At 50.9% G+C, this 69,423-nt stretch overlaps 4 protein-coding genes across 4 annotated transcripts in view; 2 read left to right on the plus strand and 2 right to left on the minus strand.

Moving 5' to 3' along the window:
* Positions 1-16,018: 16,018 nt before the first annotated feature.
* Positions 16,019-27,281, minus strand: LOC147600401 (E3 ubiquitin-protein ligase RBBP6-like). Its single transcript, XM_086751296.1, has 13 exons — positions 27,116-27,281; positions 25,986-26,085; positions 25,750-25,788; positions 25,132-25,168; positions 23,526-23,570; positions 22,285-22,373; positions 22,086-22,182; positions 21,108-21,247; positions 19,931-20,097; positions 19,082-19,185; positions 18,500-18,634; positions 17,317-17,464; positions 16,019-16,257 (listed from the first exon to the last, which is right to left on the minus strand). The coding sequence occupies exons 1-13, from the start codon at positions 27,279-27,281 to the stop codon at positions 16,019-16,021; spliced, it is 1,506 nt and encodes a 501-aa protein (XP_086607422.1).
* Positions 27,282-27,655: 374 nt separating this feature from the next.
* Positions 27,656-28,392, plus strand: LOC147600402 (ubiquitin carboxyl-terminal hydrolase 36-like). Its single transcript, XM_086751297.1, has 2 exons — positions 27,656-27,890; positions 27,962-28,392. Exons 1-2 carry the CDS (start codon positions 27,656-27,658, stop codon positions 28,390-28,392), a joined length of 666 nt encoding a protein of 221 aa, XP_086607423.1.
* Positions 28,393-40,726: 12,334 nt separating this feature from the next.
* Positions 40,727-44,410, minus strand: LOC147600403 (coiled-coil domain-containing protein 81-like). The gene is made up of 8 exons (XM_086751298.1): positions 44,119-44,410; positions 43,840-43,901; positions 43,252-43,405; positions 42,789-43,045; positions 42,499-42,584; positions 42,187-42,311; positions 41,562-41,670; positions 40,727-41,174 (listed from the first exon to the last, which is right to left on the minus strand). The coding sequence occupies exons 1-8, from the start codon at positions 44,408-44,410 to the stop codon at positions 40,727-40,729; spliced, it is 1,533 nt and encodes a 510-aa protein (XP_086607424.1).
* A 12,628-nt stretch (positions 44,411-57,038) lies between these two features.
* Positions 57,039-69,423, plus strand: part of LOC147600404 (E3 ubiquitin-protein ligase PHF7-like) — a 12,386-nt gene continuing 1 nt past the window's right edge. Inside the window, exons 1-11 of the mRNA XM_086751299.1 lie at positions 57,039-57,177; positions 57,363-57,454; positions 57,574-57,675; positions 57,970-58,094; positions 58,176-58,338; positions 58,461-58,567; positions 58,697-58,810; positions 60,582-60,700; positions 60,825-60,927; positions 68,925-69,032; positions 69,235-69,423. The exon at positions 69,235-69,423 is cut by the window's right edge and continues 1 nt beyond it. Of these exons, the coding sequence (XP_086607425.1) occupies positions 57,039-57,177; positions 57,363-57,454; positions 57,574-57,675; positions 57,970-58,094; positions 58,176-58,338; positions 58,461-58,567; positions 58,697-58,810; positions 60,582-60,700; positions 60,825-60,927; positions 68,925-69,032; positions 69,235-69,423 (1,361 nt within the window). The remainder of the gene's footprint in view (positions 57,178-57,362; positions 57,455-57,573; positions 57,676-57,969; positions 58,095-58,175; positions 58,339-58,460; positions 58,568-58,696; positions 58,811-60,581; positions 60,701-60,824; positions 60,928-68,924; positions 69,033-69,234) is intronic.

Consider the following 69,423-nt stretch of genomic DNA (forward strand, 5'->3'; position numbering starts at 1 on the left):
AGCAGATGCAAGGCATTGACGTAATGGGAAGAATGCTAAAAACGCAGGGCAGGACTGTCACCAGCCCACAATTAATGCCTTTATTAGAGTGGATTTGTGATAATCATCCACAATTTCCTGCAGATGGGACTTTTCAACTAGAGGCTTGGGAAGGAGCGGGTGCAAGCCTTCAAAAGGCCGCCACAGCAGGAGACAGCCTAGCTTGCAAAAACTTAGCCACCTGGGTACAAATCATGCTAACCATCAGAAATGTTTCAACAGAATCTACTGATACTTCTTTGCCTGAGGCGTCGGCACCCCCATTACCAGACCCTCAACCTGTGAGCGCGTCCCTCGGTAACAACGGCATCTCCCCAGAAACTGGTGGGGGGGCGGGGTTAGCCCAGAGAACTCCGTGCTGCGGGTCTGTGCAGAAAAATCCGTGCTGTATTCCTGTTCCCCTGTGACCTCGGCTTGTAAACCCTGCTTCCGCGCCTTTACTGTCGCTGTCGTTGCCGCAGTCTCTCGCGCCAGATTTGCCTCGGGTTCCACCTATCAATTCTTTTCCTGATACTGCGCTTGCTAATAACAAAACCTCTCCGGAGGTAGATCTATTTAATGTGGGTTCAGTAGGCTCTGAAAAGAAACCTGATCTGTTCCCTCCTCCGCGAGATGTGAATGCTAGTCATGCAGCTGTGAGTGCTGAAATGCGCAATATCCGGGAAGAGCGTAAGAAAGCGGCACTGCAGAATGGTGACTGGCAAATTGCCTTAGCCTGTCTGATTATGTACCAAGCTAATCAGCAGCCGGTTCGGCAGCCTCTTAGTTATGATGCCATAAAGGAGCTGCGACGAGCAGTAAAGGAGGGAGGGATACATTCTCCTTTTACCACAACCTTACTTGAGGCAATAGCAGAGTCGCATACTCTGGCTGCACATGATTGGAAATCGTTAATGAGAATGGTGTTAACACCTACACAATTCATCATGTGGCATGCAGACTTTAAGGAGGGATGTACTGTGCAACGCGATACAAATTTAAATCAACAGATTTCCATAGGATACGAACAATTGGCAGGAGAAGGTGCTCATAGTAACCCGCTCCTGCAGGCACAGTTCACGCGGGAAGCGTATGCTCAAATTAGACATATTGCTCTTCCGGCAGTGCGAAGAATTCCAGCATCAAGGGGCGAAGGACCTCAATCTTTTGTTAAGGTGCCGCAAGGAGCTGATGAGCCATATGCAGATTTCATAGATTGTCTGCCAGCTACTTCAGGGCGGCAGATCGACAACGATGATGCAAGAGGGCCGTTGCTATTACAATTGGCTGTTGAAAATGCTAACAATGATTGTAAGCGCGTATTGCAATCTATGAAAAGCCGTACTCCCTCTTTGGCTGAAATGGTCAGAGCGTGTCGATATTGGCTCAACAGGACCCCAAGCTGACGCTTTAGCTGATGCCCTCGCAGCACCGTTAAAGATATCGGATAAAAGGTCAGGACAAGGCAGGTTCTATCGCTGTGGTGCTCTGGGACATTTAAAGAGAGATTGCCCCAAAAAAGCAGACAGAAAAATTCTTCCGCCCCGGGACTGTCCTCGTTGCAGGAAAGGAAAACGTTGGTCTAATGAATGTCGTTCCAGATATCGCTGATGGGCAGCCCTTATCAGATCGCTCGGGAAACGTGAGGCGGGGGGCGAGGCTGTGTGCCCCGGACAGTCAAATAAATCCGTGTCACACTGTGTGGTGGGCGACCTCACTCCAGCCACCGCAGGGAGTGCGGGGCTGGACCTGGCCGCTGCCCACTCAGTCACAATAACCACTGTCGTAGTTCTTATCCTGACGGGAGTTTGGGGTCTGATGGAAAAAGGGATGCATGCCTTGTTAATTGGTAAATCATCAACCACTAAACTGGGACTTTTTGTTTTACCTGCAATCATTGATTCAGATTACAGTGGAGAAATTCAAAGCATGGCATGGACACCGGTGCCTCCTTGTGTTATCCCGGCAGGACAGCGTATCACACAGCTTGTACCTTTTCAAGGGGAAACTGCTGGGGAATCTGGACATTCAGGTAAAAAAGGTTTTGACAGCACTGGAAAACCGCAGGTATTGTGGACAAAATCTATAAAGGGGACACAACCAATGATAACATGCACCATTGACGGACCTTGTTTTGCAGGACTTGTAGGTACTGGTGCGGATGTCTCTGTAATCCAGAGTTCTGCCTGGCCGTCAGAATGGCCCACAGCAGACCCTGCTTCCACGATTGTGGAAGCGACCAAAACAGAGCGCATATCTTTGAGTGATCATTGGACCAGATGGACAGGTAGCCCGTGCTGCTCCGTTCATTGCTCCAGTTCCGTGCACCCTATGGGGTTGAGACGTGCTTGGACAGTTCGGAAGTACGGTCCACACAGCAGAACCAAAACAGAGAAATTGTATGCAGAGACCATCGAACAACCGATCAGAGCCTGGCAGCAACCCATCTTCAAACTCACCTGGCTAACACAACAACCGGTGTGGGTCGACCAATGGCCCCTACGTCGAGAACGCCTGGAACAACTGCATAGACTGGTGGAGGAGCAGTTGGGCCGCTGGATACATCACGCCCTCCGTGAGCCCTTGGAACACTCCTGGTTTTTGTACTCCAAAAAAGAACGGTAGATGGTGCTTGCTACATGACCTCAGAGCAATTAATGCTGTAATTGAGCCTATGGGAGCTCTTCAGCCAGGGATGCCCTCACCATCTACGCTTCCAGCCAATTGGCTTTTAACAGTGATTGACCTAAAGGACTGCTTTTTCACTATTTCTTCTTTTCACAGGCAATCGAAAATCGGCAAGGATGGCAAAGTCTCCTTGAACTACCAATCATGGTGGCAATAATTGCTAATGTCTTTCAGCCTTTTGCAGTTCTCTTTCAATGGGCAGAGAGTGCAAAAGACCCTCTATGAGTAATTGAATGGCTCTCTTTGCCACATTCTCAATCAAAAACAGTGGTAACAATTCTTGAAGCTTACGCTCAATTGATACGAAAGGGAAGGGCCAGATTACAGGCTCTTGATGGAATAGATCCATGTGTAATTTTTGTTCCTGCAACCAAAGAAAATCTGAATTGGCTTCTTGCTGAGAATCTCGATATGCAAATTGCTTTAGCTGATTTTCAAGGCCAAATCTCTATTCATTATCCCAAACATCGAATCTGGGCTGAAGTTACTAAATTGCCCCTGTATACAAAATTACGTTGCAGACCAAGCCCTGCACAAGGCATTACTGTCTTTACAGATGGCTCTGGCAACTCAAGGAAAGCAGCCGTGGGATGGAAACCATCCCAAGAGGCGGAATGGCCACATGAAGTAAAAATTGTTCCGCAAGGCTCAACTCAAGTAATTGAGTTGGTTGCAGTAAACATGGCTTTGTTAAAATTTAAGGATGAGCCTGTTAATCTTGTCACAGATTCATTTTATGTAGCAGGGATAGTAGCGAGACTTGATTATTCAGTGATTAAGAATGTGGATAGCTCTTTTTTAATGGCTGAACTTCGCATGCTTTGGTCCTTAATAGATCAAAGAAAGCATGATTTCTATGTGATGCATGTTCGCTCTCACAGGGATTTGCCTGGTCCTATAATGGAAAGTAATCAATTAGCAGATTTCTACACCATGTCTGCGATAGTTCCCAATCGATTTGAGCAAGCTAAATTGTCACATTCCTTTCATCATCAAAATGCTAGAGCACTTAAAAGGCATTTTCAGCTAACCATGACGCAGGCACGTAGTATTCCTGCAGCCTGTCCCGATTGCCAACTCTTAGCCCCGTTGCCTGCCAAGGAAGGAGTTAACCCGCGTGCCCGTAGATGGCAGCTGGCCTTGAGTCTGCACAGCCCCCAGAGGGAGCTGCGTGGGGAGGCACACGAGGGATGGGTGCATTGACAGTGCCCCAGGCATTCAGCTGCCCTGAGGACGTCGTGCTGCCAGCCTTCTGTTGGGGACAACGAGTGTTGGAAGCCATGGGAATGAGAAACAAGAAGGCATGGGAATGAGAAACCAGGGACTTTCTGAGAGAAGGAAAACAAGAGAAAGGACATCTGGTGGTGGTTGGACGATCGGAGGGTAGATAAGCACACAAGCTGTAACAATAAATGATTTTCACTTAGCATGCAGCGGGGGTCCGTGACTATGTTCCCACAAATGGCACCCGAACAGGGACTTGTTAGAAGTAGTGAAGATTAGAAGATTGTGATTCCGGTGGGAACGCCCGGCCGATTGGTAGGAAGCCTGCGCAGCGAATTCGTTACCTCGAGGAAGGGAGGTAAGCGGCCGGGAACGAAGGGAGCGCGGCTCTAAAGAAACCTGGCCGAACTGGGGAAGTCTGTGCAGTATCCCTTACCTCGACTAAGGGAGGCAACACGGCTAGGAACGACGAGAAGCGCTGCTTCAAAGGAACAGAAATCAATTTTAACGACTCTAACAAAAGCGTTAGAGGAACAGAACTGTGCTATTAATAACCCTGACCTGAAGAGCTTGTTGGTTTGGGTGTCCGCCCACATATCAAATGCTAACACCTCTCATGTCTGCACGGTGGGCACCTGGGACAGTGTAAGTGTTGAGCAGTGGGCCTGTGCAACGCGGGGTGACCCTGCTGCTCAAAGGTTATGACCGGTGTGGCGTGTAATGTTTGAAGCCTTAAAGAATCACGCGCAGAAAGGGGATCCGACAGCACCCGTTACCCTGTCCGCTCCTCCGCTCGTGGAAACAAAGACTGACAGCGAGCCGGAAAATCCCTTTGATCCAGGTCCCATAGATCTGGAAAAGGAGCCTCCAGTCTTCCTCGTTACAGAGGCGGCGTGTTTGTGTCTGTGTCCTTTGTGTCGACAGTGTCATGTTTTTGTTACTGTTCAGTGCTGTTGGTGTGGACATCAGCTTATTCCCGCTGATTTCTATTTGCGCTACAGCTGAGTGTTCTGGTGTGCGCGGTGTCGCAGGTCGACCCCGTTGGAACAAGGGATACATCCAGGTTGGTATTGTTGCCGTGCAAGGTGCAGCGTTAAGTTATAAGATCTCTAAGTGGAAACGGAGAGGCAGTGCAAACAGACAAATTAACAGATGACAGTCCGGCGGAAATTAAAAGTTTCCTAGACAGACACAGGCAGTCTGTGTGTGTGCGTGTAAGCATGAAGTAAATGGTGTGCAATAAGGGGTGAATACTGTCTTGGTTTTAGCAGGGATGGAGTTAATTTTCCTCTCAGTAGCTCTGGGTTTTGTATGCGAAGAATGTTGATAAAAACGCTCTGATGATTAGGGTTGTTGTTAATGAGACCAAGGACACTGTCTGGCCTTCCAAGTCTCGTTAACGAGCAGGTGCAGGGAGCTGGGCCAAAGGCAGACAGCGTACCGGTCATTCGGACATCGGGTGGTGAGAAATTGTACATTGTTCATTTTGTATATATTAATGTTCTTATATTTTGTTATTATTGTAGGTTTCCTCTTAGTAACCTGCAGCATAAAGCAACATTTACTTAACTGACTGTGGCCCCCATTCCCTCTACCCACCTACCCCTGCCCTGTCCCGCTCAGGGGTGGGAAGGAGGTGGAGATGGTGTTAAGTCCAGGCAGAGGGAGGTTGGGGGGGAGGTTGTCTTGTTCCCTTTCTCATTGTCCTGCTTTGGTTTTAGTAATAAATGGTTTCCCCGGGTCAAGTCTGTTTTGCCTGTAACAGGAGCTTTAAGGATCTCTCCCTGTTCTTGTCTCAAACCTCAGGCCTTTTTTTTTTTTTGTCTTCTTATGTGCCCAGGGCCGTGGCCACCGCCAGGCACCCTCCCCATCCGGCGGGGAAGGGCAGCTTACCCAAAACCTGACATGGTTACAGATACTCCTGTCTGGGTCGGCCAGTGGCCTTTAGCAAGAGAAAAGCTGCACCATTTGAATGAGTGAGCTGACGAGCAATTACAGCTTGGACACAGACAGCCAACAGACAGCCCCTGGAATACACCTGTGTTTGTAATACAGAAAAAAATCAGGTAAATGGCGACTCTTACAGGATTTAAGGGCAGTAAATTTGGTAATTGAGGGTATGGGACCTTTGCAACAGGGGTTACCATCTCCTTCAATGATACTTCAAGACTGGAATATTGTCATTATTGATTTAAAAGATTATTTTTTCACTATACCTTTGCATCCTGAGGATGGTCCATGACTCGCATTTTCTGTGCCTTCAACCAATATGGGAGAACCCAGCCAGCGATATCACTGGACGGTATTTCCGCAAGGTATGAAAAATAGTCCAACCATCTGCCGATGGTACGTCGCACCAGCCATAGCACCAGTAAGGTGCTTGCATAGGAATAGCCTCGTTTATCATTATAGGGCTGACATCCTAATTGCAGCACCTGATGATTCTCTGGTAGACAGAGTTCTTAATGCTATCACCAGTGCATTATCCAGATTTAAATTGGCTATTGCTCAAGGAAAAATTCAAGAGGTGTGTCCCTGGCAGTATCTCGGCTGACAAATTATGGAAAGAACAATTGTGTCGCAAAAGTTAAAACCCCTCCAACAGTGTTTACCTGAAACGATTTGCAGAAATTGCTGGCAGCTGTCAGCTGGGTACGCCCGGGATTAGGCCTCTCTACGGAATTGCTTTCTCCACTCTTCCAAACGCGTAAAGGAGACTCAGATTTACCCTCTCCTAGGAGACTCACCCCAGAAGCACAGACGCATTGCAAACAGTTTTGCTACAGATTTCCATTCGTTGGCCCCAGCAACCAGTGCTGCAATTTTTAGGAGAGTTAACGTTGCATCCAGCAACTCTGCTCAGTTACACTCCCATGGAAAATGCCTTGGCAATGTTTTCAGATGGATCAGGACAAACGCACAAATCTGTAATGGTTTGGAAGCAGGATGGTGAGTGGCATCATGACGCACAATCGGTCGAAGGTTCGACCCAAACTGTAGAACTTGCGGCGGTGGTACGAGCTTTGTACAAGTGGAAAGATGAACCCCTCAGTGTTGTCTCCGATTCTGCCCGTGTGCTCAATGTAATACAACGCGCTGAGCGGGCAGTGCTAAAGGAAATTAATAATCCTTTGCTGTATGACCAGTTTCAACAGCTGTTATCGGTGTTACATGTGCGGGATCGTCCTCACTTTACTGTACATCTGAGAGCTCACACCCCGCTCCCAGGACCTGTCACAGAAGGTAACGCGAGAGCAGATGCTCTCACTAACGCGGCCCTCGTTCCAAACACACTCACGCAGGCTGAGCTGTCCCATGAATTTTATCACCAAAACTCTGCAGCCCTTCAACGACAATTACAGCTGACACGGGAACAAGCTCGGGCAACTGTGCGTTCCTGAAGCAGCTGCCAGAACACAGTTACGCCCCCTTGATATGGGGTTAATCCGCGCGGTTTGTGCTCTCAAGAATTGTGGCAATCTGATATAACTCTCGTCCCGTCATTGGGCCCACACAAATACGTGCATGTAACTATCGACACCCATCCCAGCTTATTGTTTGCCTCTGCTCATGCAGGAGAACGTGCTCAAGATGTTTGCCAACACTGGACGTCAGCGTTTGCTTTCATGGGGGTTCCCACGCGTGTCAAAACAGGTAACGGGCCAGCGTATGCTTCTCGCGCAGTCCAAAACGTCCTTGCTCTGTGGGGCACCCAGCATGTTACTGGTATCCCGCACAACCCCACTGGACAGGCCGTCACTCAACGCGCCCATGGCACACTTAAAAATATGCTGTTAGAACAAGAAGGGGGAACGGAAGGGAGATCTGCAAACGAAAAGTCAGCGAAAGCAATGTATGTGCTCAGTTGTCTAAATGGTTGGAGTGACAATTCTTCCCCAATACAGAAACATTTTGGATCGTCTCCTGTACCTGAGGCCATCCGAGGGCAAGCTCCGGGGATGGTTCAGAATCTGGAAGCAGGGAACTGGGAAGGACCGTTCCCTCTTGTAACGTGGGGAAAAGGATACGCTTGTGTCTCTACAGAAGCAGTGAACACGTGGATCCCTGCGCGATGGGTACAACCGGCGCTCCAGGCTGCCTCACGTTCGTAGGATTGTTAACGAGCTGTGTGGCAGCTCCGTGGACATCAGTCACGGAAAGCAGAAATGTGTAGGGAACTATCAAAACCCAGCACTACTCCAGTGCCCGCCCTGATGGGGGTTTTTCATATGTGGGGACCGTGCGTGGGCAGGGATGCCCTCCCATATGGGGGGCCCTGCACCATGGGAACCTTGGGGATGTTTACACCCAATAACGCAGTGATTTTAAAGCATAAAAGACCTAAACAAAGTACACGTAGCTTTGAATCTGACTGCCAAGACAATACAGAGTTTGGGAACCCAAGTGAAATTATTGCTGCTCCAGTCTTTGCACTTGGTGTGGCAAGTGCCCAGGCTTCGCTACGCTAAATAAATTGGGCTGTTGGCTTGCTAAGCAAACAAATGCAACTGCATCGGCGCTGTCAGCGCTGCTGACTGATGCAGGTGCTGCACGTGACGCTACTGTACAAAACAGAACCGCTGTCAGCCTGCAGAGCACATCTGACAGGCCTGTTTGCGTGCGCTGGCCACGCGTGCAGCAGCGTCTGGTCAGTACTCTTCCTCTGAATCTGCCGAGGGGATAAACAGAGGCGGCTCGGGGCGCAGGAGAGAGACAGGGCCCAGAGCGCACTCTGCGAACAACAGGGGAGCCCTGAAGGTGCTGCGCCTGCCTCCTTTCTCTGCCCTGACCCTGCTGATAAGCACCCTCCTGCTCGGCGGTGTCTCCGGTGTAGTCGGGGTGGTAACAGAACAGAGCAGCAATAGATTTTTTATTATGAGCACAAAATCACGGTTGCCAGGATTTTGATGGGCTTTGCTGCGTGAATCTGTCTGATCATTCGGAATCCATTCACAAAAGCATTCAAAACTTGCAAAAAGGAGTACAGAAACGGCAACAAAGGGATGGCTTTGATGTATCCAGAAATCTTTTTGGTGGGTTGACAAAAGCTTACTACAAGTAGCTGTAGGATGCTCATTCATTCCTTTTAGATGTGCATTTTGATCTGCATTCCGTGCGTGTGGAAATGTGTGCAGACTTTAATAGACAAAGCCTTGGAACAAGCCTCTTCTCAGAAACAAAGCAGGGGAGATGTGGGTATTTCTCCAGCCAGTACGGTGCCAGTGAAAGCGCACCGTCCTTGGGGGAGGGATACAATCCTGCTCGCAGGAAGAAGCCATGGCAGGAGAAGGGAAGCTTTAGGATACAGGACATTGTCAGCAGAACTTATGGCTTGTTTCAACAGAGGCTTGCAAAAAACTAGTCACTGGCTTTGTAGGTAAGGAGGTTGCTGCAGTTGTTATGTCTGTAACAGCAGAAGAATGCTGTAGTAGAAAATTACTTTAAACAAGAAGGGGGAATTGTTGGGGACGACGAGTATCAGAAGCCACGGGAATGAGAAACAAGAAGCCACGAGAATGAGAAACAAGGGACTTTCCAAGAGAAGGAAAACAAGAGAAAGGACATCTGGGGGTGGATGGGCGATGGGAGGGTAGATAAGCACATAAGCTGTAACAATAAATGATTTCACTTAGCATGCAGCGGGGGTCCGTGACTACGTTCCCACAGCCTTCCCTTAGCCATGACACTTTCTGAGGCCAAGAAAAGCTCACAACGCTCACCTGGCTGTCCTGTCCGGGCCAGGCCACGGCACTCACGCTGATCTGCTCCACAGCCTTCCCCGGCACTGAGGCCAGGCTGACAGGCCTGTGCTTCCCTGCATCCTCCTGTGGCTCTTCCTGTGGACGGGCGTCACGCGTGCTGCCCTCCCGTCAGCCGGGGCCTCCTCGCTCGGCCAGGGCTGCTGGGCAGTGGTGGAAAGTGGCCTGCCGAGCGCTTCGGCCAGCACCCTCAGCCCCAACGGGCGGGTCCCGCCCGGCCCCGCAGATCTGTGTGTGTCGCAGTGCGGTCGCAGGGCGCTGACCATTTCCCCCGGGGGGTGGGGGCTGCATCGTGCTCCCCGTGCCGGTCTCTGGCTCGGGGGCTGGGCACCCTGAGCACAGCTCGCCGGCACAGATGAGGCGCAGGAGGCGTTCAGCGCCGCAGCCTTTTCCTCAGCCTCTGTCCCCGCGCTGCCCCTGCCCCGCCAGGGTCGGGGATTCTCCTCAGCCCTGCTGCTGCTGCTCCTGTCTGTGCAGACACAGCTTTCACGCTCTCTCACGGCAGCGGCAGATTCAGCTCTCGCCGGGCGCTGGCACTGCCAGTTCTACGCCCGCACACCCTCACGGCGTCCTTGGCGTCCTGCGCAGCTGCTGACCAGGCCCGGCCGCGCGGGGGCGGTGCTCGGCCTGCGCCCGAGGGGATGCCGCCTGGGATTGGTCGCTGGGCTGTCACTCTGCCCCCGTTTGGGCCTGCCCTGAGGCAATGCTGGCTCTGATTGGTCCTCTGGGCTGTCACTCTGCCCCCATTTGGTCCTGCCCTGAGGCAATGCTGGCTGTGATTGTCCCCGGGTGGTGAGGCTGCTGGGCTGCAGTGCCCGCCCTCCACCTGGGGCAATGCTTCCTCTGATTGGCTGCCTGGGATTTCCCCCTTGTTCCTCCCATCTAATGACGGGTCAGACAGCTTATCAATCATCACGTGCTGCTCTCCCACACGGCGTGATTGGTGGAGCCAGCCTGCCCCGCCCCTGCAGGGTGCCCAGCTTTTTCCACTCTTGCCGCCTTTCCTGCAGGCCAAAAGTGAGAGTGCAGACTCTCTCGGTGCATCTTTGGACCTATAAAAAGTGGGCTTTGCCCTAAAAATGAGAGTTTAGACGCTTAAAATGAAGCTCTAGGCCTGAATAATGTTGTGATTCCTAAAATGAAGGCTTTGAGCTGTAAAAGTGGGGTTAGGGCCCTGTGAAAGAGAATTTGGACTCCAGAAATGAAGCTTGGAGCCCTGTAACGGATGGTTTGGAAACGGAAATGAGGCTTTGGACACTGCAATGAGCTTCAGTGTCTTAAAGCAATGTTTGGGCTCTAAAAAGGAGACTTTGCAAACTAACCCCGAGGCTTTGACCCTGAAAATCAGGAGTCAGGCCACATATTAGACATTGGACCTAAAGTGAAGGTTTGGACCATAAAAATGAGGCTTTGAAATCTGTAAGAGAGAATTCAGGCCCTCAAAATTGAGGTCTGGAAAATAAAAATGAGGCTTTGGCCATGAGAAGTCGATGCTGCAAGCCTGTCAATGTTTAAGAGGCACTTGGGCAGTGTCGGTATTAACGAGCTTTAACCTGGTCAGGCCTGAACTGGTCAGGCAGTTTGACCAGATGATCGTTGTAGGTCCTTCCAACTTAAATACTCTATTCTATCGTATTGTAAGAAAACAAAAAAAAAAGAGGCTTTAAGCCCTAAAAATTCCAGAATGGATCCTACAAATTAGTCTATGGGAGCTATGGGAGCTAAAGAGAGTGTTTGGACCTGGAAAGGAGGCCTTGGACCCTAACAGAGAGCCTTTCAACCTTCAAAATCAGAGTTGAGGCAATAAAAATGATACTTTGGGCCCTTAAAATGAGTCTTTGAACCTTTGGAGTAGGGTTTGATCTTCTAAATGAGGGTTTGTATCCTAAAAATGAGAATTTAGATCTTGAAAATGACTGTTTGGACAACCAAAATGAGAGTTTGGGCCCTAAAAATGAGACTTGAAGTTTGAACTTTAAAAACATGTGACTGCACCTTAAAACTGGGTCTTTGGACACTGAAATGAGCCCTTGGACCCGGAAAATGATTGTCGTAGTTCAGCCCCGATCGGGACCAAACTACGCAGTCTCCATTCCTCTCACAAGGAAAATTCTTCACAACAGGCTGGCAGACACCTCTCAGGACGTTTTTACATCTCATTCACATCTCCTCTCCTCCCCACTTCTCTCAGCCGGGCTGGGTCCAGTCGGGCCCAGTCGCCGCCCGGCGGGAGGCCAGAGGGTGAAACCTGCAAGGCCCACGAGGCTCGCGCCTCCCCCTCTCTGTCCTGCTCAGCTTCTTCACATCTTCTCTACTTCCTTTTTGTCTGTTTTCCCCTTCTTAAATGTGTTACGGCAGAGGCGTTATCATGGAACGTGCTGACACCAATTGGCTCGGCCTTGGCCAGCAGCGGGTCCGCCCTCATCCCGGCCGAGTCCACTGAACAAAGAGGAGCAACTTCTAGCAGTTTCCGATAGAAGCTGCCACCTTAGGCCCCCCTCGCTAAACAAAACCAGAACAGTGATGATTTAGTCTCTAAATTGAGGATTTGGGGCCCTTTGAATAGGATTGTGTGGCTTGAAGATGCAGCTTTGGACTAAGAAATGAGGCTTTGTGCCCTAAACATGAAGGTTGGCAATGAAAAATGATGATTCGGGCCTTCAAAAGGAGGACATATCTAAATCTAATTAACATTTTCCCTTATATCTACTTAACAACATCTTATCTGAGTAAATTATGTTAACATCTCTAAATCTAATTAACAACGTTTTATCTTACCAAACTAAAAATGTGTCCCAGGCCAAGTTTGAGGCCTGTGGCTCTGGGGGATCAGAAGAGGAGGGTGGTTGTTCACGAGGACAATCACAAGGTGAACACAGGTAAACCAACACAAGCATAGCAGTGCCCAACATCAAAAGTGCCCCAAAATAAAGCGCCATCAAAGCGTTAATCATTTTGCTCATTTTTGCAACCTTTTTTTTCCTTTGTGATGGTTTAGCCCGAATTACCACACAGTTTCTCGCTCATACTCCCCCTCCCCAGTGGGGAAGGAAGGAGAACCCATGGGTTGAGATGAAGACAATTTACTAAAATAACAAGGGAAAACTACAATAATAACAGAATATACGGATATTAAAATATACAAAGTGAATAATATGTGTTTTCTCACCACCCGATGTCCCAATGACCGACACAGCCCGTCCCGAGCAGCGATCATGGAAACAAAACTGAGCAGCAAGCAAAGGAGCAAAAGGGAGCCAGCAAGGGAGAGGGAACGATGCCAGCAAACGAGGAAGGAAGATGGATGCCAGGAAGGCAGATACCCGCCCTGGCCAGCCCCCACTTCTCTACTGAGCATGGCGTTCAGGCATGGAACACTCTCTTTGGCCAGTTTGGGTCAGTTATTCTGTCTGTCTTTCTCCCAGCTTCCCGCATCTGCAAATTAGCGAGACTTGGAAAGCAGGACGGTGTCCTTGGTCTCATTCACAACAACTCATATCATCAGGGTGTTTATCAACATTCTTCACACAGGGCATCCAAAACACACCGGCTACTGAGAGGAAAAATTAACTCCATCCCTGCCAAAACCCGGACAGTGTCCACCCCTTATTCCATACAATCTACGTCATGCATATACATATATACGTGTGTGTGTATATACACAGAGATGTAACTCCTTCAGTCTGTTGAGCTCATTTAGTCCATGACTTTGGGCTCCATCTGTCCTGACAGTCTTTCAGGACAAGAGAGATGGTATGTAGTGTGGGGTTGTTGCCTGCTGCACCTGGAACTCGCAGTTGGTACATCTGGCGTGGCTGGTGTATCATGCCCATGGTTTGCGAGTGGAAGATGTTGATCTTGAGGAAGTTGTTGGGCGCCAGTTCCTGTTCCATCACCGTTGCATCTCTCTCGGTTTTATTGAAGCTCATTCTTCACTGATCAGGGTGTTCCTTGCTGCAATACCTTTGACGTGACATGTAAGGACTATAGAAATGATTATATACAGGTCAAATTATTGGCTGTTCTCACCTAACATCAGATCTCCTTCAGCTACCCGTGGGACTTCCCCATCCTCCCGCATCACCCACCAAGTACATCCAGGCCCTTCAGCAAAAGCAATCCCACGGGTGGGTTTGCCTTTGCCCAGGGGAGGAATAACCCAGACCGTCTTTCCTAACATACTCCTTAGATGCACCACAGGGACTTTATCACCCTCTGCCCTCTGGCTGGGCAGGGCCAGCTCGATTGGTGGATCCCCGAGTGTTGACTAACCAGGTGGCTTTTGCTAAATGTTTATCCCAATTTTTGAAGGTCCCACCACCCATTGCTTTCAGTGTAGCTTTCAGCAGTCCATTGTGCCGTTCAATCTTTCCAGAGGCTGGTGCGTGATGGGGGATGTGGTATACCTACCCGATGCCGTGCTCTTTGGCCCAGGGGTCTATGAGGTTGTTTCGGAAATGAGGCCCGTTGTCTGGCTCAATTCTTTCTGAGTGCCATGTCGCCAGAGAACTTGCTTCTCAAGGCCCAAGATGGTGTTTTGGGCAGTGGCGTGGGGTACGGGATAGGTCTCTAACCACCCAGTGCTGGCTTCCACCATTGTAAGGACGTGGCGCTCACCTTGACGAGTTTGTGGGAGTGTGATGTAATCAATCTGCCAGGCCTCTCCATATTTATACTTCAGCCATCGTCCTCCCTACCAAAGAGGCTTTAACCGCTTGGCCTGCTTAATAGCAGCGCATGTTTCACATTCATGGATAACCTGTGCAATAGTGTCCATGGTCGAGTCCACCCCTCGATCACGAGCCCATTTGTATGTTGCGTCTCTTCCTTGATGGCCCGAGGTGTCATGGGCCCACCGAGCTAAAAATAGCTCACCCCTGTGTTGCCAGTCTAGGCCCACTTGGGAAACTTTAATCGTAGCAGCCTGATCCATCCTTTGGTCATTTTGGTGTTCTGCCGTGGCTCGACTCTTGGGTACGTGAGCATCTACGTGACGGACTTTTACAACCAGATTCTCCAGCCGGGCAGCAATCTCCTGCCACAGTGCGGCAGCGCATATGGGTGTCCTGGTTCTGGCTAGAGCAGAGTTAATATTCACCTGAGCTGTGCAGAGAACTGGAGCTGGTGGCCCCTATGGCTGGGGCACCCAGCTGGGATAGTTAACTAATGAGCCAACAGCTGGGGTAAATTTACCCAGCTGAGCCCAAGGGCTGTTCCATCCCGTCTGACATTGCTCAGGGTGTCAGTGAGGAGGGTGCTGAGGGGAGCCTCCTGCTACTTGGAAGAAACTGGGTGTGGAGATTTGTAAGCCATTATACTGTATTGGTATTCCATCACTGTTTTGTTTTGTTTTTTTTTTCTGTTATTGCTGTTAAATTTACTTTTTGTTCAATCTCAACCCACGTGTTTTTGCTGGTTTTTTTTGTTTACCAGTTCTCCCCCTATTCTTTCGGAGGGTGGGGGAACGAGAGAGAGACTGCGTGGTCTGGTCCCGGTCAGGGCTGAAGTACGAAACATGGTGTTTCTGTGCCTGTGAACCCCCTGGAAAAGAGCGCTCTGGGGCACTCAGAACCCTGGGCTCTGTTTGCCCCTTACACACAGACGTGTGTGACCCATCCAGCCTTCTTCAGAGGGAAGCTGTGCGTAGAACAATTTATGGTCTCCAGCATTTTTAAACTGGTATTTAAGGTGCAGACTATTTGAAGGAGAAGCTATCCACTGCACCTTTAATTGAGAAAGACAGATGCAAGTGTCATGATTTCATTTTACAGCAATAAAAGGACACACAGGTTGGGAGCTGGGAGATTAATTTTGCATTCACATTAAGTGATTTTCCGACAGTTAGCACAACCTGCAGGTTTTTACAGTTGACTGTGTCCTTTCAACATACAAATTGTAACATCAGCCTTATGCAGAACACATTACTGAAGGCAGTTGGGTTTTTTTTTTGTTAAGTAGAATTGTTCAAATGTTTTTATGACACACTGGTCCAGACACCAGCAGGGTCTAAGGGAGTGACTGTCGGTTATTTGGACCTTCAAGCCCCTGTCGCTCAGATCAACCACTCATGGTTTCGTCTTCATATGCATTAATTCACCAAAGACTCCAACTCGTTTCAAAATTTTAATAAATGGTTCTCTCATATACACAGTCTTTTCCCCACAGTAACATAATCGCGATCGACATCTACAAAATAATTTCCATTAACATTTACAAAACACTTTACAGATACATTACTAATTTGTCTGAACTGAAACGGTTTACAAAACACATCCAAAACCCACAAAACATTAGTAAGGCTATAGCAAAATTAAGGAATTTAAGACATACTAATAATGAAACTGGATACTACTCTTCCATATCGTTTCTACTCCTGTTTCACACTGTTTCTCTATGGCTACTCCTTCTTTCATAAGCCTTCCTGTGATATGGTGGAACACCTCTGTATCTGTTAACGTTCCCCCGCTCTCGTCCCCCTTCAGGTACAGTCCGTTCAGTGGGAGTCCGACCTCTAAACCCTGGGGACCTCGATCGTGAACGGTATCTTCTGTAGGGGGGTGACCTTGATCTGGAATGGCGAGAGCCACGTGACCTTGACCTGGCACGAGAGTTACGGCTCTTCCCTTTGCCTCTTCTTGGATGAGGTGGTGATCGCAGGTAGGAACGGGAACGGGAATGGCTAAGTGATCGAGAGGAGGAGTTAGTGCGGGAGGAACTTGATCTTGAATTGGAGTAGCTGAAAGAGTAAGATGAAGCAAGATGAGGAGACTTGGATCTTAAAAAAACCACAGCACACACAAAAAATAGATGATGTTAATTCAAAACAGTCACTCTCCCCAGTTCTTTACCTCCCAGATTTGGTTTGGTTTCTTTACCTCTCCACAACTGCTGCTTTGTCAGTGGAAAAGCAAACAGGAAGGGTCAGTGTATGTATGGTCTGTCCCATGAACGACCATAGCTGTTGACTGATTTAAACTGGTGCATACTGGCCGCTACTGGTATGTGAACGTGCACATTTTTCACTGCTCCACAACTACATCCAGTGCAAATCAGTTGTGTTGCAGTAAGATAGAAAAAGAGCAAGTCCTAACGGCTACAGGGCAGTAACAAACACCAAGAAAACGTGATTTAGCCTGGAGACAGTAAAGCTCAACTCTAAAAGGCCAGCTTAGTCTACTTCGCTTCATACTTAGGTGGTGCTTGGAACGGGGTGAAAAATACTTGTCCTGCAATCCTACATACAGGGCTATTTGATCAACACTTCTAGCCAGGTGTCCCAGCAAAATCTGGCACATACCTCTCGCTCTGACCAAGGACAGCGATCGCATTTCAAGCAAAATCATATCGTAACGCTTCTACACTCCGCCTCTCGTCATACGACTCCATGCCATTGCTCTAGGAAAGACCCTGACAGCATGACTAAGAGAGAGTCCCGGTTAAAATCTCTCCATGTATCCACAGGAGATACAGAAAGGAGGAAATGAAGACAATTTCTCTCATGTATCTCCTCCCCGGTGCTTTGAGGCAATGCTTACAAGCAGAACAGGGAGACGCAGGAAATCCAGCAGCCACAGCTATTCAGTTTCTAGCCTCCTCACGGCTGCCGGGAGGAGAAGGCTGTCGTTACAGAGAAGCTTTAGCAAAAGCGACGCTTGTTCCTTAACAACTGCTGCCCAGTTATAACTGTCCGTCACCTGTAACCGCTGCCGTATCTGAGCTGGCAACCCACACATGAAACTGCCATCACTGCTGATCTCCTGAACCATCCACTGCATCTGACGACAGAGAGGTGGAGTGGAACTCCTCCTGATCCTTCTAGACAATCTGCTTCTCCTTCACGGAGGAACCGAGAGGAAACGGCCTTAAGCTGCACCAGGGGAGGTTTAGATTGGATATCAGGAAAAATCTCTTCACCAAAGGGTGGTCAGGCACTGGAACCGGCTGCCCGGGGAAGTGGTTGAGTCACCATCCCTGAAGTTGTCCTAAAATAACAGTGTGGAATTTTCCAATCATTTGCTCCAGCAGTATTGGCTAAGTTGTTAAAGGAATCATGTCGGAGGCTGATTTCTATTGGGAAATCAATTTCTACAGCCCTGTTCAGCCAGCAATCAAAAGCCTGGCTTTCCACCTGATCCTTTAATTAGATTTAGTTTTTATATGTAATTATGGTTTGCTCAAAAAGTATTCATTGTTCAGAGTCCTCTTTTCAATCACGTAGCAGAGGTTTTTGTAAAATAATCTTACTGCAAGCACAGAACCCCTTTGTTAAAGCCAAGTCCAATTAAGCCATTTAAAAATTAATTACCGCCTGTATTTTCCACAGCTCTCTGCGCATACGTATTCCATTATAAATCAGCTGCTGTATAAGTGATGTGTTACGGCCTCATTTAACAGGTGACAAGTAGTCACCTACTGCATTTCTGTAGAACACTTACCGTTCCCAGCCCGGTCTGGCACCTGAGCAGTGAACTGCAGTGGCTCTCATGGGGTGACCTTTTGGAGTGGGGAGAGGGAAAAGGGAAAAAAAATCCCATTCAGTTTATCTGAAGATTTTTTTATTTAAGAAATTCTGAAGTTCCTGTCACTTACCAGCTGTGGGTATGGGCTGTCCTGGGGGGCCCAGCAGACTCGGCAGTGCTGGCTGTCTCAGTGCAGGAGCCTGACAGCCCTTGTGAATACAAGCAAGAGTTGCAAAATAAGCTCTACTGAAATACAAGACTCGCTGCTTGTGTTGACATAAAACTGAGCTTCTCTTCCAACACACTGCCGACGGACAGCGAGGAAGATGTAGCGAGTTCAGCAGCACTCACCAGAGCAGCAGGAGGGGTAACAGCCAGGAGTGGTGGTGGAGGTGGTGGCAGTGGCGGCGGCTGCTGCTGCGGCTCCCGAATCTGCGCAGAGCGCCTTTTTGTGTAGCCAGTTCCGTTGCTGAAGCTGTTCACAGCCTAGAGGCAGAGAAACATTTACAAAGAGGTGACAGGAAACTTCAGGAGATGTACGAAGAAAAGCCTCCACAGGGTACAACCCCTTGTGTATTCCTGTCCGTGCTATCAGCCCTACAATAAATCAACACACAGAGGTGTGAACAGATGGCACTAAACACCGGTATCAATGACTGGCAACGCAGAGTCTCTGTCTTTGAAGGCCTTCACTGTTAACACCAAACTTGAAAGGGAGGCAATCCTGTTAAACAACAGCGGGACCTGAATTTGCCCCATGGCCTCCACAGCGTTGTGAGCTTCTGTAACAGCAGATCATGTACTTGAGCAGGAAACTGAGCCGTATTCAATCCAGCCCTGCTTAAGGCCGTGTCAGTGAATGCTTCCTTCCCTGCCAGCTGTTTGCAAGTAGACTTTTCTGACAAACAGTTTACGGAAAAGTCATCACGTTACCTGGCGTAGGAACCTGTTGGCAACTAATGCATCTGGAGAAACGTCTGTCTGGTGACACGTTGGGCAGGTGTGTTCCTCAGATTCCAGCAGCGCTGTTCTAATGCCTGTGAAGAATTAGAATCATCAACACAGATTTTAGCCCAACCATGGATATTTTGTGAGTTCTAACCAATGATAAAAAGACATCTCTGATTAATGGGTGAATGTGGTCTTGAATGGAGAGCATGGAGCTCTAATTGTCCAACAGCGTACAAAATGTCTAGTACGAAGCAAATACCTGTACGGTTTTGATATTTCACTGTTGTAACATTGGAAGCTGTGGAGAAGGCTCTGTCCTGGTGTTTTGACTCGACTTTTTTCAGCTGTCTAGTACAGCGAGCGGTCCCCAAGCTCAACATTAACGAATAAAACACATCTCAAAAAACATTAGTAGGTTCCAGTTCTGAGGGTTTTATCCAGCTCTCCCGTGGAGAAGAATGTGCATTAAATGCCTGACTATCTGTTGGTTGCAGACCACAGGAAATCACCAGAGCTGGCTACAGAATTCTGTATGAGAGAACGGGCTGTGGACAAGCTCAATGCTTTCAAGATCTCACGCTGTAATCACCTGCACAGTTCCGCACTCTCCTCCCACTCATCTTTCCACATGTAAAGAGGATTTAACAACAGGTAAAAAGGGAAAAAAGCTTTCTGCCTTTTTTCCTTTATACAAGAAGAGACCTTTCCTAGTCACAGTGTACTTCAGTGTGAAACAGAACTGGTCTCCAAGTACAGCCGTTATCTCCTGTATCTGCTTTCAGAAGGTCAGATGTGATCTTTTGAATCAACAAACATGGGGATAACACTCACATTCATCACAGTAACTGTTTCCACAGCAGGGAATCACAGCTGCGTCAGTCATGATCTCTTTGCACATGGGACACAACAGCTCCTCTGGAACGGGATCTGAGGAGGAGGAGGGTGGCTGCTCTGACAGAAAAGGAGGCTTCTCCTTCTTTCCTCTAGCATAAGCTTCCCTGGGGGGGTTGGGGAAGGAAAAAGACAAAAGTTAAAGATGGGTAAAGGAAAACATTTCCAAGCTTTGGATTTTATCACAGCAAGATCATAGAGTCATAGAATCTTTAAGGCTGGAAAGATCTCCAAGATCATAAAGGCCAACTGTCAACCTAACACCACCACGCCTACTAAACCATGTCCTGAATAACAGATGGAATTCTTCTCCCTGCACATTCCCCTTCCAAAACACAGGCTTAGTTGTTCAAAATACTTTTCTAACAGCGACAGCACTACAAGAGGGAGGGAGGAACAATTTTCCTTCTGCAGAATTCTCCCATTCATTGGATCAACTAAGAGATTAGCTCAGACTAGGAAAATAACTTTTGGACAGCTAGGAATCAGGTGAAACGAACCCCCCTCTCCTTTGCCAGAGGGGAAATGTGAACTGCAGGCTCAGGATAAAGTTATCTCTGTGCAACTACATTTTATAAATGACAGAAGTCTATGTCACAGCTTCCACTAAAGGAGATCTGTGACAGAACAACGGAAGTGCTGCCACGTGCATTGTCAAACAGCCACTCTTCTCAGCACACAGCAGGATTTTTTTAGTTTAGAGTCACAGGAAAACCTCAGTCTGCTTCACACATGAGATCTGATCAAAGTCAGAGCGGGAGGAAATCTCTGTCCAACAGCAATTGGTTAAATTTTGCAAGAAGCCTTTGAAAGATCAACCAGAAGCAAAACGAGCTCTCAATGAGAACGACTTGCCTGGAAACTCTACTGAAATGTTCTGCAGACAGACAGATCCTTAGCGTACCCGCAATTTAACCAACTTCCAGGGGCACGAGCAGTTGGTACCACCCTAATTCCATATGGGAAAGGATCCCGGATTTGAAGGTGAGGATACAACGACAGTGTTTCCTCCCTCGAAATGACACAGCCTGGCCAGCTGGCTTGCACTGCCACTCGGACATCTACGCATGCTTTCCCTCGTTCGCTTCTTGGTCAGTCCAGTTAATTCCATACTTACGCATTAATAAATGGTATGACGTATTTTCTGTCAGTGGTTATCATCGCGCCCTTTGTGCTGGGATCTTTCACCTCCATCATGAAACTCCTTGGAATTCCTGTGCTCTTTCTCAGTCTGGGAACAGACCCCAGCTTTTTGTCCTGTTAAGAAAAGAAACGCAGACATCTCTCATCTTAACACCCACACGCAAAATGACATTTCAATGATGATTTTAGGCGGCAAAGCCTTTACTCCTCTCCTTTCACCTATCGTAGGGGCTGCTCGGCTGAAATACTTATTTCCTAAATGACTATAGCCAGGATGACCCAAAGCCTTGAGCAGTGCTTTGAACTCAGTCGATGTTCTTTGGCTTAACTTCAGGTTCCTAAGGGTGAGATATCCCTTGGCTCCTTCCACTCAGAGAAGAGACACAAACCCGCTCCTCCTGCAAAGCGCAGTTCAGAGGGAGAGCTCAGTTCAGTGCTCTGAACCAGTCACTGGGGAAACTGACATTCACTGTCTCTGTAGGAAGGCTGGATTCACACCTCATGCATATCCATTCAGTGCCCAACGCTAAATGGCAGGAATGCTCAACCAGAGGCTGTGGAATTCACATCAGCAAATATTCCACAGATGGGGTCAACAGAAACATCTTGTGTTTACACAAAATACTAAAAACTGTGAACGGTCTTTGAAAAAAAAACCTAAAACCAGAAAAATTTCCATTAATACTGAAATATAGAAAAATAAGCCTGAAAGTTCACAGAGAAACATCTGTGGACAAATTTAATGTCCATGACGTAGAAAATCCAAAACAGTTACACTGATAATTCCAGGTTTCCCTTCCAGTTTGAAGGCCTTTGCAGCATTGCCGTATAAGCTCTGTATTTCACCCCAGGAGAAACAACTCTTAACGTGAGCATTCACGGATTTGTTACCTAAGTGCCACGGCACAAAAATTAAAAGCTTGGTAACACCACAAATCCCCCACGGTCTTACCCCATGTGCTGGGCAGTTCCTTATGTAGTGTCCAGGTTTCCCACAACGGAAGCAAGTATATGATGGTGGAGGGGCAGCCAAGGGATTCTTCACGTAACTAGAAGTTTTTTGGGAAAAAAAAAAGAAAAAGGTATGCATGTGTCTCTCTACAATTTGTCCACAGGCTCCAAAGAACACATTTGACATTATCAACACCTACTTGACTGGATCATATTCACGGCAAGACTGCGTCATCATAGCTTTTATCTTCTCTTCTTCGGTGGCACTGGCTTCAGCCAGGTTGGCAGTCTGTGTAACGGGGAATTATTTGACACACATTAGAAACACCCTTCAGCCCACACAGCCAACGACACCAGCACTCACCCACTGCTGTAAAGAGCAGCACGGCGCTGGCTGCGCTTGCGCAGAAACAGCTGCTCATACAAAACACAGGTGTCCCGACGGTGTTCTGGGGGTCCTTACGCCGTTACATGGTGTTTCTGTGCCTGTGAACCCCCTGGAAAAGAGCGCTCTGGGGCACTCAGAACCCTGGGCTCTGTTTGCCCCTTACATACAGACGTGTGTGACCCATCCAGCCTTCTTCAAAGAGAAGCTGTGCGTAGAACAATTTCTACTCTCCAGTATTTTTAAACTGGAATTTATCTGCAGATATTCAAAGGAGAAGGTATCAACTGTACCTTGAATTGAGAAAGATGTATGCCTGTATCTTTATTTCATTTTACAGCAATAAAAGGACACACAAGATTAGGAAAATTGTTTTTTGCTTGCTGAAATTCAGCCTCAGACACAGAAGCATTAAAAGGAATCAGGTTTTTTATAATCCCTCATCAGGACAAAATACTCTTTTCAGTAGAAACCTGGCCACCGTGTGCTGTAGGCAGGCCAAACTGTGCGTTCCCCCGCTACTAACGTCTTCACATTAAGTGATTTAACGACAGTTAGCACAACCTGCAGGTTTTTGTTCCAGCTGACTGTGTCCTTTCAACATTCAAATTGTAACATCAACCTTACACAGAACTACGTGTTCACATTATTGAAGGCAGCTGGGTTTTTTTTTTAAGCAGTATTTGCTCAAATGTTTTCATGACACACTGGTCCGGATACCAGCAGGGTGTAAGGGAGTGACTGTTGATTAGCAATAATAAACCAGAAATCTGTTAGCACCTTGCCCGCACACACTGCCAGTCTGCACTAAAGAGGTTAAAGCAACACTTTTGAGCTGCTCTGTGTCGTGTTCCTGAATTTTCCTGAAATACTTGATGTTATGCAGCCTTATGTAGAGGCTGCTCAGGTGTGCTCCCCTTCTGTCTTCCCAAACTGAGAACTACTCTTTACACGACAGCATCAAATATACACACAGCTGTACATCACCGTATAACATTTAAAAACACCGAGCAAACACTTTTTTTCTTTTAAGTATTTGACAGAACATATCTATACCTGTGTAAGCTGGGACACAGAAATCGATGCGGAAGAGCCGTGCACCTGTTCACAACACATTAAACACATAGTCAAGTTCTACAAGCAAAACACAGCAACAGTGAACCTCTGCTGTAGTCTGAACGTCTGCACTCTGTCCTCTGAGTGTCACTGAAAGAGGCATTTCCAACCTGCTGTCATTTGAGTTTGTTCAAAACACAGTCCCAGCCTATGACCGCTGAAGAGTGCCTCTGTGGTTCCTGAGAAGAAATGAAAATAACCAAACCCGCTTGGGATCAACCTATTGCTCCAGAATATCTCGGAGAGGGACCCTGGCCCAATCCTCGGAAAGCAAACAAGAAATTAGGAAAGCTGTCTATTGGAGTCCAGCATTAAACAGTTTATCATCGACCAGTTACTGAAACGGAACCGTTCAGAAACTGTTAATTAGTTCTTGTCCTTTTTCAGGAAGCAGTTGTTGTATGGCCTGCAGGCAACAGTCTGATTTTCTTACGAAAGTGGTGGCACTCTTTTCTCCTAAACAAATATCAAAAGCAGCAAGTATGCACAAAAGCTTATACTTTGTTCATGAACTTCTGGATTAGATGACAGCTTATCCAGGATCAGATCCAATGATCCAGGGTTAGAGGAACGCCTCTCACCATTCCAGAGAAGAGAAAGCAGTTATCCTTAAAAGAAAGGTGAAAAATACAAAACACCACCTAGTAACTTTTCTGCTATCAGGACTATTTTGAAATGCGTAGTTACGCATAGTATTCGACCCGAGTGACAAATCAAGATCTCGACCATCACCAGTCAAGTATCTCCTTCTGTTACTTCTTTATATTTCAGCAGCCGAATGGCAGTGCTGTCAACTCTGAAGAAAAATGCTGTCCCTTCTCCACGGATAAATTCCAAGTGGCAGTACACTAAAGAAAGGCTTCACCTTTGGGAAATTAAAGCAGCATCAACCCTGAAGTCACCCAGATCCAAAAATGTACTGCAGGCAGAAGTTCAGGAAAGCGACGGGTATTTTACCCACAGGTGCACCCGGCTCTAACCCTGCAGCAAGATCTCCACACTGGGTTTTAGATATTTTCATTTGCAGACAAACTGCTAAACTGAACTGCTTCATCAGATAAAGTGGAAAGATCAAATGCAGAGCTGTAGAAGACCACTTTGTGTCGCAACGAGTTAAATCCACCGCAATCTATTAAAGAAGTTTAAGCCCTCAGAGGGGCCCAACCAACATCACTTCAATTATCCAGTTCTAGGAATAAAGACCCAAGTATTGAAGGATGTGAAAAGGAATCAGTTAGCCTCACAGAACTGTTCTCAACATGGATGGGATGTGTTGGGTTTGGTATTTGTTGGAACCTCAAGTCCCATGTAAGGAACAGCACCAACTTTAACAAGAGTGGTTTGTCAGTGGTTTTTGATAACGTGTGTAAACTGCATTAGGCAAAAAAAAAAGTATTTAAAACAAAAGCGAAGGACACAAAGTGAAAATGGCAAAAATGACACAGGTGTGTGTGTGTTTTATATAAAGTGCACAAGTATGTGTGTATGTGGGTATGGAATCAAGCGCGGTGTGTAGGAACAAGTGTGAGAGTGTGTTTTTACATACTGCTTTTGGTGTTCCGCTCACTGGCTCAGCTGGACTTCTAGAAAAAGAAAGAAAGAAAGGTGATCAGAACTTGAAATAAAGCACTTGTACCCCACAGAAAGCAGTGAAAACAGATTATAAAGCCTCAACATCAGCACCTTATGTACTGATAGCCCAGCGAATGTGGGAATTTATTCATATACATAAACTGTTCTCTCCTGGAACATCCAGTGCCACTAAAAACAACCACAAACATCCCAATTCTACTCTGTCACAAATTATTCCAAGACTTCCAGGGACAGAACACAACAGGGCAAGAGGAAGTCCTCAGGTATTTTGCCTCTGCTCTCTAAGTATCAAAACCAGGAAATCTGTGCTACAGTGTCCTGTTCTTAAATAACCAGCCATCAAACCAGGAAGGTAACTGTAGCCAAGCTGTAGATCCCTGGTGTTACAAACAGGCACCAGATACAGAACTGAGTTTCTAAGAAAGAACAGTGATGGCCTAGACACTGCGAAGGGCAAGTGTACTTAGCGCAAAAAGATCAGTCACCTGACCATATTTAGCCATGGCAGCGCCAAAAATACCAAATGGGTTACATCTGCTGTATGGGCTGAAAACAGGAGTAGAAATGTCACCTGACAGCAGTTCCTAGGATCTGGTGTGATTTAGGAGTCCTGTGACAAACGTACTGTCCCAGCAGGCTTAAAAATGTCCGTCTGCTTTGGGACATCGAACCTACCCCATCACAACAAAAATTAACAGCAGCTTTAACAGGAAAGAGAAATCTGAATGCCTCTGTACGCCAATATCCAGGAAAAAGTGAACAGACTGCACCCGCTACCAAAGAATACAATGCTTTAGGGACACTCACGGGACAGAGGTTTTGCTGGGAGCTTTAACTCCTCCAGCAGGGATTCGTCTCACAATTACCGAGCAGTTCTTCGGAATCAAGGTATCATCATCTGTGTATTCTGAAAGCAATACAGGAATAAATCAGGAAGAGATAAAAAACTCTAGAACACATTCTAAAGAAAAGACTGTTGTAAGGGTGCCAGAGAACTAAAGGAAAAAAGATAATGTTCAAGGAGTGAAAACAATTTACAAGTCTCATTATTTCTGAAAATCCCATCCCAAAGTCTCCAATCACATTCAAGCTCCTCAAGATGGCAGATCACCAAACGGAAACATCATACTAAGTAATACAAACCCATTATCAGCTCCAAGAATCAAGCACCATTGAGCAGATTTAAATGAATTTATGACTTCTCTAAGAATCCTTCTTGCTTATATTCACCATAAATGTTCTGCCGCAAAACTTCAGTACCGGCCCGACACCGTTACCGTGCACTATCAGGGAAAAAACCACCCACGGTTAGAAATGAATGATGAACTGATGCTCCATAGCATCTGCGTGGCAGTGTCCCTGGTGTACAGCAGCAGTTCTATTAACAAGAAATGCCAAACTGTCCTTCAGAGGCAGCCAACACTCAAGTGCACGATGGCTTTTAAGGGCTCTGCTGAGATTCCAACTCACAGCTGCACTCTTGACCCAAAATGTTGCTGGGGAGCAGTTTCTGCAACAGCCACAGAACCAGTTTTCCAGTGCCGCGGCGTACAAGAAGTTGAAGGCAAAGTTAAGTGACCAAACCCGCTGTTTTTCTTCAAGTCAGCCACCTGTTCCATTGCCATCCCGTTCAGCTTCTTCCAGCAGATTTCAAAGAAATCTGGCAAGCCTGTTCTTATCAGATATCCTCCCACATTTCCGTATCATTTTCCCTGAAGAATTCCCGGAAAGCAAAACCTTAGTGAGCTCTCCACGTTGCACATGAAGCGCGGGCACTTGTAGCCTGGCTGTGTGGCTGAAACACAGCTCTGGCGGTGGTTGTCAGAAGAGCCGCGAGGAAGGAACAGCTCTGTGGGGCTCCCAGCACAAGTCCCAGCTAGGGATGGAGGGCGAATCCCATTGTCGCTTCCCACCCCGCGCCCGCCGCCCCCACGCACCTTCTTTGGTCTGGGCGTTGGTGATCTGCAGGTCGCTGTTGGGCGCCTTCAGCTTCTCCCGGGCCATGATCTGGCGCTTGAGGTCGCGCAGGGAGATGTGCAGGCCGTTGAAGATGAGCGTGTGGTACTTGAGGCTGGAGGAGAACTTATAGTGCAGGCAGGACATGGTGAGGGCAAGGCGGTGTGTCCTCGGCAGCGGCGCCTACCGCAGCACACAGGGCCGTGGGCTCTGCTCTGAGTTGGGGCACGCAGCCCCGGCTCGGCCTCCGCTCCCTGTCTGGCACACAGCGCTGCCAGGCCGGTGTGTTTGGTGGCTACGGCGACTGCGGTGCCCCGGCCTCAGCGTTCCGCCAGGGCTTTAGGGGCACCAAGCAGAGGGGCTGGGCCAGCGGTGGTTCTAGGCCACGTTCCGTTGCCCCGACAAGACGCTGCCTGGCGCCACGAGCGGAACCAAACAGAACAGTCCGGCCACGCCCGGTCACCTGTCTGCTGGCTGTGCAGCCAGGGCCACTGGACTGGATCATCCTGACCGGGAGGAAGATGGAGGAGGCGCTGAAGCTGGGCCGCAGGGAGGCGGGCGAGGAGGGGGAGCTGGGTGGGCTGCTGGCTGCCTCCTTGGAGAAGTTGCTGCTGCAGGAGATGGAGTGGGAGCCTGCCAGCCGTGGCTCCTCCTGCCCATGGGAGCGGCTGCGGGGCAAGTACCCGCTGCTCGGCCCCCAGGCTGAGGCCGCTGACGGCCAGCGCGGCCCCGAGGAGGGGCTGCCCGGCAAGCAGGGTAGGCAGAGAGGGCGAGGGGGAGCCTCCCCGCGCTCGCAGCCCTGCGGCTCACTGCCCCTCTCCCTGCAGGCAGCAGCCGTGAGTCGGGGAGCGTGGGAGATGGCATCCCCGCACCCCAGAAGGTGCTCTTCCCTGCGGAGCGCCTCTCCATGGAGTGGGAGCAGATGTACCCAGTCGGCGCCGGGCTGCACAACGTGGGGAACACCTGCTTCCTCAACGCCGGCCTGCAGTGCCTGACCCACACGCCGCCGCTCGCCAACTACCTGCTCTCCAGGGAGCACAGCCAGACCTGTGAGTGGGGAGGCCCGGCTCGGCGGGCGGCAGGGGAGGAGGAGTGCCCGCCTGTCCTGCTCCCGGCGCCGCGCTCAGCACCTCTGTGCGTGGCTCTGGCCAGGGCCGTGCGGGTGTCGGGATGCGCCTGCTCTGCTCCCTCCTTGCCTGTTTCTCCGTCCAGAGGTCATCCTTGTGTCCGGGGAGGCTTTGTCTCTGCTGGGTGTTGACGTGCAGAAAACAGACTCCACAATCTGTGAGATTTTAAAGTAGGTATGTTTATTCGGCACCGGGCAGCACGGGGGGTAGTCCCACCAAAACCGTGCGCACCTGACGTGGCAACTCGCTTTGAATTTATACATCCAGGTGTTACGTATACATGAAGTTTCAAAAAAACACGCCTATACATATGCATGAGCTATCCCCGCTTCATATTAAAATTAGTTCCAGGGAGTCATTTGGTCAGTTTTAGCTGGTTCTTGAAGGAGGCCCCTTAGTTCTTATCAGGAACTGTCCGTGTGAGGAGGTGCAGGACTTCTCGTTTCAGATAAAGAGTTCAAAGCACAAAGCAAGGCCCCTTGGTTCTTATCAGGAACTGTCTTTTGAGGAATGCAAGACTTCCCCCCCTCGGATAGTTTTTACAATAGCTAGTTAGTAAATTATAAAGCATAAAGCGTCATATGTATTAGCATGCACAGCAATAATCAATAAATGCCATATCTATTAAAGTTTCTTTAACCCCTTCTCTCAGTCCCCCCTTTTTTAGAGAATTATTAAATTCCTTTAGTATACCTAATTCTGGCAAAATGTTTATTTATTTAGCACTTTCTCAAAGTATTGATTAGACTTAAGCCTCTGTCGTAATTGGTTTGTCTTCCAATTACTATAGGAATTTCCTGTGCTTTGGAAACACGAAAAGTCATACCGAATTGTTATAAAAAGGATTATGAATAAAACTCCAATTATAATTGTTACAATAAATAGTTGTTTCAGCCATGTTAAATTTGGTAGCCAAGAGGTTAACTTTTCCCACAAGTCAGAAAATCCCCAGGAAATGTTGTCCCTGGTTATTTCACGAAAACTTTTAGTTTGTTCCCAGATTTTAGATAAGTCTTTCTCTATCCTTTTTTCTTGGTTTACATATGTACAACAATGCTCGCCTGTAGCAGTACACAATCCCCCTTGCTGGGCAAACAACATATCCAAACCCAGTCTATTCTGGAGGACCATTTTTTTCAGGGAAGAAGTCTCCTCTTGGAGGGCTTGGATTGCATCCCCTATCGCAGTACCGAGACTTTCCACAGCAGCTGAAATATTTACTAAAGCCTTTTCTAACTCACTCACTCCCAACCATGGAATAAACCACCGCACAAAACTATGAAAGCCAGTGGGCCTGTCTATTAGGGGGTTGTTACCACGCCTCTGCCGAAAGAGTCTCATGTGGGCGTGTAAGAATTTTGGTGTGTTAAGGTAGGTCAGGTTCCGCGTAACAGTGATGTTAGGTATTATGATCCCTATAGTACATCGGCCAGCCCAATCAAATGGCAAGACTTTATATCCTGTATGTCCACAAATCCAGTACCAACCATGTGGGGCGGGGAATCCCATCAGTTTGATTTTTTTTATTCTTGTGGACTTGTCTTTTGTCCACAAGTATTTAGCGCCTTTGGCCTTTGGGATCTGGTCTCCTGCCCACTGAAGATAGCTGGTACAATTGGGGTACTGTCCTACAAATGTCTTCCCCTTACACCTTGGAGCAGTGCTAGTTTCCCCCACAAGTGGTGCGGCAGTTGTAAAATTGCACCCTTGAATGCACGGTACACCTTGGGTTTCATCCCATAAATTTAAGTTTATCTGCCAATTAAGATCTTCCCATTTTATCTCTGCATATGCCTCGGGAGACATGCCTAGGAAAGCCTTGAGACCTTTTGGGAAGACCATAGCCGTTACGGGGTGTCCACTCCCACGTTTTTCGGCAGATGCGAGCATAACCAACAGTCAGACCAACTCATGACTTTAGCAACTTTTTCATGGAGCTGCAGAAATGTGTTACTTTCCCGTGCCCCGACTTTATTTGTCAGGATAACGACTAGCGTCGTGATAATACAAGTTTTTGAGGCTGTACTTGTGTGACCCTCCATGTAGACTTAGGTGCTCTTTTTACCCTAGTGCGGTGTATCCAGGCGCTCTGCTCTCTGATCTTGATTGCTGTGAAGAAGGTGAGGAGTACCTGATACGGTCCTTCCCACTGCGGTTCCAGGGTTTTTTCTCTGACCCAGGATCCAGCGGTGTGCTGCGGCGCATCGCGTCCCTCAGTCGATCCAGGAACTCAGATGGGGACTTGGAAGGGCCCTGTCTGATTGCATACAAAGCTGACCAATTTATAGTTTTGGGGATTGCCCTCTCCATTCCCTTTGAAGTCCACTCCTGATACGCCTGTAATCTTACCATATGTACAGATCTATTAACATCCCACTTTGGATCTTGGAGAGGGAAATATTCCTTAATATCCCCTCCTGTAATCTTATAATGGTCTTCGGCCAGCTTCCCTGCTGTTGTTAAAATCAGTTGTTTCTCTGTCACAGTCATCTATTGCAGTAATAGTTGTATATCCTTCCAATCAGGATTGTGTTGTTTTACAATAAATTGGAAATGTTTAGTTACACTTACCGGGTCACTTCTATAATCTTTTGCAATCTTTTTCCATTCCCCTAGGTCAGCAGTAGAAAAGGGTACTTTGATTAACATCATCCCACCATCTGGCCCCACCGCCTCCCGGAGAGGTGCTTGCAAAACCGTTGGAGCAGATTTCTTCCTGGTATGGGAAGATACGGGGCTGTCCGGGGGGGTCGAAGCTCTGTCCGAGTCCGCATCCTGTTCCTGTGGTCGAGGGGGAGGCTTAAACAAATCAGTTAAATCTTGTTCTGATGTCTGGTGAATTTTATCTGTCTTAGTACATCTTTGTCCAATGCTACATGCAGAACAGCACCGCCTCAGTTTACCTCTACGCTCCTTGTTGTTTTCTCGCTCAAGCGCGAGTACCATAGGGTCCTGTGGGGGTACCATTCCACAGCCCCTTTGCCACTCCGGGTGGTTTCGGAGGGTGAAAAACATATCTGCATAGGAAACCTCGTCCCATTTCCCTTCTCTTCTTAAAAACAGCATCAGGTGTAAAAGGGTGTTATAATCTATTGACCCATTGAGTGGCCACTTAGCCTTGCCTTCTAGCTTATACAACGGCCACCACTGATTGCAATATTTGATAAGGGTCTTCTTACTTTCTGTACCTCCAGTCCCAACAATATCTTTCCAGTGAGCAAGTACACAACCTAGAGGACTTTTCCTTAATATTCCTCCACTCTGACCCCCTCCCATATTTATTGATTTATTATTTATCCCTCTTTTCTGCCGTACACAAACAGAGCCCTTTCTTTCCTATCCTAATTTCTGTCTAAATTTTACAGTTAGAACACTCAAAATCCCAGCCAAACTCTACCCACAACTTTTCACTACAACACTTACACTCTGGAACAAATACAGGTTTACAAGAGTTATCGTGGTGTAAAGGACACCATTCAGGACCATCGGGGTCCCACCACAAGGCAACAAAGGAATCTACAATGACAAAACACAATAAACTACTACCGCGGTTACAAACACACACTTTGGATCCAGTTCAGTCTTCGCACACAAACAATACAATCCACACAGAAAATCGTCTCTCACACCTCTATGTAAGCTCTCTTCGTGCCGACATACAAAGGTGCTCACAGTGTCCACACTCTCATGGACATCTGCACACTCACAGTGGTCACACAATCATACAAGAAACTTCAGAAAGAGGAAAGTCCCCTTGCTTTCTAGCCCACCTCAGAAGAATCTGGGTGGCTAGGGGTGGCTGGACAGACCTCACGCCACACACACAGTCACAGCGTTGCTCAGATTCCCGGGACTCACTCACGCTCTCACAACACAGGTATTTACACTGTAGAAGGTCCTGCACACAACATAGAATTTTACCACGCAGCACAGAAGATCACACACACAAAAATCCCTCACACGAACACTGTGGTTCAACAAGTCCAAACCAGTAGCCAACGCCAAATGCCTTATTACGACAGCCAGAAATCAATACCGGCAAAACACAGACTCACTCGATCCACTCCCAAGATCGCTAGCGGCCGCTCTATCGGTCAGGGAGTCCCAATTGGCGCCCCAAACCAACCAAGCTGGGTACCCACCCAACGGGGACTATGCTGCACGCCAGACGTCTCTGCGCGATTTACCAGCTGCCCCAGCCACGCGTACGACTTACAGGCCCCTACCATTAAACATACCGTTTGGTCCGCGGCTTCAGGAGGTTGTTGTCTGCTCCCGCGGTGAGCGGCTGGCAGCGGAGGCTCCTCCGAGGAAAGTGCTCGGGGCGCGCCTAGGAGTGTCCGCTCCACAGCTGCTCCCGTAGCCAAGCAGAGATCCTCCTGGCTGGCTCGCCAAACTGACGTGTGGAAAACGGACTCCACAATCTGTGAGATTGTAAAGTAGGTATGTTTATTCAGCGCCGGGCAGCATGGGGGGTAGTCCCGCCAAAACCGTGCGCACCTGACGCGGCACCTCACTTTGAATTTATACATCCAGGTGTTACATACACATGAAGTTCTGTAATTCACCTGTACATATGCACGATCTATCCTCGCTTCATATTAAAATTAGTCCCAAGGGGCCATTTTCATAAACTCCCCCCACCTGTGCTTGCGCAGTGCCTCCTGGTGGTGGTCGTCGGGGGTCGTGGGGATGAAGATGAGCTGCTCCTCTTCGTCACCGCTAGTAACCCTTTGTTTTCGTGCAGACTCGGTTATGCTTTGGTTCTTGTCCAGCCCGCAGGGTCGGTTCTGGCTGGTTCACGCAGAAGGCCCCTCCGCTCTTATCAAGAACTGTCCTTGGGAGGGAGACAAGACTTCTCGCTTTAGATAGTCTGCACGATGGCTGGTTAGTAAAGCACAGAGCACCATCTGCCTTAGTGTGCACAGCTGCAATTGATTAATGCTATACCTACTTAGGAGTTTTCTTTTAACCCCTTCTCTCACAACCAGGCTTTCTCTAAAGACTGCACCGTTACACCCACCCATTACTAACCAAAACCGAGTGTGACTGGCAACCATCTGCTTTCATCCCCCAAAAAACAAAGCAACACACAAGTAGTAGGTAGACTTGCCATTTACTTTCAAAAAACACAACAGAAATGAGTTTTAAACGAGTTTTACAATTATTTATTGCAACACAACAACAACAGAACTATCAGATTTTTTTTTAAAGGAAAATTACAAATATTTGAGAACCAGACAAACACAAGTGAAAACAAACTAAGACTAACTAACACTCTGTGCAAACTGGTCTGGATCCCCCAGAGGATCTGCAAGAAGATGTGCTAGAACATGAAGATCTGCCCAAATATCTGGCACAAGATCTGCCAGAAGATGAAGATCTGGATATGGATCACCCTCTGCCAGAGGATCACTCGCTGCCAGAGGCTCTGGAGCAGCCTCTGCCAGAGGAACAGCCAGAGGAAGAGCCTCTGCCAGAGGCTCTGGAGCAGCCTCTGCCAGAGGCTCAGCCTTTGCTCCACAGGTCTTGTTCCCTCCACGGCTCCTGTGCCATCCACGCAGACTGGCAAGAAGTCTCCTCCACCACCTCCGCCTGAGGGGTGGCCGATCATCCTTGCCAGTCTGCCCATCTTCCTCCAAGACGCACAGGGCATCAGCCAACAGATCCCCTGGGGCTGACAGCTCCGCAGCAGCACCTTCTCTCCTCTCCACATCTTTAAGAAACAGATAAATGCAACAGGTAACACAACAACGACTGTGCATCAGGCACAAAAGGGTTTCCTCAATTCATAAATACAATGGACACAAACCACACAAATCCAAGTTAGTGGACTGGGGGCTCGGGTGCACCAGGGGGGCTGGCATCAGTCGAGCGGGGTTGCGCCGTCCACGCAGGCGAGCCGCAAGTCTCCTCCGCCAATTGCTGCTGACGGGTGGCTGGTCGGCCTCGTCAGTCTGCCCACGCTCTATCGAGACAGGCGGCCAATGGGTCTCAGCTGGGGCTGAGAGCTCGGTGGCAGCAGCCTGTCTCCTCTCCCACTCAGGCTCCTCCCGCCAGCTCGTGCTGGGGAGCAGGAACCGGACATGCTTGGGTGGGCTGTTCCTCCGCCCTTCCTTACACGGCATGGCTCCCAAGGCTCCTCAGAGATGCAGATGCCACATGGGCGATGCCACAGGACACAGGGAAGGCGTGAAGTGCTCCTACAGCTCCTGCGATGCAGGAACCGCAGAGCCACGTCTCTCGCCTCCTTCCAGCTCCACGCTCAATGCAGGAGTGCGGCCAACTGCCACGGAAGTCCCACAGACAACATCTGCCCACAGGCGCCACGGAAACAGAACCGGAACCAAGGAACTCTTCTGCCTCTGCTGCAGGGCAAGGATGAAGCTGGAACTCACCTTTACAAACCACAGAATCCCCCTGGGAAAACCAACACCAAGTACCCGCGAGACCAAGCTGCCCAAAAGCCAGTCGTTCGTCACCCGTCAAGAGACAAGGGAAGGACCTGATAGGTGCCATCCCTTCTCCTCTGTCTCACACACAAGCCATCCCTGCCTTGGCCTTGGTGCCACTGACCACAGGAGCCTAACACACCAGCACATCCAACGCCCCTGAGGAAAGAGCTGGGAAAGCAGCGTCACCTTCCCCTTCCAGAACGTGCATCACCGAGTTTTATTTCCCCGCGCACAAATTTCCCTGTGCTGCCTCCCTCCCTCAAATCCCTCACCCTGTTTGAGAGACCTTCCTGGCCCTTTTGGAAAAGCCCTTGCCAGCAGCTGGGGGACCACGACAACCAGCTTGGCTGCCCAAGCAGGACAAGGGACTCTTCTGCAGGCCCCGCAGGGGAACCACCAAGGCATTGCTCCCCGACAGCTCAACAACCACACGACCTGCTTCTCCCCACCCCCCTCCTCAAACCGCTACAGCCAAGGGGCCAGGAACACCCAGACCCTTAGCCCAGGCTGCCTTCCCACACTCAAGCATTACACCAGGCTTCTGTCTGTTCACAAGAAGCGTGCCTACAGAGCTGAAACACCAAAATCAAATCATTACAGACAAGGAGAGCCAGTACTCATCTAACGCATCCACATATTGCGCTTCCAATAAACAATTACCCTGCTTCTGCAATGTGTTGGGCTCCTTCTCTCTACCTCCTACTGGGCCACGGGCAAGCAGGAAGAGGCGGGCAGACACAATCCATGCCGAGAGGTCCCAGCACCATTCCACCGGGAAGCTGCTTTCATCTGACTCAGCACCACATTCACAGAAAGGACACCTTTAGCTTCTTGAGCTGGGAGTTATTTCAGATTTATTAGCAGTATCAGTAATGACCTACCAAATAACAGAGAAAGCACCGACCTCCTCCTCTTTGCAGATTTTTGCCAGAGAAGTACTTTGTGCAAAGAACAGGAAAAGTGCTGGTACATTTATTCCACCACTTTTGGCTGATTTTGTCCAAAAGGGCTTCAGCATAGTCCACACACCTCATTATACCCAGCTACTACTGGGTATAACAAGCATCCTGACTTCTAGAGGTTTTCTTGTTTCCGTTTTCAGAGCCTGTCGTAATTACTCCGTTTCAACGTTTGCCACCACAACAGTAATTCCTACGTTCTTCTCTAACATCAGCTGCTGTCTGTTGAGTTCCTTTGCCTTTTGTGTTTAAACAGCGTTTTTCCTGAAGTTACACAAGTCGGTCTTGCATTCCTACAACCATCTCTAACACCTACAATCGGTTTACCTGTCTTTTCCTGTAGCTGCTACTCTTTCAACCTCTTCTTCTCCTCCTCCGCCTCCTCACAGGAGCTGCTCCCCTCCTCTGCATCTAGACAGACACGATACCAGACCACAGTTTCTGGATTCGTTAACACCATGCACTCCTTCTGGATCCTGTACGCTAACACTGTGTGTAGGAACACAGTGGCAGCACTTACTCTGTACATAAAATGCTTTCATTTGAGGAAGTCAAGCAGGGCTGCTGAGTGACTCTAGTCCATCTATCCGGATGAGGCAGTATTTTCATCCTCACACATCAACAGGTCAGTTCGGAAAAAAACAAACAAACAAGCAAAAAAACCCACAAACAAACAAACAAACAAACAAAAAGAACTCCTCCAAATAGTCCATGTGCCATTAAAGACAAAACGAATTCTTTGCCAAAAATGCTCTTGGTTTTGTAGATCATCACTCCAAAGTAGCATAAGCATAGATGAGCCCAGGAGGATCAGGGGAAACACAGGAAAGATACCAAAGATCTATCCAGACGGTTAGCAACAGAATTGGCATCAGCAGTCCAGAACTACCACTTCCTGTTGTAGGAGAAGACACCACAAAACCGCAGTCTCACCTCTTCCTAAACCAGATCCACGCCAGTCCCTTGATCTGCCTCGGTTAATTAAGCAGTGGCACACAAGAGCTGATTTTCCTTCTCTCTCATGAGCTGCTCAGTTTTCACAGCGTGGTATTACTCAGTGGCACAATTTCTTACATTGAGTTTTGTGATCAAAGTTATCTCTCCAGGAGCTCTACAAAGTTCCTTCAAGAACAGCACAGAAACAGGACAAAGAAGCTAAATTCCGATAGCCGAGACCTGTACAACACTAGAGAAGAAATAGTTTGAAATTATTTCTGTCACTCTGCCCCGGTTTGGGCCTGCCCTGAGGCAATGCTGGCTCTGATTGGCTGCCTGGGATTTCCCCCTTGCTCCTCCCATCTAATGACGGGTCAGACAGCTTATCAATCATCACGTGCTGCTCTCCCACACGGCGTGATTGGTGGAGCCAGCCTGCCCCGCCCCTGCAGGGTGCCCAGCTTTTTCCACTCTTGCCGCCTTTCCTGCAGGCCAAAAGTGAGAGTGCAGACTCTCTCGGTGCATCTTTGGACCTATAAAAAGTGGGCTTTGCCCTAAAAATGAGAGTTTAGACGCTTAAAATGAAGCTCTAGGCCTGAATAATGTTGTGATTCCTAAAATGAAGGCTTTGAGCTGTAGAAGTGGGGTTAGGGCCCTGTGAAAGAGAATTTGGACTCCAGAAATGAAGCTTGGAGCCCTGTAACGGATGGTTTGGAAACGGAAATGAGGCTTTGGACACTGCAATGAGCTTCAGTGTCTTAAAGCAATGTTTGGGCTCTAAAAAGGAGACTTTGCCCTGGAGGCTTTGACCCTGAAAATTAGGTGTCAGGCCACATTTTAGACATTGGACCTAAAGTGAAGGTTTGGACCATAAAAATGAGGCTTTGAAATCTGTAGGAGAGAGTTCAGGCCCTCAAAATTGAGGTCTGGAAAATAAAAATGAGGCTTTGGACCTTAAAAATGAGACTTTGGCCATGAGAAGTCGATGCCCGAAGCCTGCCAGTGTTTAAGAGGCACTTGGGCAGTGTCGGTATTAACGAGCTTTAACGTGGTCAGGCCTGAACTGGTCAGGCAGTTTGACCAGATGATCGTTGTCGGTCTCTTCCAACTTAAATACTCTACTCTACTGTATTCTAAAAAAAAAAAAAATAAGAAGAGGCTTTATGCCCTAAAAATTACAGACTGGATCCTACAAATTAGGCTTCAAGTTTGAACTTTAAAAACATATCACTGCACCTTAAAAAATGAGCCTTTGGACCCTGAAAATGATGATTTAGTCTCTAAATTGAGGATTTGGGACCCTTTAAATAGGATTTTGTGGCTTCAAGATGCAGCTTTGGACTAAGAAATGAGGCTTTGTGCCCTAAACATGAAGGCTGGCAATGAAAAATGATGATTCGGGACTTCAAAAGGAGGACTTTTTAACCCAAAGCGTGGACAGATCTCATAGCCAGAGGGGCAAGACTGTGGTGGTGTTCATACCTCAGCTGGGCATGTCCTTGGTCAGCCTGATGGGAGCTGCTCTGAGCTTGGAGTTGGGCTGGAAACCTCTCAGTGTCCCCGCCAAGCAGAATTACTCCATGGGTTTATGATTTCCCTCAGGAGAAAGACCCGATTTGCGAAGCTCGGCTGGACAGGGTGACACTCCAGACTCCCCAGCGAGACGCAGCTCATCCCAGCACCGAGCTCCCAAATCTGCGTAGATCTCTCCACTTTGGCACCTCACCAGGATGTTCAAATTCCCAGCCTGGCCCCTGGGGATCTCTTGCAAAGCGGTGCAGAAAGGTGCGCCCCTGCAAAGTGCCCTCCAGCTTTGCAGACGCTCCTCACTCACTGGCGCTGTTCTCCTCAGGAGCAACCTTTGCTGAAGGTCAGGGCTTGAATCTTTAGGGTGACGTCAGGGTGGGCCCTTCCCCCGCATGCTGAGGGGAGCCTAAGCAGAAGCTTCCCCTAAGGACACTTTGGTTCCCGAGTCGAACAGGATGGATTTGGGCAAGGAGGAAAATGCCAGGTCACGGGAGGCCGCACGAGCGCCATAGTGCTGGGACTGGAGACGGAGCTCCTGTGGCTGCGGGTGGCCCACGGGATGGCCAAACGGCAGAGCTACTTGGAGGATTTCCTAAGCAGAGGTGTAAATGGGACATAAATTGGATACTCTGGGAGGGAAATAGGGTAGTAGAGAGCCCTGGCTCTACCCCAGGAGGAAGGAGAAAGTCCAGCGCAGCGGAGCTGGGCTCAGCCTTGCGCTCTTTCCTTCCCCGCTCCCTGACGGCCCTGGGTGAAAGCTCAGGTGGCCTCCACTGCCCCTGCACGGAGCTGCCCTCCGTGCCTCCCCAGCCGCACTTGCATCCTCTCCTGTCCACTGCGGGGACATCCAGTTCTTCACAACATTGCTCCAGGTGCCCACTTGCCCTCTTGTCGTGGTTTTGTTAGTGAGGGGGGCCTAAGGTGGTAGCTTCTGTAGGAAACTGCTAGAAGTCGCTGCCCTTTGTTCAGGGGACTTGGCAAGGCCTAGGGCGGACCTGCTGCTGGCCAAGGCCGAGCCGATTGGTAGCAGAATGTTCCATGATAACGCCTCTGCAATAACGTATTTAAGAAGGGGAAAACAGAAAAAAAAAAAAAAGAGAAGAGACGATGTGAAGAAGCTGAGCGGGGACAGAGGCGCAGAGGGGGAGGCACAGGCCTCATGGGCCTTGCAGGCCTCACCCTCTGGCCTCTCGCCAGGCAGCCGACTGGGCCCGACTCGGTCCAGCCCGGCTGCAAGAAGTGGAGAGGAGAGGAGAAATGAATAAGATGTAAAAAAAGATCCTGAGAGACATCTACCAGCCTGTTGTGAGGAACGGCTGCAGGTGCCAAGGTCAGTTCAGAAGGAGGGGGAGGAGTAATGCAGCTCCTGGCCAAGATTCCCCTGCAGCCTGTGGTGACGACCATGGTGGAGCAGGTTGTCCCCCTGCAGCCCATGGAGGCCCACGGAGGAGCAGAGATCCACTTGGAGCCCGTGAAGGACCCCGTACCGGGGGAGGTGGATGCCTGAAGGCAGCTGTGGCCCGTGGAGGGCCCGCTGGGACAGCTGTTCTAGAGGGACTGCACCCGTGGAAGAGATGACCCACGCCGGAGCAGTTCCACGAAGGACTGTGGCCCGTGGGAGGGACCCCACGATGGAGCAGGGGAGGAATGCGAGGAGTTCTTCCCCCAACCATGAAGCAGCGGCGTGAAACAACATGTGATGAACTGACCGCAACCCCCATTCCCTCTTCCCCCCTGTGCCGCTTGGGAGGGGAAGGTAGTAGAGATAACATGTTAAGCCCGGGAAGAGGGAGGGGTGGAGGGAGGTTATCTTGTTCTCTGTCTCATTCTCCTGCTGTTTGTAGTAATAAATGAATAGTTTTCCCCAAGTCGAGTCTGTTTTGCCCGTGACGGTAACTTTAAGGATTTCTCCCTGTCCTTATCTCAAACCTCGAGCCGTTTTTCCTTATATTTTCTCTCCCCGTTCTCTCGGAGGGTGGGGGGAGTGAGAGAGAGACTGCGTAGTCTGGTCCTGATCGGGGCTGAACTACGACACCTCTCTTGCCCCAGAACGCAGGTTCCTTTCCGTAGCACCCACGCAAAAGGTCCTGAGGGAAGGGCCCTCCGATGGCCCCGCTTGCAGGACCCTGCTGGGCTGATCCTAGAGCCATGGCCAGCTGCAAACCCTCCTGCCCCGTTCTGGTGAAGGACCATTCCGAACAGCTGGAGTCAGAACACTTCTGCAACTTCTCTTCCGTGGTTTTATTCCTCTCTTTCCCGAGCTCCTTGTGTCCCGAAGACAGAGGACTTGCTGCAAAAGCAGAGAGACTTCTAAAACAATGCTGCCGGTTTGGGGAGCTCTTTGCGCGCACGCGGGCCCTCTGGATGGGTTCAGGTCAGGACGCTGATGGGAGGGCAGCCGTTTCTCTCCCTCTGTTTACCCCTTCTCTGCAGCCTCTCCAGCAGCAGCCCTTTGCTCCCAGCTGTGCCAGCCCCACCCCAAAAGCCTTTCTCCTCCTTAGCACCCAGGAATGACACCGGTGCCAATCACGTACCTGGTTTGCCACCCCAGGGGGGGCTCCCTCTGCTCCGGGCACCCCAAGCCCTCGTCACTCCAGCCAGGGCCGTGGCATCCTGGACCTGGTCTTCAGTGGGGGGCACTGTGTAGACCTGGACCCCTCGTACACTGGTGGCATGAAAATTGGGGGCTCAAATCTGTATCCCGCTAATATGGTCTTCTGCGGCTCTTTCAGCACGGACCAGAACCTCTCAGGCCTTGATATTGGTAATTGTGCGGTCTCAGGTCTTGGTGGCTGTGCAGTGAAGAACTTGTAGGTGGGCTGCTCAGGCACCCTGGCCTCAGAGCTCGCTGACAGTAATTTGCTTCCAACAGGAACTTTCTTTTCGCCTTCTCCTCCTCCTCTGCACTTCCGAGGTTTCGCTGTCTGTGCTTGGCTCAGCTTTGATGCTTGGCCTTTGGGCACGGGTTTGCCCTTGGGTTGGCCGGTCATGGGCTGTTCTTTTCCAGAGGAGGCCCCTGAGATCGCTGGTAGGCGCCTGAAAGGACACAGTGGGAGGGGTCTGTGTGAGGACGCGGTGTGTTTGGGGCCGCATCGTTCCCTCATGAGCCAGGTGCCTGATGGCGCAGCACCAGCAGCTCAGTCGATGGCTGTGCTCAGCTCCAGCGAGGAAAGCCCCTGAGACGGGACCCTCGACTGGCACACGGCTGCCCCCATGCGCAGCTCAGGAGGCCACGCTGGGGCTCTCCCGAAGGGAAGGAGGGGAACCAGCCCTGTGAAAGGGAGGGCTCCCGGCAGCCCCATCCCGCCCCTCTGGACTCTGTAGGGCAGCGATGAGTGGCGAGTGTTCGGGGCTGGGGAGTGGGCTCTTGCTGGGTCAGGAAACGACTCCATGGAGACGTCAGCCCTGAACCTCCAGACTCACCTGACCCGAGGGTTCTTCCTCCCCCCCACCGCCTCCTCGTCCCTGAGCTGCTTGCGTTCATTACCAGTCGAGCTGGCAGGGGCAGGCAAGGGCAGTTCAGGAAATCCCACTGGAACCAGGAAGGAGAGACCTCGTCAGGAGAGCATGGCTGTGACGCTGCTGACCCCTGTGACACACAGGGGTGCTCAGGCCTCTTCCCAAAACCTCCGAGAGGGCTGATCTGCCCCCTCGCAGCCACCACCTCCCAAAACCTGGCACCTTCCCCAACAGCGGTGCTTGTCGGGCTCTTCTGCAGACGCATTAACGGTGCCAGATGTGGCAGGAGGAGTTGAATAATGCCAGGGAGGTGACAGAGTCTCCTTTGGAGATGTAATTCCCCGAGTGAGGAAAGGTCCTTGGATGCCCACCCTCCTGCTGTACTCGGGGCTGGGCGTCCTGGGCACATCCCACCCCAGGGCTGGGTTCTTGTGAAGCCAGCAAGTCTTTAGGAGAAAAGACTGCGCCGAGCTCTGCATGAAGCTTTGACGCAAGTCACATTTTGTGACGGTCATTGCCTGCGAGTTTTCCCATCAGATGGCAGAAGAAGGTTGCCCAAGCTAGGGAAAGGACTCGGGAGCGGCTTTACCTTCTTTGCCCCGTGTGACAGGTCGCAAACCCTTTTCCTCCTTGCACTTGTCCTCACTAGGAGCATTTTTCAAGGCCTTCAGGGAATCCCTGGGCGGTGATTTGGCCACCACCTCCAGTTCAAACCTGGAGACAAAAGACGACACCAGCATGGCCACGGCACCACTGGCCCTTGCCACTTGCCATGGTCTCCTGCTCACAGGCAGAGCCTGGCACTGTTGTACAGACCGTTGTTTTCCTAAGTCAGCCACGCCCCATCCCCTGCCCTGTCCTGTTCGTGCGTGCCAGAGGCCAAAGCTGCCGATGGACTCACTCGGGAAGGACGATGACGCGACCAGTGAAGGTCAGGGAAGCAATGGGTACCATGGGCGACACCACCACATCCAGCAGCTGGGGAACCTGCAGTGCGGGAACATGGAGATGGCAGGACATCCTCAACGTGGGCAAGGTACTCAGTCGTGGAGGAGTTGAGGGCAGCAAGAGCTGCTGGAACCGTGCTCTCTCCTGGCCTGAGCATGGGCCGTGTCCTTTCAGGCCGCACGCAAGCAGTGCTGGGGAACCGCTGTGGGTCTCCCAAAGCGGTGGTGGAAGCCAAAGGCTCACCTTGAATGTAGCCTCTTCCTGGATCCTCTTCCCAGATAGCCTCTCCAGGAAGTCATAGTAGAATCTCATTTGCACCCTCTTGCCTTCAATGAGGAGCACCCCCACATCCCTGAGGACAAGGGCGATGTTCTCCCCCTTCCCCAGGCAGAGAGACAAGAGGGAGGTGGTGCCTAGGATGCAATCCATCACTTTTTGTCGGGACACAGAGGCATCCTTGGTCACCTTGGCATATTTCAGAGGCTCCAGCTCCTTCTTGCCTGGAAAATCACACGAGAGGGACAGAGATGATCACCTCGTGGCCCTTCCACATGCCTTTCTCAAGGGCTGCTTTTTGCAGTCGTGGCCCAGAAAGGCGCCGTTACTGGGCCTGCTCCACAGAGGGGCAGTTTGCTCTTAGAAGGGGATGTGTTCCCCCCCTTCACCCCAACAGCGCAGTGCGCCAGTGTTTAATCCATTGTCTTACCAGGCACGTCGTCTTTATTGTCCATGAGATTGTGGACTTCACCAAGGCACCTGGCGAGGCGAAACACAGGCCTCCACAGAATCCCAATTCCATTCCCAACCTGGGTCTGTGTTGGGACCACATCGAAGGAGCCAAGGGTTGGAATTCGGACCCCCTGTGAGTGGAAGAGAAGGGAAGGGCCCAAGGGTGAGGACTTGCTGAAGGGAAGAGTTGGGGGTGACCCTGACCAGAGATGGGGCTTTGGACCCGCCCCTGACCACTCCTGCTGTTCAGAGGCGTAAGCCAGGGCAGTGGGGAGAGCTTTAAGGAGGAGATGCCAAGTCCTCTCCCTCAGCCTTTCTCTTTACAAGAGCAGTGCTGGAGTCAGGGCAGAGGCAGCCCGAGAGCATCCAGGGCTCTCCCTGCGGTACAATCCCACCTGCCACAGCCATGGCGCATCGCACAAGCCCTGTGTGTCGGTTGATGGGGATTGTTGGGGTGGGTTTCCTGCTCTCTGAGGAGGGGACGAGTAACCGCAGGCCATGCCCCATGGCCATGGGGACTCCCGACTTCTCTGGCTGGACTAGGAGGATGCAGGTGTCACCTCACCTTGTGCAGCAGAAGCTGATTCTGGACATAGCCAGCCACCGCGTCCCAGACGGCTGTTAGCTCTGGAAAGCAAAGGAAAACCAGGTCACGCTCTGTATCTGCTGGCTCTCAGCCCTTCAGCATCCTCTGATCTGTGTGCATTGGCAGATGTAAAGTGTCACTGCTGTCCCCAGCCCCAGATGGAGACGCCCTGGAGATGGCTGTGGTGTGGTCTGGCTCGCTCAGCGCTGCCGCTGTTGGTCACGGCAACCCTCCTGTGGTGGCTGTGGATGCCTGTACCTTTGTCGGTGATGCTGGGCATCTGGAAGCTGTGCTCCATCCCATCCCAGAAGTCTGTCCTGATCCGCCTTACGCTGGCGAGTTGCTCCTTAGTGGCAACAGCCATGTGGGAGCTCAACCCTGCGTTCATCATCCAGACGCTCCTCCAGGATGCAGGACCCACCGCCCCGTGTCCGCTCTCGTACCCCGGCACGGCCGTCTCACAGACCCACTGTGACACTACAGTGACGTGGCCACTGCTGACTCTGCTGCCCACTGTGACACAGCAGTGACCTGCTGCCCACTGTGACATGGCCACAAGTGACCTGCTGCCTGCTCTGACACCCGTCCCCTTCTGCCTGCCATGACGTTGCCACCACTGTAACTGTTCCCTCAGCTCCTGCTCAGGGTTTGGCTGGACACGCAGCTTCTGCTGAGGCCTGGCGTGTGCTGGGAGCCTGGCCGCCAGGTCAAAGCGTGGCTAAGACATTCGCAGAGCACGATGGACAGGACAGGATGACGGCCGTTCTGCAGCCCTTACAACCTGCAGCTCGCTGTCTCCTGCAGCCCTCCTCTCCTGTGTTTGTGCACAGGAACCGTCCGGCAGTTTCTTCAATGCGCACTGCCTTACGGAAATGGTACAGACCAAACTTCCGAGCTGGGTGTCACACTCCGATTTCGGATGAGAGGAAGGCCCTCTTGCGTTCTAGCTGACCTCAGGGGCGGCTGGACCAATTTCTCACTGCAGATTTACACACCGGAGTGAGGTTTTGCTCGTTTTCTTGGGAACAGAATTAAGGCTCAAAAGGGAGTCAATTGCCAGGCAACTTTATTTGCCCGACAGCAAGTTCGCAAATGCCAAAGAAAGAGAGAAAGAAAGGGAAAAAAGAGGGGAAAAACCCCGTTAGGTTGCAATAGCTGCCACCACGGAGCTGCGGTGTCCCAACAGTCCAGTTCACTTGGCGGGGGAACATTGCATCCAATGTTGGTTGTTTCAGTTTCTTTATTGGGTCGTCTCATTGCACATCCATTGTCCTTCCGAGAATCACGCTGCATATTCCGAGAGCCGGTTTGCTTGACTGCGTCCCTCGCTCGGCGGTGGTGTGCGTGCCCAATACCGACTCTGGGCCCCTCGGTTGTTTCTGGCCTTGGGTCTGGGCGCATGCGTGTGGGAGGGTAAGGCTAAAGTTCTCGGAATCGGCTCTGTCATACTCAGGCTCGCAAGAGAACAGGAAGCCTCCAGTCCTGTGGTTTGACTGCTGCTCTGCTGTTGTGACGGGGATGGCAGGTGTGGTTTGATGTTCCGACAGCGGTGAGACAAACATCCCACGCAGTCTCTTACACCACCCCGGGGCTCAACATTGTTGCCTCAGGGACGGGGTTCCGTGGTGGCGTGAATGACAGAGGAAAGGCGAGAAAGAAAGGAAGAGCAAAAAGAGAAAAAAAAACATATCACAATAGTTCCTTGCTTTTCTTACCACAGTTCTAACCATTATTGTTTGTCAGGCAGGGTACAAAATCATCCAATTGTAATTACCAAACTACAATATCAAAATGTGATAACATCAAACGATATCCATAACGCGACGAAGAAGACCAAAGCGAGATAAAATGCGGCAGAAAGGGAGAGAGTGAGATAAGGTGCTGGCTGCAAAGAGAAGAAGAAAGAAAGGAAAGGACAGAGGTAGAGGCCGCATGGGGTGGATGTATATGGTGCAAGCAGCCTGCTCTGAAACTTTGTGTGAGTGTGCAAGAGATAGAAATGCTCAATGAAAACAAACAAAAATATTTCTCTAACCTATACCATTCTTAATAAATAACAACTTTAAACTAATAAACAATATTTTTCTTAACAATAACACCGTGGAGCTAATTAACAACGCCTTAACTAAGTGAATTATGTTAACATATCTAAATCTAATAAAGAATGTTAAAGAGACCTTTCCTGCAGGCCAAAACTGATAATGCAGACTCTCTCGGTGCATCTTTGGACCTATAAAAAGTGGGGTTTGCCCTAAAAATGAGAGTTTAGACGCTTAAAATGAAGCTCTAGGCCTGAATAATGTTGTGATTCCTAAAATGAAGGCTTTGAGCTGTAAAAGTGGGGTTAGGGCCCTGTGAAAGAGAATTTGGACTCCAGAAATGAAGCTTGGAGCCCTGTAACGGATGGTTTGGAAACGGAAATGAGGCTTTGGACACTGCAATGAGCTTCAGTGTCTTAAAGCAATGTTTGGGCTCTAAAAAGGAGACTTTGCAAACTAAACCTGAGGCTTTGACCCTGAAAATCAGGAGTCAGGCCACATTTTAGACATTGGACCTAAAGTGAAGGTTTGGACCATAAAAATGAGGCTTTGAAATCTGTAAGAGAGAATTCAGGCCCTCAAAATTGAGGTCTGGAAAATAAAAATGAGGCTTTGGACCTTAAAAATGAGACTTTGGCCATGAGAAGTCGATGCCCCAAACCTGTCAGTGTTTAAGAGGCACTTGGGCAGTGTCGGTATTAACGAGCTTTAACGTGGTCAGGCCTGAACTGGTCAGGCAGTTTGACCAGATGATCGTTGTAGGTCCCTTCCAACTTAAATACTCTATTCTATTGTACTGTAAAAAAAAAAAAAAAAAAAAAAAAAGAGGCTTTAAGCCCTAAAAATTCCAGAATGGATCCTACAAATTAGTCTATGGGAGCTTTGGGAGCTAAAGAGAGTGTTTGGACCTGTAAAGGAGGCCTTGGACCCTAACAGTGAGCCTTTCAACCCTCAAAATCAGAGTTGAGGCATTAAAAATGATACTTTGGGCCCTTAAAATGAGTCTTTGAACCTTTGGAGTAGGGCTTGAACTTCTAAATGAGGGTTTGTATCCTAAAAATGAGAATTTAGATCTTGAAAATGACTATTTGGACAACCAAAATGAGAGTTTGGGCCCTAAAAATGAGACTTGAAGTTTGAACTTTAAAAACATGTGACCAGATGTTAAAACTGGGCCTTTGGACACTGAAATGAGCCCTTGGACCCGGAAAATGATTGTCGTAGTTCAGCCCTGATCGGGACCAAACTATGCAGTCTCCGTTCCTCTCACAAGGAAAATTCTTCACAACAGGCTGGCAGACGCCTCTCAGGACATTTTTACATCTCATTCACATCTCCTCTCCTCTCCACTTCTCTCAGCCGGGCCGGGCCCAGTCGGGCCCAGTCACCGCCCGGCGGGAGGCCAGAGGCTCACGCCTCCCCCTCTCTGTCCCCGCTCAGCTCCTTCACATCTTCTCTACTTCCTTTTTTTCTGTTTTCCCCTTCTTAAATGTGTTACCGCAGAGGCATTATCATGGAACGTGCTGACACCAATTGGCTCGGCCTTGGCCAGCAGCGGGTCCGCCCTAGGCCCGGCCGAGTCCACTGAACAAAGAGGAGCAACTTCTAGCAGTTTCTGACAGAAGCTGCCACCTTAGGCCCCCCTCGCTAAACAAAACCAGAACAGTGATGATTTAGTCTCTAAACTGAGGATTTGGGGCCCTTTAAATAGGATTGTGTGGCTTGAAGATGCAGCTTTGGACTAAGAAATGAGGCTTTGTGCCCTAAACATGAAGGCTGGCAATGAAAAATGATGATTCGGGCCTTCAAAAGGAGGACATATCTAAATCTAATTAACATTTTCTCTTATCTTATATCTACTTAACAACATCTTATCTGAGTAAATTATGTTAACATCTCTAAATCTAATTAACAACGTTTTATCTTACCAAACTAAAAATGTGTCCCAGGCCAAGTTTGAGGCCTGTGGCTCTGGGGGATCAGAAGAGGAGGGTGATTGTTCACGAGGACAATCACAAGGAGAACACACGTAAACCAACACAAGCATAGCAGTGCCCAACATCAAAAGTGCCCCAAAATAAAGCGCCATCAAAGCGTTAATCATTTTGCTCATTTTTGCAACCTTTTTTTTCCTTTGTGATGGTTTAGCCCGAATTACCACACAGTTTCTCGCTCACACTCCCCCTCCCCAGTGGGGAAGGAAGGAGAACCCATGGGTTGAGATGAAGACAATTTACTAAAATAACAAGGGAAAACTACAATAATAACAGAATATACGGATATTAAAATATACAAAGTGAACAATATGTGTTTTCTCACCACCCGATGTCCCAATGACCGACACAGCCCGTCCCGAGCAGCGATCATGGAAACAAAACCGAGCAGCAAGCAAAGGAGCAAAAGGGAGCCAGCAAGGGAGAGGGAACGATGCCAGCAAACGGGGGAGGAAGATGGATGCCAGGAAGGCAGATACCCGCCCTGGCCAGCCCCCACTTCTCTACTGAGCATGGTGTTCAGGCATGGAACACTCTCTTTGGCCAGTTTGGGTCAGTTATTCTGTCTGTCTTTCTCCCAGCTTCCCGCATCTGCAAATTAGCGAGACTTGGAAAGCAGGACGGTGTCCTTGGTCTCATTCACAACAACTCATATCATCAGGGTGTTTATCAACATTCTTCACACAGGGCATCCAAAACACACCGGCTACTGAGAGGAAAAATTAACTCCATCCCTGCCAAAACCCGGACAGTGTCCACCCCTTATTCCATACAATCTACGTCATGCATATACATATATACGTGTGTGTGTATATACACAGAGATGTAACTCCTTCAGTCTGTTGAGCTCATTTAGTCCATGACTTTGGGCTCCATCTGTCCTGACAGTCTTTCAGGACAAGAGAGATGGTATGTAGTGTGGGGTTGTTGCCTGCTGCAGCTGGAACTCGCAGTTGGTACATCTGGCGTGGCTGGTGTATCATGCCCATGGTCTGCGAGTGGAAGATGTTGATCTTGAGGAAGTTGTTGGGGGCCAGTTCCTGTTCCATCACCGTTGCATCTCTCTCGGTTTTATTGAAGCTCATTCTTCACTGATCAGGGTGTTCCTTGCTGCAATACCTTTGACGTGACATGTAAGGACTATAGAAATGATTATATACAGGTCAAATTATTGGCTGTTCTCACCTAACATCAGATCTCCTTCAGCTACACGTGGGACTTCCCCATCCTCCCGCATTACCCACCAAGTACATCCAGGCCCTTCAGCAAAAGCAATCCCACGGGTGGGTTTGCCTTTGCCCAGGGGAGGAATAACCCAGACCGTCTTTCCTAACATACTCCTTAGATGCACCACAGGGACTTTATCACCCTCTGCAATATGTAACAGTTCTGGCTGGGCAGGGCCAGCTCGATTGGTGGATCCCCGAGTGTTGACTAACCAGGTGGCTTTTGCTAAATGTTTATCCCAATTTTTGAAGGTCCCACCACCCATTGCTTTCAGTGTAGCTTTCAGCAGTCCATTGTGCCGTTCAATCTTTCCAGAGGCTGGTGCGTGATGGGGGATGTGGTATACCCACCCGATGCCGTGCTCTTTGGCCCAGGGGTCTATGAGGTTGTTTCGGAAATGAGACCCGTTGTCTGGCTCAATTCTTTCTGAGTGCCATGTCGCCAGAGAACTTGCTTCTCAAGGCCCAAGATGGTGTTTTGGGCAGTGGCGTGGGGTACGGGATAGGTCTCTAGCCACCCAGTGCTGGCTTCCACCATTGTAAGGACGTGGCGCTCACCTTGACGAGTTTGTGGGAGTGTGATGTAATCAATCTGCCAGGCCTCTCCATATTTATACTTCAGCCATCATCCTCCCTACCAAAGAGGCTTTAACCGCTTGGCCTGCTTAATTGCAGCGCATGTTTCACATTCATGGATAACCTGTGCAATAGTGTCCACGGTCAAGTCCACCCCTCGATCACGAGCCCATTTGTATGTTGCGTCTCTTCCTTGATGGCCCGAGGTATCATGGGCCCACCGAGCTAAAAATAGCTCACCCCTGTGTTGCCAGTCTAGGCCCACTTGGGAAACTTTAATCGTAGCAGCCTGATCCACCCTTTGGTCATTTTGGTGTTCTGCCGTGGCTCGACTCTTGGGTACGTGAGCATCTACGTGACGGACTTTTACAACCAGATTCTCCAGCTGGGCAGCAATCTCCTGCCACAGTGCGGCAGCCGAGATGGGTTTGCCTCTGTGCTGCCAGTTGCTCTGCTTCCATTGCTTTAACCACCCCCACAGAGCATTTGCCACCATCCATGAGTCAGTGTAGAGATAGAGCTTTGGCCATTTTTCCCGTTCAGCGATGTCCAAAGCCAACTGGATGGCTTTCACCTCTGCAAACTGACTAGATTCACCTTGGCCTTCAGTGGCTTCTGCAACTCGTTGTGTAGGACTCCACACAGCAGCTTTCCACTTCCAATGTTTTCCTACAATGCGACAGGACCCATCAGTGAACAGGGCATACCTCTTCTCATCTTCTGGTAAATTATTATATGGTGGGGCTTCTTCAGCACGTGTCACCTCTTCCTCTGGTGGCATTCCAAAATCTTTGCCTTCTGGCCAATCTGTGATTACTTCTAAGATTCCTGGGCGATTGGGGTTTCCTATCCGGGCTAGCTGTGTGATCAGTGCGACCCATTTACTCCACGTGGCATCAGTTGCATGATGTGCAGAGGGGACCTTCCCTTTGAACATCCAGCCCAGCACTGGCAGTCGGGGTGCCAGGAGGAGCTGCGCTTCAGTACCAATCACTTCTGAAGCAGCTCGAACTCCTTCGTACGCTGCCAGTATCTCTTTTTCAGCTGGAGTATAGCGGGCCTCAGATCCTCTATATCCCCGGCTCCAGAAGCCTAGGGGTCGACCTCGAGTCTCTCCTGATGTTCTCTGCCAGAGACTCTACACCCCGGCTGCGGTGTAGAGGATGTTTTTCACATCTTGTCCTGTCCGGACTGGCCCAAGGGCTACTGCATGAACAATCTCCTGTTTAATTTGTTCAAAGGCTTGTCGTTGTTCAGGGCCCCATTTAAAACCGCTCCTCTTTCCAGTCACTTCCTAGAGAGAAGCATGGCCAGCAGGTCGAGGGAGGTGATTCTCCCCCTCTACTCTGCCCTGGTGAGACCCCACCTGGAGTACGTGTCCAGTTCTGGAGCCCCCAGCACAAGAAGGACATGGACCAGTTGGAGAAGGTCCGGAGGAGGGCCACGAAGATGATCAAAGGGCTGGAGCACCTCTCTTATGAGGACAGGCTGAGAGAGTTGGGGCTGTTCAGCCTGGAGAAGAGGAGGCTCCAGGGAGACCTGATAGCGGTCTTCCAGTACCTCAAGGGGGCCTACAAGAAAGATGGGGATAGGCTGTTTAGTAGGGCCTGTTGCAATAGGACGAGAGGTAATGGTTTTAAAATAGAGGGGGGTAGATTTAGATTAGAAATTAGGAAAAAATTTTTTGCGATGCGGGTTATAGAACAGTGGAACAGGTTGCCCAGAAAGGTGGTGGAGGCCCCATCTCTGGAAACGTTCAAGGCCAGGTTGGATGAGGCTCTGAGCAACCTGCTCTGGTTGGGGATGTCCCTGCTCCTTGCAGGGGGGTTGGACTAGATGACCTTTGAAGGTCCCTTCCAACCCTAACCATTCTATGATTCTATGATTCTATGATTCTAGAGAGGGCTTACAATCATACTGTAATTTGGAATATGCATTCTCCAGAAACCCACAACGCCCAAGAAAGCCTGTGTTTCCTTTTTGTCAGTCGGCGCAGCCATAGCAGTTATTTTGTTGACCACATCCATTGGAATGTGACGACGTCCATCTTGCCATTTTACTCCTAAAAACTGGATCTCTTCTGCAGGCCCCTTGACTTTGCTTTGTTTTATGGCAAAACCGGCTTTCAGAAGGATTTGGATTATTTTCTCCTCTTTTTCAAAAACTTCTGCTGCTGTGTTGCCCCATACGATGATGTCATCAATGTACTGCAGGTGTTCTGGAGCTCCACCCTTTTCCAGTGCAGCCTGGATCAGTCCATGGCAAATGGCGGGGCTGTGTTTCCACCCCTGGGGCAGTCGATTCCAGGTGGACTGGACCCCCCTCCAAGTGAAAGCAAACTGTGGCCTGTGTTCTGGTACCAAAGGGATGGAGAAGAACGCACTGGTGATGCCAATGGTGGCGTACCACTTGGCTGCTTTTGACTCCAGTTCATACTGAAGCTCTAACATGTCCGGCACGGCAGCACTCAGCGGTGGTGTAACTTCATTTAGGCCACGACAGTCCACTGTTAACCTCCACTCTCCACTTGATTTTCACACTGGCCATACTGGACTGTTAAAGGGTGAGCGGGACTTACTGATCACTCCCTGGCTCTCCAGTCGACGAATCAGCTTGAGGGATTATGGAGCCTCGGTTGGTGCGATATTGCCGCCAGTGCACTGTGGTGGTAGCAATTGCTACCTGTTGTTCCTCAACCTTCAGTAATCCCACAACAGAAGGGTCCTTTGAAAGTCTGGGCAAGATGGACAGCTGTTTATTCTCCTCCGTCTCCACGGTGGCTACACCAAAAGCCCACTGGTGCCCTTTTGGGTCTTTGAAATACCCACTCCTGAGGCAATCTATACCAAGAATGCACGGAGCATCTGGGCCAGTCACTTTGCCACTCCTTCCCCATCAGACTCACTTCAGCCTCCAATGCAGTCGGCTCTTGGGATCCTCCTGTCGCTCCAGAAATACAAACAGGTTCTGCGCCGTTACAGCTCGCTGGCATTAGGGTACGCTGTGCACCGGTGTCTGCTAGAGCCTTATACTCCCGTGGGTCTGATGTGCCAGGCCATTGAATCCATACAGTCCAATAAACTCTGTTGTCCCTCTCCTCCGCCTGGCTGGAGGCAGGGCCCCTCTAGTCCTGTTTGTAATATTCTCTATTCACTTTCTGTGAATATGAATCAGAAGTCCCTTCCATCGGATCAGAGGTGAGATCAGCCCTTCTGCGCTGTCTGGGGAACTGCCCACCAGAGACAGAGCAGCAGTTTTCCTGGAAGAACCTCCCTTTGTGATTGTTTTACTTCACAACTCATGGACACATGTCTCTAGGGCCGAGGTAGGCTTTCCGTCCCACTTCCTTGTGTCCTCTCCTTGGCGGCAGACAATATCCTCCTTAAAGAAATACCTGTCCCTCACACCTGTCAGGAGTCTCCTCCAGAGGCTGCAGGCTGCTGACTCTCTTCCAATCGCCCTGTCAATGGCCGCTTCCCCAGACAGGGATCCCAGCTGCCTGGCTTCCCTGCCTTCTAATTCCAGGCTACTGGCCCTGCTGTCCCAGCGTCGGAGCAACCAGGTGACAAGTTCCCCTTGGCTGAAATCTTTTCGCAGCTCACTCAGGGACAGGGACCAGGTGACTACCTCTCCTTCTGCCTCTCCCTGTTCTTGAGATGGCCCTGGTTCATCATCATCTCTCACTATGCAAACTGATTTGTTGGTGCATTTCTTATGTACAGGGGCAACTGAAACTGGCGGGGGTTGGTTTTTCGGTTTCTCTTTGGTACTGCTTGCCGAGGTTTGAGTAGCCACAGTGTCTGGCATGGGGGCCGAAGCAATCACAGTGCCCGGAGAGGGGCTGGGGTAGCTGCAGTGCCTGCCGTAGGGGCTGAAGTAGCTGCAGCATTTGTAGCAGGAGTTGGAGTAGCCACAGCGTCTGCTGCTGGGGTTGGAGCAGCCATAATATTTTTAAATAGTTGTCTCAACTTAATCACGATCAAGGTCTGAGATAGCTGCAAGAGACCTGCCGACATGAACACTGTGGCTGGGGTATCCCAGGGGTATTCAAAATACTCAAAAGCTGTTGAAATCAGCTTGGAGAAGTGGGGAAAGCTGTAAACAGATGTTCCCCCCGCGGCCTGGCTTCCCGGAACAAAACAACAGGTATAGTTCCAAACAACACCCTCAAGATGGCTCCCGAAATACCCGGGCAGAGCTGCCTCGGCCTCCTCGCTCTGCGCACTTCCCGCCGCCACTGAGTGCAAATACGAAATCGGTCCCGTTTCCAGTGATCTCGTGAAGCAAACCAGTGCCACACAGCACAGCAGAGCGATACCTTTGATCCAACACACAGCGTTGATAAACCGCACAGAAACACCAACAAACAGCAGCAAGTGAGCTGCTGTCCAATACAGCTCTGAAAACAACTCCGAGAGCAAATAAAACAACTTTGTGCCCAGCGATGACCAAACCGGCACAAGGAGTGCTTGGAACAAATCTGTTTTCAACACACGGTGTTCAGACCTGTCCTCAGCCCTCTGGGACTGACCGGGGGCTCGAACCTTGGATCCTCAGACTGAGGTCTGATGATCTCACGACTGATGTAGTGAGGCCCCTTTGAGCCCCACGTTGGGCGCCAAAAAGACCGTGGTGGTTTGGCCTGGTCACCACACAGCCTCAGGGGATGGGGGAGAGAAATCGGGAAGAAAAGAAAACTCGTGGGTTGAGATAAAAACAGTTTACTAAAATAGCAAAGGAAAGCTACAAAAATAACAGAATACAAGGATATTAATATATACAAAGCATACAAAATAAACATTGCACAATTGCTCACCACCTGATGTCCAAATGACCGATGCAGCCCGTCCCAAGCAGCGATCACGGAAACAACACCAAGCAGCAAGCAAAGGGGTGGGAGAGCGAGCCAGCAAGGGAGAGGGAACGATGCCAGCAAGCGGGGGAGATGGCAAGAAGATGGATGCCAAGGATGCATGCCAGAATGGATGCCCCCTCCCACAGGCAACCCCCACTTCTCTACTGAGCGTGACGTTCATGGCATGGAACACTCTTTGGCCAGTCTGGGTCAATTATTCTGTCTGTCTTTCTCCCAGCTTCCCGCATCTGCACGTTAACGGGACTTTAATGAGACTTGGAAAACCAGACAGTCTCCTTGGTCTCATTCACAACAACTGGTATCATCAGAGAGTTTTATCAACATTCTTCACATATGAAAGCCAAAACACACCGGCTACTGAGAGGAAAATTAACTCCATCCCTGCCAAAACCAGGACACACAACTTGGGTGGTGCAACAAGAGCCCTTATCGGTGAAGGCTGAGGCAAAAAAGTCATTGAGCACCTCAGCCTTGTCCATGTCCCAGGTAACCAGGTGACCTGTTTCCTTCCAGAGGGGGGCTACATTCTCCCTGCACGTCCTTTTATCCCTGAAGGGCCTATAGAAGCTTTTCTTGTTGCTCTGGAAGTCCTTCACTATGTGCCAGCGAGGTAGGGGAAAACCCCTGGAAGTGGTGTTTCTGCCCAGTTTCAAACCGGGGACCTTTCGCGTGTGAGGCGAACGTGATAACCACCACACTACAGAAATGGGGTGAAGTGGGGTTTTGCACCATCTCTCGAGAAGAGCGAACCCCACTTCCCTCTCTGGGTGCTCCCAAACCCCCCACACCCCTGTGGGAAATGCACTCCTCTCCCACTTTGATCTCCCAAGCCCAGACCCCAAAACTGCTGTGTCTCAGCCCATTTTCCCAGCCTCTTGCTCTCTGCCTTGTGGGCCATCACCCCAAAGGACAGAGCTGCCCCGCTGCCTGCAAGGGCTGTTCATGCTGGGATGCACATTCACCTCACACACAAAAGGTCCTCGACTCAAAACCAGACAGAAATGGTCTCATCTTTTGCCAGAAATGGTAAAAAATATTCCACTCCACTTGCTTCTGCTGCCCCATCCACAGGCAACGCGTTTGTGCTGTGACCAGGCATTTCCCCTGCTTTGGTGTTGGGCTGGGTTCCTCCAGGACACACCCCAAGAGAAGAGAAAGAGGTCAGTTCTCCACCTGAACATTCCTGCATTTTTAGAGGAATCAGCCACTCGTACATCAGACGCAAGAAAAGGAGAAAACGTTGTCTTCTGGGGTGTTTTGTGGGTGGTTGAAGGCACGGAGATGAAGCCAGCAGTGGGAAAGTTGGGATTGTACCATCTAGCAAAGGAAAGAGGAGGAAAACATGGCGAGACCCTCTTGTGCACCCAGTGCGACCTCAATAATCTGTGCTTCTCGTATCTGGCGTTATATCTGGGGGAAAATAAAAGACCTGGCAGCTCCCAGGAGGTCCAGTGGTTAGGATTTGGTGCTGTCATCTCTGTGGCCTGGGTTTGATTCCCGGTCAGGGAAAAGTGAATGTGAGTGGTGGGTTTCTTTGTTGGGTTTTGGTTTTTTTTTAAAAAAAAAAGCAACACGACACGCTGGAGGGGAGGGATGCTATCTTTGACAGGCTGGAGAGGTGGGCCTGTGCCCACCTCATGAAGTTCAACCAGGCCAAGTGCAAGGTCCTGCACCTGGGTCATGGCAATCCCAGGCACCCGCATCCTGGGCTGCATCAGGAGAAGCGTGGCCAGCAGGTCGAGGGAGGTGATTCTGCCCCTCTGCTCTGCCCTGGTGAGACCCCACCTGCAGCACTGTGTCCAGTTCTGGAGCCCCCAACACAAGAAGGACATGAACCAGTTGGAGAAGGTCCAGAGGAGGCCACGCAGATGATGAGAGGGCTGGAGCACCTCTCTTATGAGGCCAGGCTGAGAGAGTTGGGGCTGTTCAGCCTGGAGAAGAGAAGGCTCCGGGGAGACCTGAGAGCGGTCTTCCAGTACCTCAAGGGGGCTACAGGAAAGATGGGGAGAGGCTGTTCAGCAGGGCCTGTTGTGACAGGACGAGGGGTAACGGTTTCAAAATAGAGGGAGGAGATTCAGATCAGATATTAGGGAAAAGTTTTTTACACTGAGGGTGGTGGAGCACTGGCCCAGGTTGCCCAGAGAGGCGGTGGATGCCCCATCCCTGGAAACGTTCAAGGCCAGGTTGGCCGGGGCTCTGAGCAAGCTGATCCGGTTGGAGATGTCCCTGCTCCTTGTGGGGGGGTTGGACTGGGTGGGCTTTGAAGGTCCCTTCCAACCCCAACCATTCTATGACTCTATGACGTGCGGTGCCGTGTCACAAAGACCCCGGGCTGGACCAATGCTCCCGCCCACTTGCCCCCTGCTCAGTGGCGCGTTTGCCACGGATGCTGGAGGATCAGGACGGGCTTTGACCGCACCAACGTCCCCACATCCGGGCATCTCCTTTGCTGCAGCCACTTGTGGTGATGGAGCTGAGGTCGGGGCGCCGCCTGAGGCCACGGTCCCCCCCAGCCCAGTGTCCCGCAGCGGTGCTGGAGCAGGAGGCAGGAGCCTCCTGTGAGCCTCCCCCACAGAAAAGGAGGCGCCAGGGCCCCAGGGAGCAAGGTGAGCGCAGAGCATCGCCCCGGGCACCGGCCAGAGGGGATTTTGGCCGGTGCCCAGCTGAGCGAGCAGAGGCCTCCATGCCCTGGGAACGTGCTCCGGCCTCTCCCCTATCCCGCTGCCGGTATCACCCTCCCCCGGCACCCCTGCGTGGTGCTGGGGGTGACAGTGCCGCCGTCCCCCCGCAGCGTGCAGCCTGTGCCATCGGGCAGACTGTGACCCCGAGGTGGTCGGGCAGCTGTGCTGTCAGAATCGGCTCTGCGTCCACGAGAACTGCCTGGTGAGTCCCGGGGCTCCACAGCCCCCAGTCCCCAACAGCCCCTGGTCCCTAAACCCCCCAGTCCCCAGCCCTGCACCGCCAGCAGCCCCTGGCACGTGCCCTCTTTTCCCCTCGTGCAGTACCACGCCAGCGGGCTGGGCCAGAGAGGGGCCGATGAAGAGGGCTTCTACGGCTTCCTCTTCCCCGACATCCGGCAGGAGCTGAAGCGCGTGGCACGGAAGGTGAGGCTGGGGGGCACGTGTCCCCCCCGTGGTCCCCGTGTCCTGTGTGCGGCATTGCACACGCCAGTAACCCCACCAGGGATGCTCTGGCAGCCAGCTGCCAGGAGCCCCCCAGCTCCTCCTCCACCCAAAAAGGCCCGTTTCTGCAGAAACTGGGGGTTTGGAGGGGAAGGTGGCACGATGTCACGGGCCAGGCAGCCCACCGAAACGTGGCGGGGCTGCGCTGGGGGAGGGCGAACCGGGCTCCCCGGGGCTGTGCGGCGCTGATGCCGTCCACCTCTGTGCCATCCCCAGCGCTGCTGCATCTGCCGGCTGCAGGGCGCCTCGGTCATCTGCCAGCGCCGGCGCTGCCGTAGAATCTTCCACTTCCCCTGCGGCAGCGAGCGAGGCTGCGTCTCCCAGTTCTTCGGGGCGTACAAGTGAGTGGAGCTGCCCCCCAGGGCTGGGGCTGGGGCCGGGCTGGAGGAGGCTGGGGCTCAGCTGTCTCCTGCGTCCCACAGATCCTTCTGCTGGAAGCACCGGCCAGTGCAGAGGGTGCGGGCGCTGCGGCAGGAGCAGAGCCTCTGCCTCATCTGCCAGGAGGTGGTGGCGGGGCAGCCCTGCTACGACACCCTGCTCTGTCCCGCCTGCGCCAGCGCCTGCTTCCACCGCCGCTGCATCCAGGTAGGCGGCATCGCCCCCGGCCCCTGGCGTGGTCATCAGCCCTGGTTTGCACCCTGTCACCCAGCTGCGGGGGGGCGAACGGGACCCCTGCGCTGCTCATGCTGATGCCATCTCTACCCCAGGGCCAGGCGCTGCGCTCTGGGCTCTACCACTTCCGCTGCCCTCTGTGCCAGGACACGGCCACCTTCCAGGCGGAGATGTTCCGCCTGGGCATCAAAATCCCTGACAGGTGGGTGCCCTGCCCTCCCCTCTGCCTCCCTCCTCCTGGGCCATGCTCCAGTCCATCCCCTCCACCTGCCCAGCTGCCAGCGGGGTGTCCCCCACGCCCCCGCAGCTGAGCGCTCCCCTGCTCTTGCAGGGATGCTGCCTGGGAGGAGGACGGGGCCTTTGCAGAGCATTCCCTGCGGCACAGCTCCTGCGACGCCAGCCAGTGCCTGTGCCCGCTGGGACGGGAGCAGGCGGAAGCGAGTGGGTGAGTGCCGCCGACCGCGGTCCCTGCAGCCCCAGTGAGGAGACGAAGCCTTTGTCTCCTTCTTTGGGCAGGGATGGAGATCCATCCGCAGGTCCTGAGGGAACTGGCGGATGAAGTTGCCATGCCACTGGCCATCATATTTGAGAAATCGTGGCCGTCTGGTGAGGTCCCCGATGACTGGAAGAGAGGGAACATAACCCCCATTTTTAAAAAGGGGAACAAGGAGGACCGGGGCAATTACAGGCCGGTCAGCCTCACCTCTGTGCCTGGCAAGGTCACGGAGCAGATTCTCCTGGAAGCCATGCTAAGGCACACGGAGAGCAAGGAGGTGGTTGGTGACAGCCAACACGGCTTCACCAAGGGCAGATCGTGCCTGACCAATTTGGTGGCCTTCAATGACAGGGTGACGGCATCCGTGGACAAGGGACGAGCAACTGACGTCATCTACCTGGACTTGTGCAAAGCTTTTGACACTGTCCCGCACGACATCCTTCTCTCTAAACTGGAGAGACATGGGTTTGATGGACGGACCACTCGGTGGATAAGGAGTTGGCTGGATGGCCGCACTCAGAGAGTGGTGGTCAACGGCTCAATGTCCACGTGGAGACCGGTCACGAGTGGTGTCCCTCAGGGGTCCGTGCTGGGCCCGGCCCTGTTCAACATCTTTGTCGGCGACATGGACAGTGGGATAGAGTGCACCCTCAGCAAGTTTGCCAACAACACCAACCTGTGTGGTGCCGTCGGCACGCTGGAAGGGAGGGATGCCATCCAGAGGGACCTGGACAGGCTGGAGAGGTGGGCCTGTGCCAACATCATGAAGTTCAACCAGGCCAAGTGCACGGTCCTGCACCTGGGTTGTGGCAATCCCAGGCACAAGCACAGGCTGGGCGGGGATTGGATTGAGAGCAGCCCTGAGGAGAAGGACTTGGGGGTGCTGGTGGACGAGAAGCTCAACATGAGCCGGCAATGCGCCCTTGCGGCCCAGAAAGCCACCCGCATCCTGGGCTGCATCAGGAGAAGCGTGGCCAGCAGGTCGAGGGAGGTGATTCTGCCCCTCTACTCTGCCCTGGTGAGACCCCACCTGGAGTCCTGTGTCCAGTTCTGGAGCCCCCAGCACAAGAAGGACATGGACCAGTTGGAGAAGGTCCAGAGGAGGCCACGCAGATGATAAAAGGGCTGGAGCACCTCTCTTATGAGGACAGGCTGAGAGAGCTGGGGCTGTTCAGCCTGGAGAAGAGGAGGCTCCGCGGAGACCTGATAGCAGTCTTCCAGTGCCCAAAGGGGGCTACAGGAAAGATGGGGAGAGACTCTTCAGCAGGGCCTGTTGTGACAGGACGAGGGGTAACGGTTTCAAAATAGAGGGGGGTAGATTTAGATTAGATATTAGGAAAAAATTTTTACAATGAGGGTTGTAGAACACTGGAACAGGTTGCCCAGAGAGGTGGTGGAAGCCCCATCCCTGGAAACGTTCAAGGCCAGGCTGGATGAGGCTCTGAGCAACCTGATCTGGTTGGAGATGTCCCTGCTCCTTGCAGGGGGGTTGGACTGGATGGGCTTTGAAGGTCCCTTCCAACCCTAACCATTCTATGATTCTATGATTCTATGGAGGTTCCCTGGGATGCTGAGCCAGGCCTGGCACGGGGTGCGTGCCGGCAGCTCAGCCCCGGCTGCCAGGGCAGGAGCAGGCTGGAGCTGGGCTCAGCACAGCGCCGGGGCTGGCACCCCGTAGCTCAGGGGCCGTTGGTGGCAGTGGGTCTCGTTGCTCCCCTAGGCCCTGGAGACTTCTGCTCTGCAGCTCCTGTGCCTCCTGCGGGACCCACCAGCTCTGCTCGGCCGTGGCGGAGGATGCTGACTCTTGGGAGTGCCGCGACTGCAGCAACATGAGCAGCGGTGAGGGTTTCAGCTGGGGGGACAGGCTCCCCTGGGCCACGTCTGGGACCTGGGGACAAGCGAAGGCTGTGCTCTGGGGAGGGAGGGCATGGACTTGCGCTCATCATCTCCCTGCTCCTTGCAGTGCCTCCCGTTGCAGCCCACGCAGATTCCAGCCCTCCGGCGCAGGGACCCTCACACAGCGCCCCGGCTGCTGCTGGGGCTGAGGAAGAAGAGGCCATGTCCTGGTTTGGGCAGGGATGGAGTTAATTTTCCTCTCAGTAGCTGGTGTCCCCCTGCAGCCCGTGGAGGAGGCTGTGGCCCGTGGAGGGCCCGCTGGGGCAGCCGTTCTGGAGGGACTGCACCCGTGGAAGAGATGACCCACGCCGGTGCAGTTTCACGGAGGACTGTGGCCCGTGGGAGGGACCCCACGCTGGAGGAGGGGAGGAACGCGAGGAGTTCTTCTCCCGACAACGAAGAAGCGGCATAAAACAACACGTGATGGACTGACCGCGACCCCCATTCCCTCTTCCCCCCTGTGCCGCTCGGGGGGAAGGTAGTAGAGATAATGTTAAGCTTGGGAAGAGGGAGGGGTGGAGGGAGGTTATCTTGTTCCCTGTCTCATTCTTCTGCTTTGGTTTTAGAAATAAATGAATAGTTTTCCCCAGGTTGAGTCTGTTTTGCCCATAACGGTAACGTTAAGGTTCTCTCCCTGTCCTTATCTCAAACCTCGAGCCGTTTTTCTTATATCATCTCTCCCTGTTCTCTCGGGGGGTGGGGGGAGCGAGAGAGAGACTGCGCAGTCTGGTCCCGAGCGGGGCTGAACCAGGACAATCTCCCAGTTAAAACTGAAGATGTGTGCGAGGGAGAAACCAACGAGCGTCCCCCAGGCTTGTTTGCAGATGATGTATGACAGAGAGCTCAGACCTGACCAGGGCTCTCCAGTGATGATGCCTGTGGATCCGGAACGGACGACTCCTCGAATTCGAGGACTTCCTGATTCTCTGAACCTCACCGGGGTCCAGCTACAGGGGAAGATACAAACGACCCCCATAGCAGACAGACCCACAGGCGCTCTGGAGGGAACAGTGACCCCCGATCACAGGAGGACAGGGAGGAAAGTGTGGACACGGGGAGAAGTAGCCCAAGAACTCGTTAACTTTGGGAGGAAGTACGGTCTTGGTGGTGGCTCCGGGCAAAGGGTGGCCGGCGCTGGTCAAGAGCAGTCAGGATTCAAAGTCGGTCCGACCCATTGATCATGGGGGAGGGAGACCCCTCAGCCGTCAGGAATGGTGGCAACTGGGGCTCCAGACTGGCATTCCCCGAGATTCAATGGATGGGCTTCCGACCCAGAAGTTCGAGAAACTGGTACAAACACGGTGGGGGTAAAAAGTTAATTCTGAAACAACCGCTAGTGCCCCACCATTGATCGACCTTGGGGAAGAAACTGATGCAGAAAAGAGGGCGGAAGGAAACTACGTTCCCCGTTCCCCAAGAGACAGAGGACGGACTTTTGTAAAACAACTCACCGTAAATATGAGAGGAGATTATTGGTTACAGTGGCTGTAGGGCCACGGAGAAAACAGTAACCTTTCTAACTGACACGGGTGCCCCAGAATCACGGCCTTTTGTCCAAAACCCCCCGCCTTGGTACCTGCCATCTCGGGCCCTGACCACAAACAAAACCCTTCCCATTTTCCGGGAAAACCTGTTTTGGCCGAGCACCCGCCATCGGAACTGTACCACTGGTACCCACCAGCGCTCTGAACACAGACGCATGGAAAGCAAAAGATGCCTCTGGGAAGGAACATAAAACTAACAGCAGTGGGTTATTCCATCCTTCCCACAACGATCTGCTTCCGCTTCCTTAAAAAAGAGCCGAGTTTGGTTTTTCTTTTCTTTTCCAGATGAAATCTTTTGACGCCAGCCTGAAGAAATATATGAAGCTGCTGACTGCCTGTATGATTTCATCGCCGATAGTTTTATTAATATTTATAGGATGTTTGGCATATTATCACAAACATTGTTTTGGTCGACCATTGTTGCCGCCTTTGATATTTGGGGAAACACCTGCGCCCCCTCTTTGGCTTGGGGTGGCAAAATGAATTCACAGCTCTAGGGCAGCAGGTGGCCAACGCTTTTAACCTGACTAATTGTTGGGTATGTGAAAGTCGATTTAAAAATTATTACTAACGAAACGGCCCGTGCCTTTGACCTACAGGCAGATCAGGCCACAGAAACGCCAACCGCATCGCATGGCTCTCGATTATCTGCTAGCCGCAGAAGGAGGTGTTTGTGGTAAACTGAATGGTTCTAATTGTTGTTTAAAAATTGATGAGAGCAGGAAAATTGTTAAACAAATTGCCGCAGGAATACGGGAGCTAGCCCACGCGCCTGACCAGACACGGAAAGGCCGGGACATTGACACACTTTCTTGGCTCCCTGGGAGTCCACGGGTCAAGCGAATCCTATTCTATTTGTTCCGTGGATTCGCCGTGCTGATGTTTGTACCACGCACCGTTCCCTGTTCTATACAATTCATTCAACGTGCTGTACCTCGTATGCAGCTTATAACTACTGCCTCACCCCTTGGCGTCAAACACATTTGCGCTGTGTGCCACACCACGCCATCAGCAGTATGAATTCTATGAGATGGTTTTTCTTTTGAAACAACCATGGATCCACGGCGTGGTATAGAAACTGACAACAAATTTATAGTGGTGGTGTTTATTCGCTGGGCCTAAATATGGGATAGAAGTTTCTAGGCCCAAACCACACACGCGCTCTGGGCTGGAGGCGTGGAAATCCATTTTCCTGCTGCGTATCCAGACCCCAGTTCCAATGACCAGGATCACACAGCCACCAGCTCCGCGAGGGCCAGTTGCCAGCCCCAGAAAAAAAGAAAAAAAAAAAAAGGTTGCAAAAATGAGCAAAATGATTAACGCTTTGATGGCGCTTTATTTTGGGGCACTTTTGATGTTGGGCACTGCTATGCTTGTGTTGGTTTACGTGTGTTCTCCTTGTGATTGTCCTCGTGAACAATCACCCTCCTCTTCTGATCCCCCAGAGCCACAGGCCTCAAACTTGGCCTGGGACACATTTTTAGTTTGGTAGGATAAAACGTTGTTAATTAGATTTAGAGATGTTAACATAATTTACTCAGATAAGATGTTGTTAATTAGATACAAGATAAGAGAAAGTGTTAATTAGATTTAGATATGTCCTCCTTTTGAAGGCCCGAATCATCATTTTTCATTGCCAGCCTTCATGTTTAGGGCACAAAGCCTCATTTCTTAGTCCAAAGCTGCATCGTAAAGCCACACAATCCTATTTAAAGGGCCCCAAATCCTCAATTTAGAGACTAAATCATCACTGTTCTGGTTTTGTTTAGTGAGGGGGGCCTAAGGTGGCAGCTTCTGTCGGAAACTGCTAGAAGTTGCTCCTCTTTGTTCAGTGGACTCGGCCGGGCCTAGGGCGGACCCGCTGCTGGCCAAGGCCGAGTGGATTGGTGTCAGCACGTTCCATGATAACGCCTCTGCAGTAACGCATTTAAGAAGGGGAAAACAGAAAAAAAAGGAAGTAGAGAAGATGTGAAGGAGCTGAGCAGGACAGAGAGGGGGAGGCGCGAGCCTCGTGGGCCTTGCAGGCCTCACCCTCTGGCCTCCCGACGGGCGGCGACTGGGCCCGACTGGGCCCGGCCCGGCTGAGAGAAGTGGAGAGGAGAGGAGATGTGAATGAGATGTAAAAATGTCCTGAGAGGCGTCTGCCAGCCTGTTGTGAAGAATTTTCCTTGTGAGAGGAACGGAGACTGCGTAGTTTGGTCCTGATCGGGGCTGAACTACGACAATCATTTTCCGGGTCCAAGGGCTTGTTTCGGTGTCCAAAGACCCAGTTTTAAGGTGCAGTCACATGTTTTTAAAGTTCAAACTTCAAGTCTCATTTTTAGGGCCCAAACTCTCATTTTGGTTGTCCAAACAGTCATTTTCAACATCTAAAATCTCATTTTTAGGATACAAAGCATCATGTAGAAGTTCAAGCCCTACTCCAAAGGTTCAAAGACTCAGTTTAAGGGCCCAAAGTGTCATTTTTAATGCCTCAACTCTGATTTTGAGCGTTGAAAGGCTCACTGCTACGGTCCAGACACTCTTTTTAGCTCCCAAAGCTCACATACACTAATTTGTAGGATCCAGTCTGCAAGAGTGGGGCCCAAAGAAGCCTGTTTTTTGGGGTTTTTTTTTGGTTTTTTTTTTTTTAGAATACAAAAGAGCAAAACATTTAAGTTGGAAGAGACCTACAACGATCATCTGGTCAAACTGCCTGACCAGTTCAGGGCTGATCCCGTTAAAGCTCGTTAATACCGACACTGCCCAAGTGCCTCTTAAACACTGACAGGCTTGGGGCATCGACTTCTCATGGCCAAAGTCTCATTTTTATTTTCCAGACCTCGATTTTGAGGGCCTGAACTCTCTCCTACAGATTTCAAAGCCTCGTTTTTATGGTCCAAACCTTCACTTTAGGTCCAATGTCTAAAATGTGGCCTGACACCTGATTTTCAGGGTCAAAGCCTCGGGTTTAGGTTGCAAAGTCTCCTTTTCAGAGCCCAAACATTGCTTTAAGACACTGAAGCTCATTGCAGTGTCCAAAGCCTCATTTCCATTTCCAAACCATCCGTTACAGGGCTCCAAGCTTCATTTCTGGAGTCCAAATTCTCTTTCACAGGGCCCTAACCCCACTTCTACAGCTCAAAGCCTTCATTTTCGGAATCACAACATTATTCAGGCCTAAAGCTTCATTTTAAGCGTCCAAACTCTCTTTTTAGGGCAAACCCCACTTTTTATAGGTCCAAAGATGCACCGAGAGAGTCTGCACTCTCAGTTTCGGCCTGCAGGAAAGGCGGCAAGAGTGGAAAAAGCTGGGCACCCTGCAGGGGCGGGGCACGCTGGCTCCACCAATCACGCCGCGCGGGAGAGCAGCACGTGATGATTGATAAGCTGTCTGACCCGTCATTAGATGGGAGGAGCAAGGGGGAAATCCCAGGCAGCCAATCAGAGGAAGCATTGCCCCAGGTGGAGGGCGGGCACTGCAGCCCAGCAGCCTCACCACCCTGGGACAATCAGAGCCAGCATCCCCTCACGGCAGCCCAGACCAGGGCAGAGTGACAGCCAAGAGGACCAATCCCAGACAGCATTGCCTCAGGGCAGGCCCAAACCGGGGCAGAGTGACAGCCCAGCGACCAATCCCAGGCGGCATCCCCTCGGGCGCAGGCCGAGCACCGCCCCCGCGCGGCCGGGCCTGGTCAGCAGCTGCGCAGGACGCCAAGGACGCCGTGAGGGTGTGCGGGCGTAGAACTGGCAGTGCCAGCGCCCGGCGAGAGCTGAATCTGCCGCTGCCGTGAGAGAGCGTGAAAGCTGTGTCTGCACAGACAGGAGCAGCAGCAGCAGGGCTGAGGAGAATCCCCGTCCCTGGCGGGGCAGGGGCAGCGCGGGGACAGAGGCTGAGGAAAAGGCTGCGGCGCTGAACGCCTCCTGCGCCTCATCTGTGCCGGCGAGCTGTGCTCAGGGTGCCCAGCCCCCGAGCCAGAGACCGGCACGGGGAGCACGATGCAGCCCCCACCCCCCGGGGGAAATGGTCAGCGCCCTGCGACCGCACTGCGACACACACAGATCTGCGGGGCCGGGCGGGACCCGCCCGTTGGGGCTGAGGGTGCTGGCCGAAGCGCTCGGCAGGCCACTTTCCACCACTGCCCAGCAGCCCTGGCCGAGCGAGGAGGCCCCGGCTGACGGGAGGGCAGCACGCGTGACGCCCGTCCACAGGAAGAGCCACAGGAGGATGCAGGGAAGCACAGGCCTGTCAGCCTGGCCTCAGTGCCGGGGAAGGCTGTGGAGCAGATCAGCGTGAGTGCCGTGGCCTGGCCCGGACAGGACAGCCAGGTGAGCGTTGTGAGCTTTTCTTGGCCTCAGAAAGTGTCCATGGCTGAGGGAAGGCTGTGGGAACGTAGTCACGGACCCCCGCTGCATGCTAAGTGAAATCATTTATTGTTACAGCTTATGTGCTTATCTACCCTCCCATCGCCCATCCACCCCCAGATGTCCTTTCTCTTGTTTTCCTTCTCTTGGAAAGTCCCTTGTTTCTCATTCTCGTGGCTTCTTGTTTCTCATTCCCGTGGCTTCTGATACTCGTCGTCCCCAACAATTCCCCCTTCTTGTTTAAAGTAATTTTCTACTACAGCATTCTTCTGCTGTTACAGACATAACAACTGCAGCAACCTCCTTACCTACAAAGCCAGTGACTAGTTTTTTGCAAGCCTCTGTTGAAACAAGCCATAAGTTCTGCTGACAATGTCTTGTATCCTAAAGCTTCCCTTCTCCTGCCATGGCTTCTTCCTGCGAGCAGGATTGTATCCCTCCCCCAAGGACGGTGCGCTTTCACTGGCACCGTACTGGCTGGAGAAATACCCACATCTCCCCTGCTTTATTTCTGAGAAGAGGCTTGTTCCAAGGCTTTATCTATTAAAGTCTGCACACATTTCCACACGCACGGAATGCAGATCAAAATGCACATCTAAAAGGAATGAATGAGCATCCTACAGCTACTTGTAGTAAGCTTTTGTCAACCCACCAAAAAGATTTCTGGATACATCAAAGCCATCCCTTTGTTGCCGTTTCTGTACTCCTTTTTGCAAGTTTTGAATGCTTTTGTGAATGGATTCCGAATGATCAGACAGATTCACGCAGCAAAGCCCATCAAAATCCTGGCAACCGTGATTTTGTTCTCATAATAAAAAATCTATTGCTGCTCTGTTCTGTTACCACCCCGACTACACCGGAGACACCGCCGAGCAGGAGGGTGCTTATCAGCAGGGTCAGGGCAGAGAAAGGAGGCAGGCGCAGCACCTTCAGGGCTCCCCTGTTGTTCACAGAGTGCGCTCTGGGCCCTGTCTCTCTCCTGCGCCCCGAGCCGCCTCTGTTTATCCCCTCGGCAGATTCAGAGGAAGAGTACTGACCAGACGCTGCTGCACGCGTGGCCAGCGCACGCAAACAGGCCTGTCAGATGTGCTCTGCAGGCTGACAGCGGTTCTGTTTTGTACAGTAGCGTCGCGTGCAGCACCTGCATCAGTCAGCAGCGCTGACAGCGCCGATGCAGTTGCATTTGTTTGCTTAGCAAGCCAACAGCCCAATTTATTTAGCGTAGCGAAGCCTGGGCACTTGCCACACCAAGTGCAAAGACTGGAGCAGCAATAATTTCACTTGGGTTCCCAAACTCTGTATTGTCTTGGCAGTCAGATTCAAAGCTACGTGTACTTCGTTTAGGTCTTTTACGCTGTAAAATCACTGCGTTATTGGGTGTAAACATCCCCAAGGTTCCCATGGTGCAGGGCCCCCCATATGGGAGGGCATCCCTGCCCACGCACGGTCCCCACATATGAAAAACCCCCATCAGGGCGGGCACTGGAGTAGTGCTGGGTTTTGATAGTTCCCTACACATTTCTGCTTTCCGTGACTGATGTCCACGGAGCTGCCACACAGCTCGTTAACAATCCGATGAACGCGAGGCAGCCTGGAGCGCCGGTCGTACCCATCGCGCAGGGATCCACGTGTTCACTGCTCCTGTAGAGACACAAGCGTATCCTTTTCCCCACGTTACAAGAGGGAACGGTCCTTCCCAGTTCCCTGCTTCCAGATTCTGAACCATCCCCGGAGCTTGCCCTCGGATGGCCTCAGGTACAGGAGACGATCCAAAATGTTTCTGTATTGGGGAAGAATTGTCACTCCAACCATTTAGACAACTGAGCACATACATTGCTTTCGCTGACTTTTCGTTTGCAGATCTCCCTTCCGTTCCCCCTTCTTGTTCTAACAGCATATTTTTAAGTGTGCCATGGGCGCGTTGAGTGACGGCCTGTCCAGTGGGGTTGTGCGGGATACCAGTAACATGCTGGGTGCCCCACAGAGCAAGGACGTTTTGGACTGTGCGAGAAGCATACGCTGGCCCGTTACCTGTTTTGACACGCGTGGGAACCCCCATGAAAGCAAACGCTGACGTCCAGTGTTGGCAAACATCTTGAGCACGTTCTCCTGCATGAGCAGAGGCAAACAATAAGCTGGGATGGGTGTCGATAGTTACATGCACGTATTTGTGTGGGCCCAATGACGGGACGAGAGTTATATCAGATTGCCACAATTCTTGAGAGCACAAACCGCGCGGATTAACCCCATATCAAGGGGGCGTAACTGTGTTCTGGCAGCTGCTTCAGGAACGCACAGTTGCCCGAGCTTGTTCCCGTGTCAGCTGTAATTGTCGTTGAAGGGCTGCAGAGTTTTGGTGATAAAATTCATGGGACAGCTCAGCCTGCGTGAGTGTGTTTGGAACGAGGGCCGCGTTAGTGAGAGCATCTGCTCTCGCGTTACCTTCTGTGACAGGTCCTGGGAGCGGGGTGTGAGCTCTCAGATGTACAGTAAAGTGAGGACGATCCCGCACATGTAACACCGATAACAGCTGTTGAAACTGGTCATACAGCAAAGGATTATTAATTTCCTTTAGCACTGCCCGCTCAGCGCGTTGTATTACATTGAGCACACGGGCAGAATCGGAGACAACACTGAGGGGTTCATCTTTCCACTTGTACAAAGCTCGTACCACCGCCGCAAGTTCTACAGTTTGGGTCGAACCTTCGACCGATTGTGCGTCATGATGCCACTCACCATCCTGCTTCCAAACCATTACAGATTTGTGCGTTTGTCCTG

This window comes from Chlamydotis macqueenii, chromosome 6, assembly GCF_036417535.1.
Source record: "Chlamydotis macqueenii isolate bChlMac1 chromosome 6, bChlMac1.mat, whole genome shotgun sequence".
Taxonomy (NCBI): Eukaryota; Metazoa; Chordata; class Aves; order Otidiformes; family Otididae; genus Chlamydotis; species Chlamydotis macqueenii.

Excerpts from the sequence above, each read along its gene's own strand:
- LOC147600401 (XM_086751296.1), bottom strand. The coding sequence starts at position 27,281 with ATGTCCTGCCTGCACTATAAGTTCTCCTCCAGCCTCAAGTACCACACG. Across the intron at positions 22,374-23,525 it reads CTGTGTCCCAGCTTACACAG|ACTGCCAACCTGGCTGAAGC; the intron begins GTATAGATATGT and ends CCCGTTACACAG. Across the intron at positions 21,248-22,085 it reads GGAACTGCCCAGCACATGGG|GACAAAAAGCTGGGGTCTGT; the intron begins GTAAGACCGTGG and ends TTTTCTTAACAG.
- LOC147600402 (XM_086751297.1), top strand. The coding sequence starts at position 27,656 with ATGGAGGAGGCGCTGAAGCTGGGCCGCAGGGAGGCGGGCGAGGAGGGG. Across the intron at positions 27,891-27,961 it reads GGGGCTGCCCGGCAAGCAGG|GCAGCAGCCGTGAGTCGGGG; the intron begins GTAGGCAGAGAG and ends CTCTCCCTGCAG.
- LOC147600403 (XM_086751298.1), bottom strand. The coding sequence starts at position 44,410 with ATGTCACAGTGGGCAGCAGGTCACTGCTGTGTCACAGTGGGCAGCAGA. Across the intron at positions 43,406-43,839 it reads ATCAGCTTCTGCTGCACAAG|GGGGTCCGAATTCCAACCCT; the intron begins GTGAGGTGACAC and ends TTCCACTCACAG. Across the intron at positions 41,175-41,561 it reads AGGAAGAACCCTCGGGTCAG|GCGCCTACCAGCGATCTCAG; the intron begins GTGAGTCTGGAG and ends GTGTCCTTTCAG.